This window comes from Castor canadensis, chromosome 9 (genome assembly GCF_047511655.1).
Source record: "Castor canadensis chromosome 9, mCasCan1.hap1v2, whole genome shotgun sequence".
NCBI lineage: Eukaryota > Metazoa > Chordata > Mammalia > Rodentia > Castoridae > Castor > Castor canadensis.
Window position 1 is genome coordinate 47,843,736 of NC_133394.1, and position 72,089 is coordinate 47,915,824.

Consider the following 72,089-nt stretch of genomic DNA (forward strand, 5'->3'; position numbering starts at 1 on the left):
ATTTAATTTAATTTTACTCTTCAGTGAATTCCTTTTGTTCTCTCTTGAATTTTGTGGGAGTCCAGGAGACTGTGTTTGATTTTTTCTTATTTTTTTCTCAATTTGAACTCATTTCCTAGAATATTTCACTTGTTCTTTTTGTTCTCAATTCCAATTTTCTTTTTGCCTCAAGAATGTTTTAATATTTTCCATTTCATAATCTTAAACTGTTATTTGGAATGTGTACATAATCCATCTTTTAATCTGACATTTCCATCTCTAATTTTAAAAATTAATTTATATTTTGGTCACCAATACTTTCATAATTCAATTTTCTTTTATTATGTGAATCTTTCCAGATGTCCCATATCCTCCATCTGTCTAATTGTTTTGCTCTTAACTCTATCAGCATCTATTGTCTTTTGAAGGGTCATCTACCAAATATTCCATGTAATCTTCTAGTATATTTTTTATGTTAGCAAAGCTGTTATTAATGTGTATATTTTAATTACTGCTCTTTTCATACATAAGTGTCTCTAAATGGTGCTTCTTTATATCTGCTTGCTCACATGTAGGTTTTTAAAATCTTTCTTTTCTTAGTTGGGAACACTTATTACATTCATATGAAATCTTATTTACATGTGATTTTTAACTCTTCAAGTGTTTCGCTTTAGTTTTATTTTTGTACTTCATATATTCTTCTTAAATATAACTATTTTCCATGTGAGTCCTGTTCCTACAATCTGAATTTTTCAAAACCAAGTAAACATGTCTCTCGAATCAAACACTGCTTTTGTAAAAGAATTTTCTTGGTGTTGACTGTATCTCTCTGTCGGAGTTTTCAGAAGGTAGGAAGAAAAGGCTAGGGTATGTTCTTTAAGCCAATATTCATCCCTATAACATACACCTGCTCTTACCTGCTCCCATCCTTACTCTTAGTGCCATGCAAAGGGAAACCCACTCAGAGTTATGATCCTTCTCTTTGAGAATTCACAGGATCATGGGCTCCAGGGAAAGTACTGCTTTCCCTGGGCACAGTGGTAAAGATAGGAGAACTCAAACTGAAAGTCCTACTTCAGTCTGTCTAAAACATGGGTTCCCACCATCATCTTCTGAGGGATACTGCTTCCTTCTTATGCTACATTACAGCTGCTTTCAGTCTCTTCATAGATTTCTCATAGTTTTATTTCTCATAGATTTCTCAGATCTTGAGATCTTCTTTCTTCTTTGAGGGTAATGATATCCACAAGTTTGGGTCCTGAGAAAAGTAAAAACATTATGATTTTCTATCCTATACTGTAAAAGGAAAGCCAGAATCTGATAATGTACTTTTCATTTACAGTTATTATTGTGGCCTAATAAAAATTTCTTATTTAATGGAACTGATATATCAAGTCAAGCTGGAAAGAAATTAAAAGCAAATATATAATACAGGTAAGTTCTTTGTTTATAAATTTATTAAATACATATGAACTAAACTTATTTTTTTCTTTTACTGTTTAAAAGTAGAAGCAAAATAGTTAGGTATCAAAGACATAGCATAAAATAGGTGTTTTGTTAAGTTACTAAGAGCATTCTCTATTTCATAACCTTAGCTACTCATATTGAAACTAAAACTAGGATTAGTCCACCTAATTTGCAAAAGAAATAGCCCACACGGCTATCTAATTATGTGAACTCTGAGGCTGTGGGTGGCAGTGGAAAGGTTATACAATGCCCTTTAGCTTTTGATAAGAAGAGACCATATTAAAATATGGTTATCATCTAAAAAATGTCCCTTGGTCATTTTCATAATCCTATTAATTGTTTGACTGTTTCTTCTAGTTTTGAACTTCACCTTTATGAATGAGCTCATTAAAAACACAAAATTTCAGTTGATTATAATATTTATTACTATCCTGTTTTCCAGAACATGCATAATTTCATGGTCAAGGACACATATTTGAGTTTTTGCTGGACAACACTTTGTCATTTTCCATAAAATCCCCATTATTACTAATGATCACTACACATGTATACTTGGTAGTCTTTTTAGTTACAAGGAAACAGGTTTTTAACCTCTTACCCACTGTGTATGATAGGTGCCAGTACAATCCAATTGTATCATAGGTCTATTGTAGTGTCTTACCAGTTGATAGGAAAATATGTGTTGAGAACATTTTTACCATCATTTTAGTAATATTTTTATTACTAAGTTATGTACTCTGTCTTTTATTCATAGCTAATCTATTTTGTAACTATAAGTTACTCAAACAGGTTCACCTTATTTTTGAAGTTTTTCATCATAGATATGCATAAGACAAATATTGCTACAGCTTTTTTGCCAAAGCATTATTATAGTAGAAATATTATCATTCTGTCACAGACTCTAATATGCCATTTTACTCATGTACTATCTTTAAAATGTTATATTGATTTCATCTCTAACCTGCTATTTTGCATTGTGTGGCAAGTAGTCAAATGAGGATTTTATACTATTCTCATGCTATTTGCTAATGGTGGCAGTTTCAATTTTCTACCAGATTATTAAATATTTGAGATTTATTTAAGGTCATATTTACCTTATATTTCTAATGACAAATAGTCTTTGATGGCATGCAGCTCAAAGCATCTTATTAAATGCAATCAGTCTTCCATCATATTTGTTCTTTTGGCTATCATGTCATATTTTATCTTATCTTTATTAATTCCTGTGCTCTCATGGGGTGACACACCACCCTACATGCTGCTTGTTGGAGACTTCTTCCAGGCAAGAGAGACCAAGTTTGCTCCCTTGAACATGTTTCCCATGTAAACACTCCACAGTAGTCTTGAACATTTTTAGAGGACACTGTGGCATTGCCTTTGGGCTTTCCTGTTTCCTTTACCAGGCAAATGTGGATCATGATTAGTCCAGCTCTCTCTTTTCATCTTAACAGCTCCACACTGCTTAGAGAAGTCTGGCAGAGCATTAAGACTCATATTGTCATTTAATCCTTACACATAAATGGCACAGCTCTCAATCTTCATCTATAGGTGGCTCTGGATGAAGATGTACTCCATTGACCATGGGTCCACCAGGCTCCCTGGAGCCTCATCACTCCCCACCGTGATTACACCATGTCCTCCTCCCTGTCTGCCTCTCTTTATGCCCCTCAATCCCATCCTTTTCTTCTCCTATCCTGGTTATCTTGGCTATGCATGTTTCTGTTCTCTCATGGTCTGGAAAACCCTTCAGACCAATAAAAAACTATGCTTCCCAGAGTGAGATCTGCTGTCTATAGATGCTGCTCTATTGGTTATATTGACTTGAAGTCTGGTTATAGGATCCAGTGTAGGGGAGAAGGCAGTAACCTGTGGAAGGCTGCTGCCACAACTGCTTTGCTGACCACAGCTACTCTGCTGTCCATAGTGCTGACCACAGCTGTTCTGCTGTCCATAGTTGCTCAGTTACCTAAAGCAATTGAGCATTTGCTGAGAGTAACTGCTGTGGTCATAACTAGTTAACTAGGTACAGAAAAAGATGGTAGAATGATAGGATGGCGGTGTGGTCACTGGCTGCATGTTACACCTCAGAGTAACCTGAGGATAGCTATAGCTACTGTCCATATTCTATGTTTAGCTAGTTATAACCTCTGTGCCCAATTTAGGATGACTTGCCTTAGCAGGCTTGTAACTGTTCTCTGGTGTTACAGATGCAGTGGCTGCTAGCTGCTACCCATAGGCTGAGTAAGCATGCTGAGTGCCATATAGAGACTGAGCTGCACATGAGGCCTGGGTGGTGTTGACCACACCAATGCTGTACCCTTCGGCTGTTTAGTATTCCTTTGGGGTGGAGCAGTTGGGGTAGTATAATCAGCATGCAGGTGTGCATAAGAAGCTACACATGCAGTCTGCCCCTATGTTCAGTGGTCTGAGCCAGGGTGTCATGACATCACCAGTCTGCCCATAAGTTTCATAACTTGCTGCCTATATACCTGCATATTTTGTGCCTATCCTTTACTTGGCTGATGTAGCCCTGCTGTAGCCCTGTTGGATTAAAGCTTAACTGTAGACATCATAATATGTTGCTGCTGTTTTCTCTCTTTCCTCCTCCTTTCAATGTTCATCATTTTTAAGTGACTGGAGAAAACTGAGTGAAGTAGTCCAAGTGTCAGAGAAGGCAGATAGCAAGTTCTTATTCCTCACCAAAAGAGAATTTGGAGATGTACACACAGAAAATTATTTAACAAGGCAGATGCATTCAATCAAAAGCTCTATATTTTTAAAGTCAGAATTGATCATAAAATGATACTAACCACCCCAATGGAAACTATGGGTTGGCAGCTTGACTAAGAGTCAGATTTCTTAACCTACCAGTTTAGGTATTATTATGGGAAACTTTAAAGATTATGGTAATGATTGTGCTAAGGATTTGTACATGATTATAGAGCTTTCTAAAAAAGGAGGACATTTCAAAGAACTGGAAAATGAAGACTGGTTTATCTAATACTGTGTTTTCAGAGTCGAAGTAGTAATTTGAGGGTAGGTAAGCAGATGAAATCACAACTGTAATAAGAGGTGTATTAGGTCACTAACTTCTAAAGTTGGAAAAGTCACTGTTGAGGTCATTGCTGTGGACTGCTAGTTTCTGTACTAAAAAGTAGCCTCAACTGTGGTCAGTTATTACTCTAGGACACAGTAAAGCAGGATGTTGGCAAAATATCCTTTGATACACTGCTGCATCTGCTCCCTAACTGCTTTGTCAAAAGGTCTGATTATGTTGTTAAATGTGTGGATTTGTACATTAAACATATTCAGTATAATTCTCTAGATTATCAAAGTTGATTTGAATAAACTTTATGTCACCCAAAAATTAAACAATAGAAATTATAGGAGAAATGTATCAATCAAAATTTTATATTAGTGTATATTCTTCTCGCATGGGTAGAGGACACGTATGCAGAATCATACAAGAGAAATTTTAAGGCTATTGGTAATGTTCTTATCTTAAAGTGAGTAATGGCTTAGTTGGTGTTCATTATTCTTTTGGAAATAATATAAATCATATATATATATACCCTTTAATACATATCTGATATTGTTTAATTATAATTTTCTGAACAACTAAAATCATATAAGGATAAAACGGAAATGTAAAACATTTATTCAACTCTTTCATAAAGGGAAGATTCTGAAAACTGTTTAGAAAAGTAAAAGGGAATTTGAGAAGCTGTGTGCTTCTAAGCTGTTTTGTAAAGGTATGTCATTGTAAGATTGCTGGACACTGTCCACCAGTTAATGTCTTGTCTGAAAATGTGGCCAAGTCAAAGATGCTTATCTTGTTTTCAAGTTTTGGGGTAACTTAAAAAGAAATCAGTTTAGGAACTTAAAAAGAATCAGATTAAATTTAATAAAATAAATAATAAAACTTTTTATACATGTAGAAAAATATTTTGCTTAAATTAAAATTAGCATTTAAGTAACCTAAGTAGATATTTTCTTATAACATCCCTCCTTAAGTTGTCACCTTTGTTTACATTTAAATTTAAAATGAAAATAGAAATGCTAGATGAAAATTTCTGTGAAACTATCCTGAGACTGCTTCTTTTCTTTTACTTGAATTTCATCTATTTAGCAGCTGTTTATTGTACTCTAAAGTGTGTCTTTTACATGCACTACACTGCTCTGAGATCTGGGAATACAAAAGGAAAAAGAGATGCTAGCTCTTTCCTCTCATCATGCTTACATTTCAGTGAAATCAGTAAATGACACCTTATTGAAACAATTTCACAATTTCAGATTGTGCTATGTAAAAAATCAAATGAAATTAAAAAGAAAACTAGGATAATGAGAGAGAAATACTAAGGGGTGGTTAGGATAGACTGTTCATTATCTCCAGAAGTCTTGAATAAAGCCAGTTGTTCTAAGATCACTTGAAAATTGTCACCTTCCGGAAGACACTTTTGATTGGCATAAGTGATAAAAATACCATGTTGCAGCTTCAAAAAATCATGTTACAAATATATATCATGTTTGACAGATAAGTTGGACTTATCTCATACAATTTTCAATCACATTTCTAAATAGAAAAAGATGATTCTAACCTGGGTTTCTGTTTCAAGATACTTGTCAAAATTTAAAATAAAATATGAATCAAATTTGAAGTTGTGGGAATCTCATTGATTGAAATACTGTATTCAGTTTAACAAGATTGCCAAATTTAATTGCAAAGCAAACCATTTCACAGATTGAACAAATGTTGCTCAAGTTTTAAGATGTGGAGGAAATGTTAATATTATCTCTAACTCTTAAATTAATTAAAGATTCCAAAAATCTTTAATTGCTTAAAATTAATTTTCCATTTTTTAGTTTTAAAGGGATATGTGTATATGGGTATGAAATTTCAAAACATATTAATAGTCATATTATTAATAGTAAAACCTTTCTTTTCATTCCCACATTGTCAGCTCATGTTTGTCTTTTTCTGCTTGTACTGCATATGACAGTTTAATATATAAATACTGTATTATCTGGTTCTTTCATAATAAACTTTCAAATATTGAATTGTGTCTCTCTCTAATTCATATATTGAAGCACTAATTCCCAGTACCTCAGAATGTGCTATTATTTGTAACAGTGGCTGTACACGTCCCTAGGTAAGATAAGGTCGTACTGGAGTAACATGAGTGCCTAATCCACTTTCACTGATATCTTCATGATGGGGGGAAATATGTACACAGACAATCAGGGGGAAGACCATGTGAAGATCTGAGCTATGCTCCATAAGCCAGGAGCTACCAGATGTTAGCAGAGCATTGTGGACAGAACTTTCCCTGGTACCTGCAGAGAAAGGAGGACCTTGCTACTACATTGGTCTTGTCCTTGTTTTGAGAATTGTTAGACAACACTTTTCTGTTGTTTAAACTACTCTGGTGCTTTGCTACAGAAGCCCTATCAACTAATAGTGACTTATTATATCAATTGGTTTCTTATATGTGTTGATTTCTCTTAAGTTTTTATATATAGTATTTCATTTAATCTTCACCTCAGCCCTAATGGCACTTTCAATTATTATCCCCATTATATAGGTGAAGAACAGGCACAAGGGCTATTCTTCCCAAAGTCACAATCAGGCTGACTCCAGAGTTGTTTAGCCATGAGAACATTCTCTTGATCTCTTGCTTTATAAGCATTTAACTAATTCTAATTTCCACTAAAAAGGCTGTGGGATTTATTTCAGTTAAAATAATCTCTCTTACCTTAATATGCAATATTCATTACTTATTTTTTAAATTATATTTTCTATTGGTTAGTTTTGTTTCTAAATTACTATACTTAGACCTCAATTTCCCTGATCATTCCAAGTTAGATAGTTTTCTGACACACCAATTACATAAAATAAAGCAAAAAGGTAAACTTATATTGCCCTTCACATCTTTTTTTAACTTCCCAATTCCTGTCTGTTTCTCTGTGATGTTTACTTATCAATACATTTAATATACATGCTATGTTCAGTAACCTTAAGTCTTGCCAGTTTCAGATATCACTTGTTATTTTATTATTGTTTCTAAATCAAATAATATGATTTAATCATAAAGAAATATATATCACATAGCATGACATTCATTTCAAATATCAAAATCAGATGATTTTATTTTAATACACTTTTTAACTGACTAGAATGTTTTTGTTTCCATCATTTCAAATTTTCACTTTCTTATACATCTTCATCTCCCAAAACCTCTTTTACTCTTTTATTGAACTTTCTAGATATCTTATTACTGTTTTATTAAGACAATAATTTGTTTATTAAATCATTAATATCCTCATTTAATAACTGTGCTATGCTGCCTGCCTTTTCCTTGAGTCATGTGGCTATTTTCCTTGATTTTCATTTCTTTGAACATCTGGGCCACTCCTTAATTCCATTATTTTTCATTTCCTTTGTCTCTTCTTGGTCATATTTTGTCACTTCAAAAACATACTGGTTCAATATGTGTCTTTTTTTTTATATTATCCTTATACAGGTTGATGGGCAAAGCATTTTAGGTGGAAATTTATTTTCCTGAGAGATTCTCAGATATGTCGTTTTTTGTAAAATCAATGATATATGCCTAATGAAAATCAAGTAGGCTGTACTTGCTTCTTATTGTGGATTTCCTGAATAGAACCTTAGTGACAAACATATGATTTTAAGTAGTTAATTTGGGAGCTCAGCCTAAACAATATTTGTAGGGCAGGAGGAGTTACCACAGAAATAGGGAGCCAGCTGTTTGAAACCTTGTTGCCACAGAAGTTAGAACAGTGAGTATCTGAGACCTAATGTCTCAGAGAATCACCAAGAGTCAGTCAGCATGAATGATGTACCTCAAAGTAATTACAGTAGATGAGAGAATAGAGGTGTTCACACTCCAGCATTTGGCTGGCAATGGACCTGACTACGAGTTCCCTTTCACGAGCTCTGATCATCTCAGGCAGAAGCGTACAAGGGAAGGTGTGGCAATTTGCAATTCATTGTAGCAGTTAAGGGGAAGAGCAAGGCAGATGGACATAGTTTTCCAACATGTAGCTGTTCTCCCATTCTAGAAGATTTTATGATATTACATTTACTCTTTGAATTCTCAAGTTTCAGCTCAATGTGAGAATATGCTTGGGAGCAATTTATATAACATCTGAAAGTTCAAAGTCTTCTTTAGCTGTGTGAAAATATATTCTATTATTATTTCTATTATTTCTTTTATTCTACCATCATTTTCTCTTTCAGAAACTCTCATATGATAAACATTTCTATATTTTTTACACCTTTTCCTTTCATACATGTATCGATTTTTCTCTACACAATTGTGTATTACTTTCCATGACTTCTTTTCTGCTTTCGGCTTCTTTGTCACCATAAACTGTTAGTTTTTATGTGTTCTTTTTTATCTTTTTATAAAAGAAGTATTGCATATTAGAAGCATTTTCTGATTTTCTCAATCCATCAATGACCTTATTTTTGCATTATACAAAGTATCAATGAGTAGACTGTTTTCTGTTCTGAAACCTACTTCTGGAGAAATCCCTTTCTGAATGATACTCTGCTTCTCAGAAAGATTTTGCACCTCTCAGCAGCCATTCTCTCTCTCTCTCTTTTTTGATGTAGATTTCAAATACTTATGTATGAGATAGGTTTTACTGTAGACCTTTTTATTTTGATGGAAAATATTTGTCCTCTCTTTGTATTATTTGTATTATTCATGGAATAGTTCACCAATTTAAGCTGCAAGTAAGCCAGTTTAATGTTAATCCATATAGAAATGTAGATAATTTTTGTTAGTAGATGTCTAGCAATTATATTTTATGAGTTATTCATATTTAAAGAATCAAAACAATATTTTTCTGGTGATAAGTGATATGTATTCATCTCAGAAATATTTTAAAATAAATAAAGAGGGCTATAAGAATATCTGTCCTGATACTTCAGACATAGTTCTTAAGTCTATGTGTTTTTTCTAGAATTTTATCAGTAAATTCCTGTTTCACAACATTTTCCTGTATATTCTACCCTTTATTATAATCTATGATGAATGATAAAGAGATTAACAAATAAACACACCTTAATAAAATCTGTTTTTAGTAGTTGTATTAGTCAAGGTTCTGCAGAGATGCAAAATTGATAGTGTGTGTGTCTGTGAGTGTAGCCCACGTTTCTTACAAGTTAGTAGACACTTTTTATCATTTTTACATTTACTTACATGTGGATACATTGTACCACCTCTCCCCATACACACATAGTGTTTTTGCTACTTTGAGATAAAGATAGTTGTACAGAGAGATTCCTAGCAGTTGCTTCCATGCACTTGTGAATTGCAACCCACATTGGCTCCTCTTTACCAGACCTCTTTGCTACTTCTTATTCCCCTTCCCATAGTGGGAAGGCTACTTTATTTGCTCCTCTACAGGGAGCACATGAACCACATTCAAGTTTTAGGTGTCCATGCGTTTCCCTATTTCTCCCATGCTTATTTTCCCTTTAGTGTGACCCATGTCCAATAATACTACTGCATTTGTTTTGGGTCTATAATCTGCATATGAAGGAGAACATGCAATTTTTGGTTTTCTGAGCCTGGCTAACTTTGCTTAAGATGATGTTCTCTAGTTCCATTCATTTAGTTGGTAGCTATTCTAACAGGGATGATGTAAGGAACTGCTAAACAGACCACCACATGAAGAAAAGAATAGTTTACTGGGGCACAGACTGCTGGGCTGACTCTCTCAGGTTCAGAGTGCAGCAGCCTGGGTAGATTAGGTTGTAGGCTTTATAGGAGGGACCATCCATCAAAGGAAGAAGGGTATCTGTTTCAGCGAACAGCTGGATTATTAGGCCCTGTTTGTCAGTGATCACCAGGTGGAACGGCTCCATATGGACAGCTAGTTGAAAAACAGAAAGTTTTCTGTGGTTTTGCAAGCAGGGGGATTTTGCAAGCAGTTATGGGCCAGAGAACCTGGTTTCAATGATAGCCTTGGGATTTTCTGCCCACCCCAAGAGGCCAGAGACCTAACATTCCAGCCTTTTGTTGGTAATATGTGTGCCAATTGATCTGGCTGCTTCCTGCTGAGTGAGGGCTTCAAGGAGGGCCGGGCTGGAATGTATGAGATCCCCTGGGACTGGAGGTGAGCAGTTTCCCTTAGGCCTCATTTGAAGATAAGGCCAGTTGTTGGTAGGCCAGAGAGGGCTGTAGTAGCATCTGGTGAAAAGTCTGTTTGCTGAGCTCTCAAGAGATCCTGGAGGCATTTGAAAAGGCAAGGGATACTAAGAAGCAGAGAGAAAATGGCTGCTAGTGGCCCCAGTAGGGGTATTATCCATGTTAGCACTGGGGACCAAAACCCAAAGGGCTGAGCCTGTGTTATGTTAGGGTATTGTTGTCTAATGTTGAAAGCAATTTTTTGGAGAGTTTTGATATATTCTTCTACCTGCCCAGTCTGATTTACATAGTAGCAGCATTCCTCTCTGAGGAACATACATGTACCTCCCTTTTTTGCAGTGAGCAGGTCTAGTGCTCATCTGTTTTGGACAGTGACATCTGCAAGGGAGAAAAGTTGGATTTAGAGAAGATGTGAGGGTGCTGAAGATGTTTTGATTGAGGCTGCAAGTTGATAACCCAGATGTTGAGAGAGAGAGAAGCAGTGGCCCAGAGCAGCCCCAGAAAATCCCAAGGCTGCAATCAAGGATGTGAGGCTGATCCCAATTAAAACAGGGATAAAAGCTGCTCTCTGGAAATGGTGGGGAGATTGTGAGAGAGAGGGTTGGAGCAGAATGGCAAATTCAGCATGGGTGTAGAGAGTTAGTTGTGGCACCACAAAGACTAGGACGCAAGGACCTGGGATACTAGCATTGACGCAACTATATAACATGGACTGACACCAAAACACGATGCCAGATGGGCTAGCAAGGGACTCCTTAGAGGCAATAGTCACATTACAGGAGCAGAGCAGTAGAGGGAGGTATCCTCCTTTGAGGTGCGCCAGCAGGGTCCTGTTAATCCCAGGGAATGAAAAGGGATTGATTGGAGTCCGAGAGAGGAGGTCTGGAGTACGCAATTGGTTTTATTGAGGGTTATGTTTGATATGAGAAGTGATGTCAGAAGAGGATTTGTAAGGGGGCACATATGAAGCAGTCTTCTTTGTAAGAGGTTTGATTAGTAAGATTGTGATAAGAGACAAGGAATCTTTTAGAATCTGGAACCAAGTGCTTGGGTGGCGAGTTGGATCTTTTAGTGTTTTAATCTCCTTTTCTAATTTTATTCAGGTTTCCTGTATGATGTCAATGACAACATCTAGGGAAGTACCGGGAGCCTGATCATAAGTTCTAATTATGGTTATTCTTCCCCAAAAAGCCAAGGCAGTGCGAGCATAAATAGTACCCTCCACTCCTTGTTGCCATTTATCATCCCGGGGATCCTTGATCTCAAATATTACCTGGCTGGACTTTGGCACCCTTTTAAGAAGTCAGCCTGAGATACCATACCCTTTCTCTGACCAGTGATAATTGCAGTGCCAATAAGAACAGCCTCCCCAGTCAGGACCCCTGAAGTACTGGGCATTCTGGTCAGACATAAGGCAAAGGTATTTAAGTGACCCATGTAATTTATCCCAATTGATATCACAATTGACAGAGCTGCTTGTTTGATATCAAAGATGAGAATGATGGAAGATTGGCATTCCACAATTGGACAGAAGATGGAGTTGAGCAATATATGTGGGTTTTTATCAGTAACAAACACCTTAAACTGCCAAGCATAGTGCAACCCCAGAGCAGAGGGGACAGTCTGGGTGCTGGGAGTTAGGAATGTAGAGAGAATGAGTAAGTTACTCAGGAGTTGAAGGAAGTGAGGGCTTACAAGAGAAGCATATTCATGTGGGACCCAGAGGTATGCAAAAGTACAAATACTTAGGTGTAGTGGGAGATTCTGAGGTTGGTGGGCAATGTTTTATCCTTGAGAGATGTTGCCACTGGGAGATCCTGTTAAGCTTGACAGTGGTAGGCGTTGTAAGGATGACCAAGTCTGGCCCAGTCCACTGAGGTCGCAGAGGAGCAGGTCAAAGGTCTTTCAGGAGGATGAGATCTCCTGGTTGAACAGAACTGTTAATGAGGCCCTCTGAAGGTTAAGGCAGGATCTGATCTGCATGCTCCCTGATAAGTTGTCTTAGAAGGTTAAGGTAGGGTAGATAGTCAGCTAGAGGGTCTGGGTCTGTCAGGGGCAGATTACTGAAGAGAAATGGTTGGCCATACATGATTTCAAAAGGGCTTAAGAAAGAGGGGCTTTGGGGGGTAGCCCTGATCTGAGTCAGATCTGAGTCAGTGCCAGTGGCAAGAGCTGGGTCCAGGGTAAATGGAGCTTGATGGACAGTTTTTTTTAGATGTACTTTAATTATTCCATTCATTCTTTCCACTTTTCCCAAGGACTGGGGGTGATAGGGAATGTGTAAATTCCATGTTACTCCTAGAGTGGAGGAGAAAATTTGGATTACCTTAGAGATAATTGCCAAGCCATTATCTGACTGTTGGGTCTGGAGTAGTCCAAATTGGAGGATAATGTTCTTGATTACATGGGTAGATACCACTTCAGCAGATTCCCCCATAGTAGGAAAGGCTTCTACCCACCCTGAGAAGGTGTCCACCAGAGTTAATAGATACTTAAGTTTTTGGGGTCTGGCATGTAGAGAAAATCGACCTGCCAGTCTTTTCCAGGTATAGAGCCCTAGAGATGGTGGGCTGAGAAGGTTGGGGGTGGTTTGAGACTGCCCTGAGGAGAAACTTGGGCACAGGTAGGGCATTCCTGAGTAATTTTAGTTACTGGAGAAGTGAGAGAAGGGTGAAAGAATAGGGGTTTGAGAAAGCAAAGAAAGGGCTTAGCACCAATGTGAAGGGTTTTATGGATGGCTTTTAAGATTTGTTCGGCCTGTGAGCCAGGAAGGATATACTTTTCATTCAGGAGGAGCCATCCCTGTGATCCTGGTCTGGTTCCCAAGTTGGTGAGTTTGGTTCTCTCTTCTGGAGTACATGTAGGACTGACTTTTGGGGAGTTTATGAAGATAACTGAGGGAAAAGTCTGGGTGCTGGCCCTCTTTGCTAATTTCTAGTTTATTCTCATCTCAAGTAAAAGCTGAGTTTGCTATTTGATACTAATATCAGTATCCCACTTTCTTAATTACTTTTTCTCAAATTATTCTATTTTTACTATGGTGACAATAAAAGGAAAAAGATGATGAAATAATCAAAGAGATTTGATTTCTGAATACTTATGTTGCACAGAGATAAAAGACATTGAAATGCCTTCAAAATAAGAAGTACAAAGAAGGGAAATGATACCTTTAAAAGAAATAGCTCTATTGAGGAAGAAGTGCTATTTGTTTTCAAAGGCTATTCAAGTGTAGAAAGAAAAAGAGAGATTATAAATGTGTTCAAGTTGAGATTTTTTTGCATGCTTTCTGGAAATAAAATGGAATTGTGTTTTAAGTGAGAAGTTTGGATTCAATTTGTAGAAATTGTGTCTTTTCTACCTTATGCTGTATTATCTTGGGAATAATGAGAGAAGAATCTAAAGCTGAAGCAATAACAAAAATATTTCACACAAAGAGATTGGTGGGATACAAAAGAGCATAGGTCATAATTTTAGAACAAGTTTGAGAAATAAAAGTAATGTTTCTCAAAGAACTATGTAAAGGGGGCTGATAAGGACTCTTCAAAGATGTAAAAGGGAACCAAGTGATTTCCTTAGCATGGAAACCATACGGGAAAATTTCTTAAAATATATGCTAACATATCAAATATAACCAGCAAGAACAAAAGGAAAATTCAATCATAATAAATAATTATTTGAATGAAAGACTCACTGTAGTTGCCTTAGTTAAGTTTTAATTAGGTAATGTAAAAACATTGAATAGTGTTGAGATAATTGATATTTAAAATGCAAGAAGAAAGAGACTCAACTATCATTGTAAAATATGGGAACGCTATAGTGATAAACACATGCAAATTAATGAATAAAAAGGACTTGTAATACCCAACTTAATTCAAGCCCAGAAGAAGTATTGAGTAAGTCAGGAAAAGTAAGTGAAAAAATAATAATTTCTGACATTCAGCTTGTATGCAAAATATTTCACAGGACATTTTCACAGAAATTATGTCATTTACATCAAATTGCATAGCATTCCTGATCATAAAGGAAATGAGCTTTGGATAACCTGTCACCTGGGTTTATATATTTGCACCTGGTATCATTCCAAAAGGATTTGGAAGTAGGTGATGATGAACAAACTTACATCACAGAAAAAGAATACTTTGAGAGCTCTTAAAAAGCTTTAATAGTAGAGTCACAGAATCCACCTGGATAACCAGCAAAGTTTTTTATGTTAGGAATTGATTCTCTGTAAACTTGTCTGAAATCTAAGGTAAAGGTATTGGTGTTGATTATAACTTAATGCTTCTTTGACTTTAGTTCCATCTTAGCTTCCTTACAATGCAAAGATCAGAGTTCATGAAACAAGACAAAATAATATGCATGAAATAGTAAACTAGATTTCCTCAAGCACACCATTTAAAGAATCAATTACTAATTATTTATGTGCCATATAAACTTACATTATTTATAACTAAGTAATTTAAATCAAAGAAAATGTGCTTAGCTAACAATTAGCTTGACCATGTTCACGAATTAGCCAGTGATTTCTTTCATCAAGCAACAATTCTGTGGCTGTTATTAAATGGATAAAGACAGCAGAAGTTCCCAATTGATCTATAAAACTCAATACCAATCTTGCTTATCATAAGATGATATATAGGAAAATCACAAAGCTGCACTCTTTATGACAGAGTATGATAAGCTTCCAAATTTCCACTACAAAGGAATAGTTATGGTCTGTAACAATTTGGATTCCCTTAAATAACTGTGAATTGGGCCAGTCATTATCTCCCTCATCTCTGTATTATTAGGGCTGCTGTGGGGTTACTTAAGAAGGCTGCCAGAGGAAATGCAGAATTAGAATTGGTAGTTACATTTGAACAACTTCCATTTAGTGGAGCTACTACCAGAAAATTTATTTGAAGAATATGCATTTTATTTAGTAAAATTAGTTTTGATAAATCCATAACCCTCTGACATATTAGGACTGAATTTTTCTAATTATTTTAATTTGCTCTTTCCTACCATGTCTGCAAAAAAATTTTTAAAAGGAATTTTTGATAGTTATAGAAAGTGTGTGAAAAATTCAAATGTTGTTAACTGTGAAAGGATAAAATAGCTTCAGCAGTTTGTTCCAATATTTCTCTGCATTTATTATTAAAAAATTATTTAATAATGGAATGCTTCAGATTTTAAAGAATTTTTTTAAATGGAAAACTTCTAAGAAGTCATTACATAGTTCACATTTTTAACATCCATACAGGCAACCTGCTATAATGCTATTAACAGTGTGTGAAATTTTGTGATTCATGGGACATGTATAGTCATTTTTTACTTGTGTGCTCTTGTGCTTAATGTCTCGGAAGAATACTTTTTGTGAATATAAAATAATGTAAGTAATTCTATTATAAAATGTTGCTAAAGGTAAAAAAGACAATTTTATCTCTATATCTCTATAATATTTTGTTATATAATAAAAGTAGATTAAGATTACTATATTCTGCCTTGTGTGGTAGTGCATGGATGTAATTCCAGCCCTCATGAGGCACAGGTAGGATTGTGAGTTACATAGCAAGAATCCGATTAAAAAAAAAACCCAAAAGAAAAGAAAAAGTAAATCCCCAAAATATGTTTACCATATATCAAAAATGAGGAGCCAAAATCATTTTAATTAAATGGAATGGAATAAATTAGAGCATGTTTTTCTTTTTCTGAGCAGTATTTTCCACAGCATGAACCAAACATCTATGTGGATAATTTTTGGATGATAGATTTAGAGAAGGAAATGCATAATTTAATTTCATATATATGTACATGTGCATTCAATGTATAATATGTATACACTTATATATATATTACTCACATAACCCACACAAGCACTGATAAATGCTCAGAATATGAACAAAGATAGATACAATGTAGAGATATTTCAATTTTAAGAGTGGAAGAATAGAAGGGATTTCTGCAAAAAGGCTAATACTAGAAGAAATAATGTCTAGTTGTACATCCTAACAGTAAGACTGATGGCTAATTATTCTATTGATTGGAGCTGAATAAGAAAAAGTCATCATTCTTTTTAACTTTTGGTATTTTAAAATGTTAGTGCACACACAAGAGGAGGGTGGGGCAGAGTTCTTTGGTTCTAAACATTGTTTAGGTATTTATTATTATTTACTTCATCTGTTTTTTTCCAAGAGCTTTAATATCTACAGTAAAATTCACAGTAAGAATCACTCTTTGTGCTACACTTTTAGAGTAGAATTGAAAATCTCAATTCTAACCTGCTTTTTTCTTTGATTCTTTAAGGTAAAAACTATTTATAATGAATGTCAGTCTCACATGGAAGCACATCTACTTAAAAATGTGGTACATACAAAACTGAAAATGTCTTCTTTCTTCTTTCCTGAGAGTCAGAGGCATTTTGTTGTACCTTTTGATAATATTAAACTTTATAGTCTTCTTACATTCATCATCAAATGAGCCCACATTCAAATTCTAAGATCTCTTTGAAACAGACCTTTTCCCCCTGCTGTTCTTTTAATTTTTCACATTATAAACCTAATTCTCTAATCCACAGGTTTGCTTAGGGGTGAGAAAAATGCAATTCTCACCCCTGTAGGAGTATTGCCTTTCTCTGTAAACCTGTTCTAGTCTCAAGACCCAGGGGATATTGAGGAAGCAGTGTGCATCCCCTGGCAGGGTGACTACTCAAAGTCTGTGCTGATGTGTTGGTGTGTCATACAAAGATGGATAGATAGAAGGATGGAGAGATAGGTGAAATCAATAGATGATGATAGATGATAGATAGATTTGATAGAAGATAGATGATGATAGATAGATAGTAATTAAATAGATTGCATTTGTGTGTGTATATGTATGTTTGTGTAATAGTATGATTTTAATCCAGCAGACAAAGGCTCAGTAACACCTTCAGGCATGTGGAAATTTATTTCTTATACAATGACCTAGAAATGGTTATGATAGGAAGATAGGGTTTTTCATACTCTGTAGTTCAAGTGGCACCCTGTGGAGAGGACAGGAGGAACAGCACTGCAAATGAGATACAAATTCTTTTGTGCCAACTTGTGATATCGCATAATCTTCTAAGGAAATTACAACACCAGGAAAATTTTAACTAGATATTGAGCATTTTATTAGGTTGAGAATTTACAGTGCATCAAAACAGGACTTAAGTAAGAAACATTAGTGAAACCAAGTACCTCAAAAACACATGTAAATTAGGATACACTTTAGTATATGCCATTTCTACAATGAAGACTTTTCCTAAAATTAATTCTAGTGCCAGAGAATGCCCAGATATACTTCCAAAGGGAAGGCAATGATACAGTTTGAATAGCTCTTATCTGGAGTGTTTGGGACCAGAGTTGTTTCAATTTTGTGGGTTTTTTTTAAATTTGGACTTTAGAATATTTGTGTATTCACATTGAGATACACTGGGGATGGGACCCAAGTCTAAAAGTCTTACATTTCATATGTACTTTATAAAAATATTCTGAAGAAAATTTTATACAGTATTTTTTAATATACCTGACTGTTTTTGATTCCCACCCCTCACATGAAGCAGATGTGGAATTTTCCACTTATGAGGTCCCACTGAAGCTCAATATATTCAGAATTTGGAGAACTTTAGATTATGTATTTTCAGATTAGAGGTTCCCAAACTGTAGTTAATAAAGAATCTCAGGCATGAGGATCTGGAGATTTTGAGAAAGATAAAACAGGTGCTTCAATGATTTAAAATAAAGCAACAACAAACATGTAAAACTACTGCCAACTGTCTTTATATTCTTTCCACACGTAATGGCGACATGGAGAAGAGATAGGATTTTTTTCCTAAAATATTTTTCTTAATTAAACTTAAGCCCCAAAATAAAACAAAAACCAGAAAAGAAAACGATTAATTTCATTAATGAGGAGAATTAAAACAATTACTGATTTAAAAAAATTCCTCACAAAGTAAACTCATTTGTGTTAGTGTGGTACACACATCTGTGAATTATGCTGACATCTGTGGAGTGCTGTAATTGTTTTTGGTAATAGCTTCTTTAGCACTAACATCTGGTGCTATGCAATCTCAGAATATCTCATGTTTCTATCTGCATGAAAGATTAAGATTCTGGACCCAAGCTGATTTCTCTCCCCAACCCCCATCACTAACAGCTTGAAACTTTTGTTAGATCAAATAGATTTCCTTCTGTAGATTCCATAAATATCTTTCCTACTTCCAGGATCTGTGCTGGTTCTCTAATTTTCCAAATACCTATCCAATTCTTAGTCAAAGAATGGTGAGAATTGCAGCTCCATGGTGATGAATTGATACTAATGCTTATGAAAAGTATTAAATCATGTTCATGCACAATGGCAATATACATGGAGGTCTAATTTCTGTGAAGTATCAGGGGAGGTGGATGCCAAGTGAGTAAGTACATAGCATTACTGTTCTACGCATTTTTCAGATCTATTCTAATCTGTACTACTGTTGAACGAGCACTGGAATGGAGATGGGAAACACTTATTTTGGAATGCTGATCATATTTTCAAATCTGATTTGGGCTCAGTTATATTACATATTCTTAAATGTCTCTTTTTTATTATTTACTCATTTATTCAGAGGTGCATACATTGTTTTGGCCATCTCTCCCCACTGGCCCCCAACTTCCCCTCTCTCCCCCACCCCCTCACTTCTAGATAGAACCTGTTCTGTCCTCTTCTCCAATTATGTTGAAGAGAAGACATAGCAATAATAATAAAGACATACCATTTTTGCTAGCTTGAGATTAAAAAAAAGCTATACAGAGAGATTCCTAGCATTGCTTCTATGAACATGTGTATTGCAACCCAAATTGGCTAATCTCTATCAGATCTCCTCACTACTTCCAGGTCACCTTCCATTAGTGGCCTCTGTCAGTTTTAAGATTACTATATTAGCTCCTTTACAGTGGGCACATCAAACACTTTCAAGTTTTGGGTTTCCTACCTTTCCCTATTACTCCTGCATGCATTCTCCCTTTAGTGTGTGACCCATGTCCAATAATATTACTGTATTTATTTTAGAACTAAAGTCTGTACACGAGGGAGAGCATGATTTTTGGCCTTTTGAACCTGGCTAACTTCACTTAAGATGATGTTCTCCAGTTCCGTCCATTTACTTGTGAATGACAAAATTTCATTCTTCTTTGTGGCTCAGTAAAATTCCATGTGTACAAATACCACATTTTCTTAATCCATTCATCAGTAGTGAGGCATCTTGGCTGGCTTGGCTCTTGTGAATAGTGCTGCAATAAACATGGGTATGAAGGTGTCTTTGGAATAACCTCAGTCGCATTTCTTTGGGTATATCCCTAGGAGTGGTATTGCTGGATCATGAGGCAGATTCAGCAATAGTTTTTTAAGACGCCTCCATATTGTTTTACAAAGAAGTACTAGCTTCCATTCCCACCAGCAACATGTGAAGGTTCCTTTTTCCCACATCCTCACCAGCATTTGTTGGTGGTGGTGTTTTTGATGATAACTATTCTAACAGCAGTGAGAATCTTAGTGTAGTTTTGATTTGCATTTCCTTTATGGCCAAAGGTGGTGAGCATTTTTTCATGTGTTTTTTAGCCATTTGGATTTTGTCCTTTGAAAAAGTTCGGTTTAGTTCAGTTGCCCACTTCTTTATTGGTTCATTGATTTTTTGGGGAGGACTTTAGTTTTTGGAGTTCACTGATATTCTGGTTATCAGTCCTTTGTCTAAAGGTACAGCCAGTGAATATTTTCTCCCACTCTGTGGGTGGTCACTTTAGTTTAGAGACTATTTCTTTTGCTGTGCAGAAACTTTTCAATTTCATGTGGTCCCATTTGCCATCTTTTCTCTTAGTTTCTGGCCTGCTGGAGTTCTGTTGAGGAAGTCCTTCCAATACCCATCACTTCCAGAGTATTCGCTTGTCTTTCTTATTCTAACTTCATGTTTTCAAGTCTGATATTATGGTCCTTAATCCACTTTGAGTTGATACTAGTACAGCATGATAGACATGGATCTAGTTTCAGTTTTCTGGAGTCAGCTAACCACTTTTCACAGCAACATTTGTTGAAGAGTCTGTCTTTTTTCCATAGTATGTTTTTGGAGCTTTTGTCAAAAATAAGGTGGGCATAGCTGTGTAGATTCATATCTGTGTCCTCTATTCTGTCCCACTAATCTTTGTATCTGTTTTTGTGCCAGTACCATGCTGGTTTTTTTTTTTTTTTTTTGCTATGGATTTGTAACATTGTTTGAGTTGGGTATTTTGATGACACCAGCAGTGCTCCTTTTGCTGAGTATTGCCTTGGCTATTTGTGGTCTCTTTGTTTCCAAATGAACTTTAGGGTAGATTTTTCAGTCTCTGTGATGAATGTCATTGGGATTTTGATGGGAATTTCCATTGAACATGTAGATTGCTTTTGATAGTATAGCCATTTTTACTATGTTGACTCTACCCATCCATGAGCATGGGAGATCTCTCCACCTTCTGTAGTCTTCCTTGATCTCTTTCTTCAGGGGTTTGTAGTTCATCTTGTAGAGTCATTCACATCATTTGTTAAGTTTACTCCTAGGTATTTGATGTTTTTTCAGACTATTGTAAATGGAATTGTTTTCATATATTCTTTCTTAATTCATTCATTGTTGTGTATAGAAAAGCTAATGATTTTTGTAAGTTAATTTTATGTGGTGCCACATTGCTAAAGTTGTTTATGGTATCTAGGAGTTTTTGGGTAAAATTTTTTGGGTCTTTGAGGTATAGAATCATGTCGTCTATAAATAGGGATATTTTGACAGTTTCTTTACCTATTTGTTTTCCTTTTAATTTTTTTTCTTGCCTTATTGCACTGGCTAAGAATTCCAGGACTACGTTGAATAGGAGTGGGGAGCATGGGCAACCTTGTGTCATTGCTGACTTTAGGGAAAATGGTTTCAGTTTTTCCCCATTAAGCATGATGTTGACTATAGGTTTATTATATATAACCTTTATAATGTTCAGGTACCTTCCTTTTATTCCTAGTTTTCTTAGAACTTTTATCATGAAGTAGTGCTGAATCTTATCAAAGGCTTTTTCTGCATCTGTTGAGATCAAATGGTTTTTTTCTTTGCTTCTATTAATGTGCTATATTACATTTATAGATTTGCATATGTTGAACTTGCATCCCTGGGATGAAACCGACTTGGTCACAGTGAACGACCTTTCTGATATGTTGTTGGATTTGGTTTGCCATTATTTTATTGAGGATTTTTGCATCGATGTTCATTAAGGAGATTGACCTGTAGTTTCCCTTTTTGGATATGTCTTTGTCTGGTTATGGGATGAGTGTAATACTGGCTTCATAGAATGAGTTAGGCAGTGTTCCTTCCCTTTCTGTTTTGTAGAAAAGTTTAAGGAGTGTTGGTATTAGTTCTTCTTAAAGTTCTGATGGAATTCAGCAGAGAATTGATCAAGTCCCAGATTTTTTTTTTTTTTTTGGAGACTCTTTATTGCTGCTTCAATTTCATTTTGTGTTATACATGTGTTTCGGTGGTTAATATCTTCTTGGTTCAGGTATGGGTGGCCATAAATATCTAGAAATTTGGCCATTCAAGATATTCAAATTTATTGGAATACATGTTCTCAAAGTAGTCTCTGATGATTCCCTGGATTTCATGGTGCTTGTTGTTATCTCTCCATTTGCTCTTCTGATTTTACTGATTTGGGTTTCTTCCCTCCTCATTATAGTCATATTTGCCAGGGGTCTGTCAATCTTGTTTATTTTTTTCAAAGAACCAGCTTTTTGTTTCATTGATTACGTGTATGTTTCTTTTGTTTCTATTTCATTAACTTTGGCCCTTATTTTTATTTCTCTCCTTGTGCTTGATTTGGGTTTTGCTTGCTCTTGTTTTTCTAGGAGTTTGTGATGTAGTATTAATTCATTTATTTGAGATCTTTCTTTCCTTTTAATATTTGCCTTGTGTCCCATAGGTTCTCATAGGTCGTGTTTTCATTTTCATTAATTTCCAGGAACCTTTTAATTTCCTCTTCTATTTCACTAATGACCCACTGATTATTGATTAGTGTATTGTTCAGCTTCCATTTGTTTGTATACATTCTGCTGTTGTTTTTATTGTTGAGTTCTAGTTTTAATGAATTTTGATCAGATAGAATGCAGGGGATTATTTCTATTTTTTTGTATTTTCTAAGTGTTGATTTGTGTCCTAAGATATGATCAATTTTGGAAAAAGTTTGATGGGTTGCTGAGAATAATGTATATTGTGCAGATGTTGGATGAAATAGTCTGTAGACATCATGTAGGTCCATTTGATCTATGGTGTGATTTAGTTCTATAATTTCTTTATTGATTTTTTTGTTTGGATGACCTATCTATTGGTGATGAGGGTATTAAAGTCTCCAACTACCACTGTGTTGGACTCTATATGTGCTTTTAAGTACTCTAGAGTATGTTTGATGAAATTGGGTTCACTGAGATTGGGTGCATGTAGGTTAATAATTGTTATTTCTATTTGGTGTATTTCCCCCTTTATTAGTATGGAGTGTCCTTCTTTATCTCGTTTGATCAATATAAGTTTAAAGTCTACTTTGTCCAAGATAAGTATTGCTACTCTTGCTTGTTTTGGGGGGCCATTGGCTTGGTAAAAATTCTTCCAGCCTTTCACCCTAAGGCAGTGTTTGTTGCTGTCAATGAGATGTGTCTTCTGCAAACAATAGATTGTTGGATCTTCCTTTTAATCCAGTTTGCCAAACAGTGTCTTTTGATAGGGAAGTTCAGTCTGTTGACATTCATTGTTAATATTGATAGGTATGTGGTAATTACTTTTAGTTGCTTTTGTTGTTTAAGGATTTGATTGTGTGCAGCTGAATCAATTTTACTTTCTGATTCCTTGTATCTTCTTTTCCTGTGTTTTGATACTACCTGTCCTCTCATGGTTTTGTTTGCTTTCATTTTCTGCCTGCAGAATTCCTTGGAGAATCTTTTGTAGTGGTGGCTTGGTGGTCATATTTGTTTTAGTTTCTGCTTATCATGGAAGATTTTTATTGTTCCATCTATTTTGAATGATAGTTTGGCTGGGTAGAGTATTCTAGTGTTCAAGTTATTTTCATTCAGTGTCTGGAATACCTCACTCCATGCCCTTCTTTTTTTTTTTTATGGTTTCCATTGAGAAATCTGCTGTGATTTTGATGGGATTACTTTTATATGTTACTTATTTTTCTCTCTTACAGGCTTCAATATTCTTTTTCTGTTCTCTGTGCTTGTTGAGTTAATGATAATATGCTGTGTGGAGGTTCTAGTTTGGTCTAGTCTGTTTGGTGTCCTGGAGTCTTCCTGTAACTGAATGGGCAAAACTTTCTCAAGATTTGGGAATTTTTCTGTTACACTTTTCTTGAATATATTACAAATCCCTTTTGCTTGTACTTCTTCTCCTTCTTCAATGCCCATGATTCTCAGGTTTGGTCTTTTGGTGGAGTCGAGTTATTGCATATTCCTTTCACAGTTCTGGAGTTTCTTGACTAACAGTTCTTCAGTTTTTTCTTTAATTTTTATTTTATCTTCAAGTTCTGAGAAGTGGCCTTCCAATGTGTTTTGTGTTTCTGTTTGATTCTTTTTTCTGAAGTTTTCCATATCATGGGTTGCTTCCTGTTTAATATTTTTTATTTTCATCTTTAATTCATTTATCTCTTTATTTATAATGTCCTGTGTTTCACTTTGGTGTTTATTTAGGGCTCCTTTGAGTTCCATTATTTGTTTCTATGACTTTTCTTATTTTTTATTTTTGATGTCTTGAAATTTCTTGAGTGCATCTTGTACATTTTGATTAACCATGTCTAGTATCTTCTGTATGAAATTCTCAGTGATTACTTGCCAGACTTCTTCTTTGAGGTTGTTTTTGTGGGCATCACTGGGTTCCTTGGTGTCATTTATCTTTGTTTTGTTGGGTTCAAGAACTAGGTAACTGTTTTCTTCATTTCCCTCTGAATCCTGTTTTAGTTTTTTTTTTTAGGAGAGTGTTTTCCAACCCTTCATCTTCTTCTCATCACTCCACTTGGTATTGTGCAACTATGTTCTTGATAGGGTAGTTGGTGTGGTTTTAGTCACCTGTTTTCTTTCCCTTGATTTAATTTTTGTGTTGTGATTGTCTTGGATGTTAGCCAGGTTTGTGTGCTATTTTTTTCCTGGTCTGCAGGTGTAATTTAGCAATAACTAATTCACAATTTCAATATCTGACCAGTAGTTTTTATATTAAATAGAAGACCCCTTGGTGGCAATATCTGTAAGCAGTGAGACTTGGGAGTTTAATGTTTTTTAGGCTAGCTATAGAAATTCGAGGAGTTGGATATGGTGCCACTAAAAGGGGAGACAGGAAGTGGGGTGGGTGCCTGGGGGAAGTAGTGGGGGGATGCTGGGTTTTGTTGCCTCTTGTGTGTGTTTGTGTGTACTTCTATTGTTGTAGTGTAGGGTGCTTGTGTCAGGGATTGCAGGGGGGTAGGTTTGTGTAAAGTTGGTATAGTAGGTTGGTCAGCAGGTGGTGAGTGTCTAGGTGGGTGGAGTAGTCTGGTGACAGGTTGGGAAAGAATGGGGAAGGTAAAGGCAGGGGAGACAGTGGATTAGAAGGGGCAGAAAGAATAGTTGAGAAGGGGCAGAAAGAATAGTTTGGAAGGACAACAATGGATTTTAGCACAGGAGAAGGAGGGAGAGAGAAGGGGTGTGAGTAGGGATGAGAAAATGATGATGGTAAAGTTGATATTATAGAAAGAAAAAAATCAAAATAAGAATAAAAAAACACACAATAATAAAATAAACAAACAAAAAACAGGAAAATAAAATAATTAACAAACAAAATAAAAAAGACCAGGTTCAGCAACAATAGAATTTTATTCTTAGTTTAAGTTCTGGAGTTACTCCCCTGGCATTCAGTCTTGACAGTGGCATATAAGCAGAAGCTGTGATGTGGTCTCACCAGGGGATTGGCTTGGGAGTAGTGTTTTGTCCTTCTGTCTACCAGTGTAATTTAAATTGTGAGGTGCAGCAGGTTTGCCAGATCATGCAAGGTGGTCAGATTTATTGATTTCCCCAGCTGATATCTGTGTTAACTTTCAGCTGCAGATGTTTGAACTCCTCTCCCAGCAAGGTGTGGCAGTTCAGTTCTGAATGCTGCCCTCTGGTAAAGGAGATCAGCTCTGCAATCCACTACCTGTCCTCCTTTGGAAGTAGCTTGTTGTTGTGTTTGTTTACTGGGATTTCCATGCTTGGACTTTATTTCTTTGCTTTTCTCTGGGGCAGATTGTATTCCACCTGTCCTCTCTGACATCAATGTTTTATGGGGCAGTTCAGTTTTGGATGCTGCTTTCTGTCTCAGGAGATCAATTCTGTGATCAACTACCTTCCCTGCTTCAGGGAGTGGCTTATCATCTGCCCACTCTCAGTCTTCACTGCCTGTGTTTGTTTACTGATATTTCAGCACTGAGATTAGCTGCTTGGCCCTCTCCTATTCTCCAGTTTCAGCATTCCACCCACTTTCTCATCTATCCATGCTAGATTACTGTTTGCTGTTTGTTATTCAGTTTTGTTGGGGGGCATCAGTCTGCTCAGAGGCTGTGATGGTTTCTGGGGGTAGATAGGGGAGTTCTGCATGGTACATGGTGCTCACCTGCTCATTTTATCAATTAATGCATAGGCAGGTTTGGAGCCAGCAGTGGCAGTGGTGGCATTGGTGGTAGCAACAGTGGTGAGACATGGTGTCAAATTTTCTCAGTGTAATGTGGCATGTGGAGGCTTTCCACAAGCTAGGGGTTCAGAACGTTGAAAGTTTGATTCTGGTCAGTACTTTATTTCTACTTTATGGAAGAAGAAGAAGAGAATGAAAGAAAAAAGAACAGAAGAAAAAAATTGGCATGGGGAAGGAGGGTTTCCCTAGGGCTTGACCCACCTTGCTGGCTGTGCAGCAGCTCACAGCTGTTAGGTGCAATTAAAGGCTGATTTGTTGGTCAGTCTTTGAATTTTTTCTTTCATGTAGTATGATGGAAGTTACTGTTTTGGCTAGAAGCAGTCAGAATTACCCAAGTGTGGCTCCAACACATCAGGGAGGTTTTGGAGTCACAGAGTTTAAACTTTCTTCTTCCCTACCCTAGTTGCCATTTTGGATCCTTCCCCTCTCTTTCTTTGTAATGGAATTAATCTATTTTTGTGAATATAAAACTTGTGCCAGTGTTAGATATTCAGTACCTGTCATATCTCTTTGTCTTCTTTCCTTCTAATTTCAGCTGAAAGTACTAAACAATAGGTACAGAAGAATATATTTACACAATTTTGAAAACACAAATATATATCTTTAAAAAGCATTTTAGAATATGGGTCTGTTGTCAAGAAAATTTTGATATATAATGAATAACACAAACATTATTTATTTTCTAATTTTTCACTAATAACTAATGTCAAAGGCATTTACATAAAGATGGAAAATGAAAGAACACTATGTATATAATTAACAGTGCATTTTCTCATTTGGGTAAAAACAGCTATATTTCTGATTCTTTCATTCTAGATGTAAAATATTTAAACCATTGCAATTATTAATATCCAGATTTATTAAATGTAAAATATAACTAAGAAAGCACCTTAAATTCTTTAGAAATACTTTTTTTTTTTTAGTGGAACTCAAAGTTACATGCTTGCAAATCAGGGGCTCTATTGCTTGAGACTCACCTCCAGTCCACTTTTCTCTGGTTATTTTGGATATGGGAGTCTCTCAAACTATTTGTCTGGGTTGGCCTCAAACTGCAATCCCTAGGATCTCAGCCTTCTAAGTAGTTAAGATAACAAGTACAAACCATGGGTGCTTGGCTTAGAAACAAATTATTATAGAAGCATAAATTTCTGCAATTATTAAATTGTTCTAGTTTATAGACATAAGAATACAAAAGAATTAGGTTCTTATCATTTGCTTTTCATTGGCAATTTTCTCTGTATTTTTGCTCTTTTTTAATAGGCTATTATTTGAAGAGGCAAAATATATAACATATTAAGCATAGCATGGCTTAATCACAACTGATTTTCAAAAAACATGCTTTCATCAATCTGATTTTAAACTATTTATTCATTACAATGTATTTAGTTCCAGTATCAATTCATTTTCATGGACTGTATTTCATGTATAACTATTTCCTAAGACTTAACTTATTTTAATTTATGATTCAGTTTCACAGTTTTACATTTGTATGTTACAACTCAACTCTGTCAATTGTGTATTTGGAAATGCTCATTTGAAGAAGCATTGTATAGATTTTGCTAAACTATACTAAGGATACTATTAAAAATTGCTAAATGTGACTTATGTAAATAAGGCACAGCAGAAATTATTCTTAGTGCTCATTATTGAACATTTTATTTGTCTTTTCATTATTGAAGATTTTATCTTCTTAAAGAATGGACTCTTGCTTCTTATACTAGTAGGATCAATTACTTCCTGTATTTCCACTTTGAATTTATTGCTAGTAAGTGAAGAACTAGGATTTTATCAAGCTTTAATAGTTATTTGTAGCTTAATTTGCAACACAAATAAACTCTTCCCCACTCCATTTATTATATGGGTCCTTCTGCTTTATTTCATGTTACAATTCTTTTGTGAATTTGTGTGTGTGTGTGTGTGTGTGTGTGTGTGCGCGCGCGTGCACACATGTGTATTTGTATATCACCTAAAACACTTTTGAGGTACCAAAACTATAGGACAAAAAGAAAATAAAAAATATTTGTAAATAAGATTCTCTGAATAGCATTTTATTTTTCTGTCTGAATGAGAAAATGACACATATTAAGTGCTGCAGTATTTTCTAATTTCTGTATGGATGATTAAGGGAGCAACAGATAACACCTTAGAATTGTAAAGGTTTCAAAGTATAGTAGTAAGAAAATTTGAGGAATATTTCTAAAAATTATAGATGAAGTAGCAATTCCTGCCTGTTTACCTCCTATAATGATTTTGGAATAAATAGTATAACAGATATGGATCATTTCATTGCAATTTACTACATTGTGTTTTCCAGAAACTAAGTTTCTTACAAATTGAAGATTGTGGCAATTTGGTGTCCAGCAAGTCTAACAGTGTCATTTATAAACAGCTTGTGCTCCCTCTGTGCCTTGGTGGCACCTTTTATTAATTCTCACATTATTATTGAATATTAATATATTTTATGGTGATATGTGATTAGTGATCATTGAGACTTTGATTGTAATTATTTGTGGGGCCCACAATCCACACCCATGTAAGATGGCTGCCTTTTTTGACAGATGTGTGTGCTTGTTCTGACTGCTCCACATCTGATATTTCCCCCATCTCTCCCATTCTCATTAGGCTTCATTTCTGGAGGCATAATAGTTTTGAGATTAGGCCAATTAATATACTTATAATGGACTGTGTTTAAAAGAATCACATATCTCTCACTTTAAAACAAAAGCTAGAAAATATGAAACAATGAACACACTGAAAGTTTAGATGAGCTAAAAGGTAGGTCTCATTTGTTGCCAAATTGTGATAACAAAGAAAAATTCTTGAAGGAAACCAAAAATACCACTCCAGTGACCATACAAACAAAAGGAAAGAAATAGTCAATACTAATATGAAGAAACTTTTAGTGGTCTAGATAGAAGATCAAAAATAAGCCATAACATTCCCTTAAACCAAAATCTAATCCAGAACAAGGCCATAATTCCTCAATTCTATGAGCACTGAAAGAAGTGGGAAGATCCACAAAGCGGTAAAGGTTGGTTCATTGAATTCAAGGATAGAGGTCAGGTCCATAATATGAAATTTAAGAGGAAGCAACAAGTGCTAAAGTAGAAGCTGCAGCAAGGTATGGGGAAGATCTAAGATAACAGATTTTTGATGTAGATGAGGGAGTCTTGTATTAGAAGGAGATACCATCTAAGATGTTCATAGCAACAGAGGAGAAGTCAATGTCTGGTTTTGAAGCTTCAACAAACAGGCTAAGCTTCTTGTAAGGAGTTAATGCAGCTGGTGGCTTTAAGTTGAAGCCAATGTGTGTTTCCTATTCTAAAACTCCTAGGGCTTTAAGAGTTATACTAAATCTATATAGATTAAATCTGAAGAACAAAGCCTGAAGACAGCACATCTATTTCATACAACTTACTGAATATTTTAAACACTTTTTTAAAACATAATTCTCAGGGGAAAAATCCTGTCCAAATACTGATGCTCAGTGATAATGTACCTGGTCACCCAAGAGCTCTAATGGAGATAGTGATTCCTCTGCTGGATGTGGGCAATGTGAATTGAAACCTTCTGAAAGAGGGCCATTATCCAAAATGCCATTGAGAACATTTGTGATTCATGGTAAAGGGTCAAATATCATTAAAAGGAGTTTCAGGAAGTTGTGAAATAATCACAAGGATTATTTCGATGGGTACCAAGACAGTGGTAGAGGAAGTAGTAGCAGAAATAGCAAGAGAACTAGAATTAAAAGTGAAGCCTGAAGATGTTCTGACATCCTGTGATCTTGTGGTAAAAATTTGACACAGGAGGGGATACTTTTATGGAGGGTTCTTCAGCTGGAATCTAGTCCTAGTGCAGAAGCTGTGAACATTATGGAAATGACAACGAAGTACTCACAGTGTTTCCTAATTTTATTCAATAATGCAGTAGTGGAGTCTTAAGAACTACTCTGACTTTGAAAGAAGTTCTGCTGTGGATAAATGGCTGTCAGTAGTATTGCATGCAATAGAAAAATCTTTTTGTGAATTTAAGAGAAAATATATGTGACAGGATTTATTTTTTTAAACAAATTGCCACAAACTTCCTAGCCTCAACACCCACTTCCCTGAGTATTCAGTAGTCACTAGCATTGAGACAATGGATAATGACCTTCTTTAATAGAGGATGGCTTAGAAGAATACCCTTGCAACACAGATGATCTAAAACCAGTAGTTGTACCAAAATTGTGTCTACAAAAATTTTTATGAATAGAACAAAACTGTTACTATACCTTTATAATTAAATAAATAATGGTGAAGAGATTATTTATACAAAATACATAATTGTACCATACTCTTAATCAGCAAATAGAATAAAGGCCTTTGTTTTTGAAAGCTAATAGAATGTGTTTTCTAATTTGGAAATATCACTTCTGTGTTATTTATATATAAATATTGTTGTATATTTATATATAAATATTGTTGTATAACTCTGAATCTCTGCTGATCCTTTAGGTAATACCATTTCATATCTTCCTTTAAAGGTAAACATTAGTGTGCCTTTTGCTAAAGAAACAGCTATAGTCATTTCTCAGAAAAAAATACTGTCCTATTCTTTCGTTCTTTTTCAGGCAATTAAGAAACACTATTTTAAACATTAATTTGTAGGTCTGATTCTTTCTCTAGTAGAAGACTTCACAGGACAAGATCGACCTGGCATAAAGAAAACACTCAAATTCTAAAAGGAATTGTTCATGTTCTTTCTTAGTTTTAATTCGCTTTCTCTTTTGGTTCACCAAGGGGGCACAATTAAGTGAGGTGTCAGGTGGGAGAGTCCAAGGAGCCAAAAGGGAAAGACGGTCTCATTAACTGAAATTGTGTGTCCTGCTTGTTAATTGTCTGGATTCTCTGCTGCCTGATTTGAGAGAAGTAACTTCTGAAAATGTTGGGATTTCTTTGTAATGGATTATTAACACAAAGTTTAAATTTTAATTGGATTTTTGGTAAGTGACCTTTATTACTCTTGGCAGGGACATGACATATAATAATTAAATAATCCCATTGGAGTCAAAGGATTCAAGTGTCAAGATAGCATTGAAAGTGGCAGAAACCATGCTATTTTTTGAATAAAAATAGCAAAACAAACCAAAAACAGTAAATTCAGTGAAACAATAGAAATAAGCCTCCAGCCCTTAAACTCACCATCCATACATATCGAATGTGGTATGTAAGAATAAAATATAGTCTTTTCATGCTTAATTCAATAATGTCATGAGGGATTAAGTATGTTGCTATGCCTCTAAATTTAACTACGATTAGATGTTATCAGGAGTGAAGAAAAGTACTGAATCAAATATTGGCTATATAAAAATATGTCATGTCTTGATTCTGTAATCCCTGACATTGGAATTTACTGTGCAAACGTAATTTAAATAATGCAGTCTTAAAGTTACAATGAGAAGACACTGATTGAGAGCATTTGATCACATTTGGAAAGTAAGATGATTCATAATTTCCCAGGAAGAATGAAATATGACTGTGGCAGGGTAAACATGGTTTAGGGATTTTAACGTTACAATTTTTCTTGCTAAAAACATCAGTTCTCTCTTATGTAATAAATTAGTCCTCTCTATATTTCATTTCCTCAATGAAATATAGGGCAAAGAAAGAAGTAAAAGAAGCAAGTCTTTCTAGGCTTGCTTTCTAAATGTTTGAGCTCTAAGAGAGAACTTACTAAATTTGAAAAACAGATAAAACACATGCAAACTTGTGTGCCAACTTCAAAATTGGCTCTAGTCTTGCTTTTGACCATGATCAGAGTTCTTCATCAAAGAGTAACAAGGTAAGAAAGGAAGATAAATTGTTCCAACTCTCACCACCATTTAAATGGAGAACTATATGAGGACACAGAATTCCTCCTTATTATTTGGCCTGAGAAGAAAAGCTCTTGGTTATTTATTGGTATGTTTAGAATATATTTTAGCAAGAATGCTGTAGAAGAACAAGGTAAGACTTTCTTTCTGTTGACAAATATACTTGGCAGAGTCTTCAATTTATCTCTGCCCCAGAGGGGTACTGGCACTACAGACTCTCTGACTGAACTTATGTAATCTATGATTTTTTTCCTTTTGTAAATGTAAGTCCAACTCTGTATTCATAGGCTATTTCTCCTGGCAGTGATCAAATTCTAGGAAATCATAACTATTACTTTAGCTTGCAACCAAGTCAAATGTGTGTACAGACTTACTTCCATCCTCACATAGCTTTACTTCAATATTTCCTCAAATCAGTAGCTAAAATTGAATGCTATATTAAATATGTGGCATGTGGAATCTTGTGTTTAGGTTCATGTTTGTATTTCAGATGGACATTGAGTGATTAGGCAAACAAGTCACTAAAAATTTAGAATACACTCTATTTCTATTTCAAAATAAGAGTTTGGTTGATCAGTTGTAAATATATGAGGGACATAATTATTACTCTACATTAATCAAGGTTTTAGTTGACATTTATAAGTTGAAAAAAGCACCTTATTACTTGTAAATTTCTTATTTTAGAAAATGTATTAATAATGAATTTATTCTAAAATACCTAGCTCATACTCATTTTGTTGATATTATTTTGGTAGTCACTATGGTGCATACACTATACCTAAAAAATACCTAATATACCTAATTATCAGGCTTTTTGTTACTTTAAATTTCATGACATTTTTTCTTCTCCTTAGTTTTAGTTCAAATGTCACTTATAAATCATTTGTTTTCCTTGACAAATCATGAGATTTTTTTCTAATATTTTATGGTGCTACAAGTCTGTCTTCACCAATTTCTTTGCAATATTTGTATTTTTTAGTAATAAAATATATAAATAATTTCCACCCACTGTAGTCATAAAATACAAATCAAAATAAAGAATATACCAAATGAGAAAATCATACTCATAAAATTTATTCTGTTCATACGTATGTAGCTGGTTTTGGACAATATAGTAATAGATAAAGCTGTGGTCATCAGAGGAGTGAAAATGAAGTTATGCATCCCTCACACTAACTCCTTATGTTAACTCTTGTAAATCACAACAAGCCATGAGGCATACTTTTGCCAAAATAACCCTTATTCCATTTTTTTGACACTTATTGTAACATTAAATCAATATTTAAATTATTTGTATGTAATTTGTGTTCCCAAACTTCACTGAGAGTTGAGAATATTGCATCTGCTCAAATTGTTAATATCACTAATGGCAAAATTTAGATCTATGTGGTATAAGGGAGGACAGGAAGTACTTCAGGTCTAGCAGCCATAATGTATACTATAAATTGGCTAGCAAATTCAAAGTTGCAGAAGCCTATAAAAATAATTTTACAGATGTAGAATTTGTAAATTCAATGAAGTAGAGATGAAGAAATGCTCTTAGGAAGAAATACGACTGAGATTTATGAGGATAAGATCACAAGTAGTTTCTAGAAGCAGGTGGTGATAACTTTTAAAAACTTTGTTGCCTATAGTAATCTCTGTGTATGTTGAGTTTATTGAAACAGAGATTGAGTAGGTATGCATAAAGTAGCTTAATATTTGTAAGATAAATTTATTTTGAAATTGATATTTCTACAGTGTGCTTTCATTTTCTTAAACTAAATTTTAAGCATTAAAAATTGTAGCATGTGCATTCCACCATAGCAAGATTGCATATCTTTGGAATAAATAAAAGTGTTTGCCAAAGTTATTAAAATACAAACTTCTGTGTGTATGTGTACATGCATGAATTTATTTAGTATCTATATAAGCAGTAAAAGGCTATACTTTTGAAGTATCACATCTTGGGAGGTGGTAGTGGGTTTTTTTTCCTCCAGTCCTAGAGGAAGTTTTCAGCCCTTCAATATGAAGTATGTTGTTTGCTATTTCTTTTTGTGTGCATCATTTATAAGGTTGAAGGTCTTTTATCAAGAATCATTATTAATAAGAATTAGTTATATCATAATGGCAGATCATATGCAATGAGAAGCAATACAAATAAGGACAGTTTTAAATAAAGTTGTGAATATATACAATAGTGAGAGAAATATATTTTCAAAATATAGTTCAGGGTCACCATGAAAAATTGTTCCATGATATTAGTAATCATAGACATGTATATTATATTTCCAAAGAGATTCAGATACAGATAGATACTCGTGAATGACAAGAGCAAAACAAAACAAAATTCAGTAAGTAGTCTCATAGTAACCAGTGTTGTCTAAGACGTGAAAGTACTAACTTTCTTACACAGATAAAGGAAATATAAATTTGAATTCATTTCACTATTTTGAAAAGCATTTTGACTCTATCTAATTCAGCCTAACACATGCAACATTGCTTCCAACATTGACTTACAACACGTGCATGCATGTAGGCAACTGGTGATATTTAAAAGAATACCCACAGCAGCATTATACAGAAGACTTGATAAAAATCAAATTATCTATCATAGACAAAATGGAGAAATGACTTAAATCTCAAAATGAAAAATATTCTCCACATTAAACAACATAGAAGAAATTCATAAGCATAATGTCAACTGAAAACCGTATGTACACCTGTATATTATATACTGTATGGCTGCTGTACAACGTACTATTCTAAATACTACATATATATGCATGGTGAATATTATATAATCTATAAAGTAAAATACATAAGATAATGCATAATATATGAAAATGTTAATTTTTTAATATATAAAATGATGTTGAAATCAAGATAGTGATTGCCTTTGGAAGAAAATAAGGAATATCTAATGAGTGGTCAAGATAATAAATTCTCAGTGTCCCGTGGTAATTTATAAAATTTCACTATGCTGGGCATCTATATCTTGTATCTCACATAAGTGAGAATAAAAAAAGAAACTAAAGAGAATTAAGTTCATATGAGTAAGATGTGGGCAGGAGTATAGGCTAAAGTGAGAGGATAAGAGAAAAGTGAGAAGAAGGCTTCAATAATGTGAGAGTAGACCAGAACTCAGCTTACCAGAAAAGACTGAACACCTACCTTAGTGTGGAGTTGCTGAAAGTATCTTCCTGACTCCTTGTCAAGGAAGAAGAAAAGGCCATTAGTTCAAGCAATCAGCATCTGCTGCTCCTTAATGTGATTTAAGAAAACAACAAGTGATGAAAGTCAATCAGAATAGTCCTCCTACCCAGGGACCTTTATTTAATCATCCTACAGGAGAAAAAAGATGGTAAACCGATGATTTTTAGCTAGAAGATTGACAGTTTTCTGTAGTCCTGGACATGAGCTATGGTACAAAAAAATAGCTTTTGTTTATCATTCAATTGCTGCAGCCTCAGAGTAATTTTTCACCTGTGAGTGACATTCCAGAGTTTAAGGAATAATTACTATTGTAGTTTCATAAATTTGACATTGAACTGTCACTGTTACAGGTAATTATTTACAAATGTCTACCATTTAAAATGTAATTTATAATCAATTCTTGCTACTACCATTGCTACTGTACATGTAGCAGATATTTATTGAGAATTCATTCTTTCCTTCCATAATCATGATTTAAATAGAAAAAATTTCAAAGTACTTACTCTATGTCTAATACTATTTCATTCTATTTCATTACTTTGTATATGCAAACTTTTAAATTTTATTTTATTTTTTAATATTGACAATATATTGATGAATTTAGTTTTCTAATTAGAAGGCAAGGGAGCTAAAGAACAGATGCATATAAAACTATTATATTACACAAATACATCATTATAAATAATTTGCATCGAGTAGATTTTTTTAAAAATATAGTTCTTTGTAGCTAAAAATACTGAATAACAAATCATTTGAATACAATGAAAAGCACCTCTTACTATATACATGTTAGGTGAGAGTTCACTTATACTGTAATAGACTGTAATAGCTAAGTATTTTAAACTTATAAAGAAAAGTGACTTCTTAGGTACTAAATTTCCTATGGAGACAACTTTTACTAACAGAAGGAATAAATTAGATGTCCAGTTACTCAGATATGATATGAATATATGTTTGAGTGTGTTTTTTTATTTTAAATTTCATATAATTTTATGACTGTATTTTGCATAAAATTAACCTCTCATTTTAAAAATGCAACTTTTGGTAGGAAAGGACCTGTATTGAAAATGATTCTCTGATCAGGTAATCTGCCTCCAATTACTTTTACCTGTAGAACAAGATTATTTTCTAGTCTGCCTACTTTTGTTATTTTGACTGTAAAAGTAACTTGCCAGTTATAGAAGAAATTTATTGCTTATGTCACTGAAATGTTTGGAATAAAAGCTGTAGCCATCATATCATATTTTAACCTTACAGATTTAGAGGACATTCATTATCTTATTTGGCTTGCCCTCCCATAGTATGGTTCCTAAATGGTTCATCTTTGTGAAAAAATATTTTTTAGGACTGGAAAAAACATGATGACTTAATCTTCTCTAGAACCTGTAGGCCATACAGAATAGGGAATTGTTTTTAAATAATGCTAGTTTATGTTGAAGTTAAACAGCATACGGCAGATCACAGTATCTAGAAAGCAAAGCCAAATGCCACAAGAGTCAAGCTAATGAGTCACCATGTAGCTCAAGTTACCAATATGGATATCAGCCATTTTCTAAATGAAAATGCCCATGCAAAGGAAATATTTCAAAACATCTAATAAATAAACACAAACACTGATGGAAAATGTTTATAATCTTGTAGTTTGTGATTTTTGGAATAAAATGAAGTCATCCAATCTAACTTTTTACCAACAAGGAAGGATCTTTGGCTATGCACTTACAAGAGAAATGAAAACCTTAAGAAAAACCAATGCTTGTAACCCACATCATAGCTGCAAAGTTGTATGAAGACTGTTTGCAACACAGTGGTACAGATCTTGACTTGGGAACATTTTTCATTATCTAGGCTGATGACATTGCAACAAGTCAATTTAACACATTGGCCATGAAAAATCTCACTACTTGATCACAGTGTGATAAAAATAAGAAGTTTATGCTTGACATTGTTCTGAAAAAAGAAACTGCTATCATTCAGCAATTGATATCTTACATTTAAACATTTCCTATTTTCTTCACTTGAACTGTCACGCCTTCTAAACAAGAAGCCAGATAGCTAATACTGAGAATAATATTTAAAAGCAAGAAGTCCTTGAATATTTAATAAAAAGTACATAAAATAGATACTTGGCCCACAGTGTGGTTATTTATGAATCTCCCATACCAGTATTTATTTTAAATTTTGTCACAATCAGATGAATTACTGAATGCTATTGATCTTAGATGTTGTAGCATTATGATACCTAAAGAATTTGCTTATTTTCCACCTGCTATTTAATGAGCTTATTCAAAAGTCATAATATTTCCCATAAATTCAAGTAGTCTCTAAAGTATTATGAAATTTTTATTTTCTGCTTTATACATCAACAGAAATTAGTATTTGTCAATAGAGTAATTTAGTGTCTAAAAACAAAAAAATTAAGGATAATAATAAAAGTTTACAATAGCATAATTTATATACTTAAATATATTATACATATTTTATCATTATTCTTAACATTTTAATTACACCTTAAATATTAGGAATTGGTTTCATTTCCATTATCTATTAGATTATTTTTTTCCTCAGGACAGCAAGGAAAATAGAATTGAGATTTTGAAGTTTCCAATAAATGAAGAACTGATGCTCACTGAGAGGAAAAATGACTTGCCAATATTGGGTCTCCTGCATTTCTGGCTATTACTGAGTAAAAATATTGGCAGATTTCATTTAAGACTGTCTCTTCAAGGATATCATAAGCAGTCTGAGGTGTGATTTAACTTCATTATTGCTTTTCTTACTGAAAAGACAGTTATCAAGTGTTGGCATGACATGGACCAACTGCAACTTGCTGTTAACACTGAAAACAAGGTAAGGCTGTGTGTTTACTCCTTTGTGTGTGTGTGTGTGTGTGTGTGTGTTTCTTTGATTTGTGAAATCAAAACATGGGTTTGATTTTCAGAGCAATCTGACCAATGGAAGTGGCTTTCCACTCCCAGAGCCATCCCTGGTTATTCCAGAGTTGTAGCCTCACTGTCATGACTCTTGGAAAACAGCTATTTGCTTGCTTCTGTGCTCTCATTGAAATGGAACACCTAACCTAGAGACAGACTTTGATTCTCTGTCGTGCTATTTCTTTATTGTTGTACTCACCCTACTCATTGTACTCAATGATGAAGAGTAGGAATGACCCTTAAAATCTTGTTATATATACTGTCTATCAACTTATTGTCTGTCAGCTGTAAACCTATTCTTTAATATATTCTGTGCTATAAAAACCTAATTTCCATAAGTACCTCTCATTTACAGAGTGCACAGTATTGTGTTTCCTGGGTAAAGGTTTGAATGTGAAGACATGTGGTGGAACTCTCCACAGCCCTGTGTACAGAATGCATACTTTCAGCAGATTAGAATATTTTTTTTGATCCCTTGTTCATTTATCTTCCATGGGTTCTTTTTTTTTCTTTATTCATTTATTCATACGTGCATATATTGGTTGTTTGGGCCATTTCTTTTCCCTGCCCCCAGCCCACTCTTTCACCCCCACATCCCTTTGTCTCCAGATTTGAAATTTTGACTAGACTCAGCAACAACCTTCCTGTGACTAAGTTGGAGTCCAGTATGCTGAGAGCTCTGTATATACCAGTATGATTCATGCCCTCTACAGATTGAGTTTTAGAAGGCCACAGCCGAGCCCCCACTTTACCACTGTACTGTTTCCCTTACCTCCAAAGCTTAAGACTTACAAGTGGTTTCGTTGCATTCAAGAGAGTTCCCACTGAGCTCTCAACATCCTTGTAGACTTGTGCCTCCACTGTTCTTTACTCTACATATCAGCAGAAATGCACACGCACCCTAGAACTTTACTCCCTCTGAATATGCACACCAATAGTTCCTGATCACCTAAACACTTTGAGTGAATTCCTTCTTGCAACTACAGACCAATTCTCATCTGAGAGAAATGGTGCATTTTTCTGTTATCCAGTGGTTCAAAGTAGACCTTGGTCAAAATTCTAGCCTTGGGGAGGGAGTCTCCTTCCTAATTTGTTCTCCTTTGGTCTTATAACATCAAGTAAAGTTTTCTCATACCTTATCATCACTCTTTTATACACGTTTACTTTTTTTTGTACTAAACTTCTGATGTTTAGCACATTGTTTAGTTTGGGTTTCTTAATGCAACTTTGACTTATATGGTATATTTAAGAATCTAGAGGGTCTGGACCTAGCAATACATGAAAAAGTGGTAATTAACCCTTTAGAAAAAGTCTTATTCCTTATTCCTCTGCCTAAAGCAAAGCTTCACAGCTCATCTCCTAGATTCCTGGGTCTGGTTCAATAAATGGCTGCACTAAGCTAAAATCCAGGGACTTGAGTTATTGCCAATGGCCTAGGCTTTGGTCTCCCACTTGGAAAACTACAGGATAGTAAGTTAAACAACACGCTCGGGGCTCAAACTGTGCCCAAAATTAAGAATAGTAATTGAGCAGTAAAGGCTTGTCCGTGACGAGATTGGAAAAAGTTTGCTCGTCAATCCTGTTTCTCATGCATAGCCTTCCCACTGCATGCCGGACCATAAATCCTGCCCAAGATGACTTGTTTATCTCCAATGGTAGAAAGCGGGAGATGCACACACAGAGGCATTGGCCAGTGTCTCTCTTAGATAATTGTCCAACTCATTTGTAGCCTCCATTCAGGCTATCGTTGTGCAGCACCACTGATGATCTCTTGATTATTGAAAAATTAACCCAGATCACATTACTGTGGCACTTGAATCTGATCCATGTCAGCTGTTTCACTTTCTATGCTACTTGGAATTTGATAGCAGTAGCTCCGTTGTCCTAAAAGTCATCAAACAGATTTGATATGCACTCTACTTCCCTCATCTTCTACTGATCTGCATGTCTTAGTAAGGCACGTAGTCATTGAATGTGGCTGTGACTGTGGCTGTTTCTGGAAAGGGACTCAAACCTCTTGGTCACATCTCAAATAATTTTGACAAGAGTGTGGAGGATTATAGAGAAAAATACAGAAATATTTTAAAAGTTCAGGATTCCATTCTACCATTTCTGGGCATAACATGTCTTTCCTTCCACTACTACAAACTTAGTCATGAAATAGACACTTGTCCCCAATGGCAGTCTCATCAAATGGAGAATGGATAATGCATAGCAGAAGGCATAATATAAAGCAGAAGGAAAGATATTGAACATTTTTACCATAAAGAAATGATAAATGTTTGAGAAGATATGTTATACTTGATTTAAACATTATACCATGTTTACATGTATCAAAACATCTTGTGAAAAGCCATACACATGTATAATTTTTATGTTTTTGTGTATCACTTAAATTCAATAAGCAAACAGAGAACTGAAAGAGAATTCTAGGTATCTTTATTTAAATATCTATGTCCCTCTTAAACATGACCTTTTTAGACAAAAGACATATTTGAATAACATACACTCTAAAAGATGGTGAATTTATAGCTGTTAGAATGGGACACCAGATTTTGGACAGGTGGAGAAAGAGCAAGAATCCTTAATCTATGCAGAAAACTTCTTGGACCATGGGAGATATGGGACCAAGAAGGATACTAGTATTATTATTTTGGAACTGCTTTATATCACATGCTGTTTGACAGGATAGCACAGGGCCTTCAGTTCACTTGGTTTCCATCAGCCATCCTTACTATAAAAATCTGACTTTAATTTGAAACTCTTACATTTCTCCCCTTTAGATAAAGGGAGAAAAGCAACAGAGACTACAGGGATGGTTGCAGCTCAAAACAGCTATAGACATCTTCCCCAAGTCCACTTTCTACCATTCCTTTGGGTGAATGAATGCTACTTGACTGTGACATAGTTAAACAGGACAGGAGGTCTTGACTCATCTCAGATAGTCCTTCCAAATGGAAGATGGGACTCAAGTATGCTAGATGACCTGCAGTTCCTAATTTCTGTCAGTCAGCTGCATGGCACAGCTGACTGTCTCAATCTCTACCTCTTATTGATAAGGTGCCATTTGGAGATCCCCAACAAGTGTGAGTTGCACTTTATTTTAGGAGATCTATGCATACTCTTCAGATTCTACTTTGTATGTGAAAATCAGGTATTGCCTTTCTACTGAGTACACAATGAATTTAATCCTAGGCAGGTCATGAGAGGCCTTGAAATGTTTAAGAAAATACCACCTCAGCCTTGAGAAGCATCTGGGTCAGCCGTAACTCCCTGGCCTGATTAACAATAATGGACATAGGAAGTGCCCTCAACTTCCTGTAGGTGAAGGTTGAGTATATTGTTCTTGTTGTACCTGGATCAGTGCCTTAAGGCAAGTAGAAATGTCAATAAAGTAACTTGGCTTTCTATGTTAGCTATTGATGGCTTAGCAATTTTCCTCAGCTAGGACCTGGAGGGCATAGAAGAAATAAATTCTGAAAATTGACCTCTTCTTTTTTCTTGCAGTCCTGTTACCTTATTACAACAACCTCATACAGTGCTGTAGAAGAAAAATGATCAGATTTTGCTTCAGCTCCTTTTGGATAGATGAGTCAGAATAGCTTAGAGACTGATATGCTTATGGCAAAATTTATCTGAAGCAAAAAGTTGTTGAAACATGGATTGCTTATGTTGGAAGAAAATCCTCCAAGAGTCTATCATGTTCCTGCTGTTCTAAAGAAAAGCTTGTTTTGGAACTATCTTTTCAAGGATGTCTATATAGAAAACATTTTATAATATAGTCACAGGGTCTCTATCCAGACAAAGGGAAGATTTGCTTACTGAGCAAGCCAATAAAAATAATGTCTGGGATGTCTATAAGGATTGGGATTGGGATTCCAAAATTGGGATTACACAGCTCTGGTGCAAAGTAAAATACACATCACCCTAAGGGAATTACAGTTAAGGGGGAAAATGTAACATTCATTTCATGCTACCAGCCATTCTTTGAATAATTGCCTTTGTTAGACAAAGAAATGTCCTATTTTCTTCCAGCATCAAAATTGGTACTTCAATGTAAGGGGATAAGTCCTCAGACTCTTTACAAGTATTGATACCCACATATACTCTTTTTCTCATGTCAGAGAAATAGAACTAGAAGACCAATTTTATCTTTTTCAGTAATGTATTGTTACATAAAACCATTATATGTATTATTACCCCTAAAGTACCTGATGGGATTATATGCTCTAAATGTATTTTGACCTAAAAATATCACATGTATTTTCATTTTGAATATTTATTTAAGAATAAATTCTTGCAATGAAGAGTGTCATCTGAACTTTCCTGAAATCACATTTTTTTTAGGAGAAGAGCTCACAACACTGGTGTTGATTTTAAATTCTAGCAGTTTGTTTTTCTATTTTGAATTTAAACTGAGAGCGTAATCAGCACCAACAGGGCTGTAGGGGAAAATGCCATGCAGAAGTAAAAGCAGTTTTGGTTCTTTGAGTTATAGAGATTTACTTTGTTACAAGATTTATGTACAACCTAAAGCAATGCACATCAAAAAAACCTTCCCAAGTGATTAATCTACAGCCTTTTGGAAATGCAATGCACACTTGAAAGTTTTTGATAAAAAGTTTGAAACGTTGTGTTTTGGGAGAGCTATATGTTAGGATTTTATGGAAATTCTCATAGAAGCTACAAAAGAAATGTCAGTTTTTATAGCGTGAAATATCATATATAATGAATTAATAGACCATTGTTGATTTTATGAGAAGATTCTGTTATTATTGCATGTTGATGATCATGAAAAATAAGTCTACAAACCCAAAAAGATTTTTTGTGATTTTGGGGTTTGCACTCAGGGTTTTATGTTTGTTAGTCAGGCACTGCTCTACCACCTGAGCTGTGCCCCAACCACTTCTTTCTTTTAATTATTTTTTAGACAGGGTCTCATGCTTTTGCTGAGGACTGGCTCATACTGGGATCCTCCTACCTATCTCTCCCATATAGCTGTTATTATAGACATGTATCATCATACCTGACTTGGTTGTTGAGATGGAGGTTTTGGTAACTTTTTGCCCAGGGTTGGCCTTGAATTTGGATCCTCTTAATCCATACCTCTAGAATAGTTTGTTTATAGGCATTAGCCACCATGCCTGATCAAACTGTTCGTAAGGTATATTTGTCACAATTCATCCAAAATTCATTTTTCAAAAAAATTATAATTTATTACTCAGTAAAATTAATTGAGCACATCTAATATCAATATATTATTGTCTTACATTAAAAAAACAAGAAGAATTATCATAAATACTAGCCAACCTAACTTAGTTCACTACTATTACATTAACTAAAACCAGAATTCAAATTTGAAAAAAGAAAAAAAGGTGGAAACTAAAAATAGAACTGTCTTATGATCCTGCCATAACACTCCTGGGGATATAGCCAAAGGATATTTTATTCTTCAAAAGGAAGAATAAAATTAGGTGTTTTGCAAAAAATAGTTGGAATTGGAGATCATCATGTTAAGTGAAATAAGCCAAATTGAAAAAGATAAATAGTACATGTTCTCTGGCAAACATGAAATCTAGACATAAGATAAAGGAAGAAAGAAGAAGAAAGAAGGAGAAGAAGGAGGAGGAACTATTTGGGAGTGACAGTTATGGGCAGAGGGAGGGTGAAAGGAGAGTGAATGTGATCTAAGTATTTCATACACATGTATGAAAATAAAATAAGGAAATCCATTAAAATTGTTTTAAAAAGGGAAGAGAATGGATGAGAATCATTAATAAAGGGGGTGAATTTGACCAAAGTACCTTATGTGCATGTATGGAAAATCACAATGACACTCCTGTGCACAATTAATGTATGCTAATTACTAAGATAGATATCTAAGTACTAAAATGAAAAGATACCTCAGATATTAAAAAACTCATAGACAACAGGATTTTAGTGATTTTCATTACATGAAAAACAAGAAATAGATGTGTATATGGCAGTTAAGAAAAAGAATGGAGACAACTGAGTAAAATCTAGAATTAAAAGTTTAAAAACATATCTTTACATTTGTGAAAAAATGATTTTAATGCATACATTATTGTAATTTTTTCTTGAAATTTTCTTTTTTTCATTCATTCACATGTGCATACAATTTTTGGGTCATTTCTCCACCCTGCCCTCCTCCCCCACCATTCTACCTTTCCCCCCTCAGTTCCAGGGAGGTCCTATTCTGCCCTTATCACTAATTTTGTTGAAGAAATGGCATAGGCATAATAAGGAAGACAAAGCATTTTTGCTAAAGATAGCTATACAGAGAGATTCCTACTATTGCTTTCATGTACCCATGTGTTACGACCCATGTTGATTCAACTCTAAGTGATCTATACATTGGTTCCTGATACCCTGCTCATGATAACCTTTGTCATTTTAAGGTTTCTGTATTAATTCCTCTGGAGTGGGGACATCAAACCCTTTCATGTTTTGGGTTTTCTGCCTATTCCTACATCTCCCATATGTGTTCAACCCTTGTCCTGTGATCCAAGTCCAACCACATTGCTGCATTTGCCCTAGCTGACCTCGCTCAGAATGATGTTCTCTAGTTCTATCCATTTACCTGCAAATGATAAGATTTCATTCTTCTTCATGGCTGAACAAAATTCCATTGTGTATAGACACTACATTTTCTTGATCCATTCGTTGGTATTGGGACATCTTGGCTGTTTCCATAACTTGGGTATTGTGAATAGTGCTGCAATAAACATGGGTGTGCAGGTGCCTCTGGAGTAATCTGTGTCACAGTCTTTTGGGTATATCCCCAAGAGTGGTATTGCTGGATCAAATGGTAGATCAATGTTTAGCTTTTTAAGTAGCTTCCAAATTTTTGTCCAGAGTGGTTGTACTAGTTTACATTCCCACCAACAGTGTAAGAGGGTTCCTTTTTCCCCGCATCCTCACCAACACCTGTTGTTGGTGGTGTTGCTAATAATGGCTATTCTAACAGAGGTGAGGTGGAATCTTAGTGTGGTTTTAATTTGCATTTCCTTTATTGCTAGAGATGGTGAGCATTTTTTCATGTGTTTTTTGGCCATTTGAATTTCTTCTTTTGAGAAAGTTCTATTTAGTTCACTTGCCCATTTCTTTATTGGTTCATTAGTTTTGGGAGAATTTAGTTTTTTAAGTTCCCTATATATTCTGGTTATCAGTCCTTTGTCTGATGTGTAGCTGGCAAATATTTTCTCCCACTCTGTGGGTGTTCTCATCAGTTTAGAGACCATTTCTTTTGTTGTGCAAAAGTTTTTAATTTTATGAAGGCCCATTTATTCATCCCTTCTCTTAGTTTCTGGGCTGCTGGGATTCTGTTGAGGAAGTCTTTGCCTGTACCTATTTGTTCCAGAGTGTTTTCTGCTCCTTCTGATAGTAACTTCAGAGTTTCTGATCTGATATGTAGGTCCTTGATCCATTTTGATTTGAAACTAGTACAGGGTGATAAACATGGATCTAGTTTCAGTTTCTTGCAGACAGGTAACCACTTTTCCCAGCAACATTTGTTGAAGAGGTTGTCTTTTTTTCCATCATATATTTTTGGCACCTTTGTCTAAAATGATGTGGGTATATTTGTGTGAATTCATATCTGGGTCCCCTATTCCATTCCACCGGTCTTCATGTCTGCTTTTGTGCCAGTACCATGCTGTATTTATTGCTACTGCTTTGTTATATAGTTTGAAGTCAGGTATTGTGATACCTCCAAATTGCTCTTTTTTCTGAGTATTGCCTTGGCTATTCACGGTCTCTTGTATTTCCAAAAGAACTTTAAGGTAGATGTTTCAATCTCTGTGAAGAAAGTCATTGAGTTTTGGATGGGAATTGCATTAAACATGTAGATTGCTTTCAGTAGTATAGCCATTTTTACTATGTTGATTCTACCGATCCATGAGCATGGGAGATCTTTCCATCTTCTGTAGACTTCCTCAATCTCTTTCTTTAGATGTTTGTAATTCTCTTTGAGAGGTCATTCACATCCTTTGTTAAATTTACTCCTGAGTATTTTATTTTTTTGAGGCTATTGTGAATGGAATTGTTTCCATGAATTCCTTCTCAGTTTGCTTATTGTTGGTGTATAGAAAAGTTAATGATTTTTGTAAGTTGATTTTGTATCCTGCCACCTTACTGTATCCGTTTATGTTGTCTAAGAGTTTTTGGGTAGAGTTTTCTGGGTCTTTGAGGTATAGGGTCACATTGTCTGCAAATAAGGATATTTTGACAGTTTGTTTACCTATTTGTATTCCTTACATTTCTCCTTCTTGCCTAATTTCTCTGGTTAGAAATTCCAGTACTATGTTGAAAAGGAGTGGGGATAGTGGGCACCCTTGTCTCATTCCTGATTTTAGGGGGAATAGTTTCAGTTTTTCACTGTTAAGTATGATGTTGGTTGTAGGTTTGTTATATATAGCCTTTACAACATTGAGGTACACTCCTTCTATTCCTCGTTTTCTTAGAGCTTTTATCACGAAGTGGTGATGGATCTTATCAATGTTTTTTCTGCATCTATTGAGATGATCAAGTGGTTTTTGTCTTTGCCTCTATTGATATACTGCATTACATTTATAGATTTGTGTATGTTGAACCACCCCTGCATCCCTGGGATGAAGCCAACTTGGTCATAGTGAATGATCTTTCTGATAATGTTGTTGGATTTATTTGCCATTATTTTATTGAAGATTTTTGCATTGATATTTATTAAGGTAATTGGCCTGTAGTTCTCCTTTTTGGAGGTGTCTTTGTCTGGTTTTGGGGTATGAGTAATATTGGCTTCATAGAATGAGTTAGTCAGTGTTCCTTCCCTTTCTATTTCATGGAAGAGTTTAAGGAGAGTTGGTATTAGTTCTTCTTTAAACATCTGATAGAATTTGGCAGTGAATCCATCAGGTCCTGGACTTTTTTTTTTTTGGAGGTCTTGATGGCAACTTCAATTACTTTTTGTGTTATAGATCTAGTCAGATGATTAAAATCCTCTTGGTTCATATTTGGGTTGTTGTAAGTTTCTAGAAATCTGTCCTTTTCTTTGAGATTTTAAAATTTATTGGTGTATAGGATCTCAAAGTAGTCTCTGATGATTTTCTGTATTTCTTCGTGTTTGCTGTTATCTCTCCTTTTGCATTTCTGATTTTACTGATTTGGATTTTTTCTCTCCTCACTTTGGTCAAGTTTGCCAGGGGTCTGTCAATCTTATTTATTTTTTCAAAGAGCCAGCTTTTTATTTCATTGATTCTTTATATGGGTTTTTTTTTTTTTTGGTTTCTATTTCATTGATTTCAACCCTTATCCTAATTATTTCTTTCCTTCTGCTTGTTTTGGGATTTGCTAGCTCTCATTTTCCTAGGTGTATGAACTATAGTATTAGGTCATTGATTTGAGATCTTTCTGTCCTTTTAGTATAAGCAGTCATGGCTATAAATCTTCATCTTAGGACTGCCTTTTCTTTGTCCTACAGGTTCTGGTAGATCGTGTTTTCATTTTCATTAACTTCCAGGAATCTTTTAATTTCCTCTTTTACTTCATCAATGATTCATTCATCATTAAGCAATGTGTTGTTCAGCTTCCAACTGCTTACATTTTTTACTGATATTTTTGTAGTTGATTTCTAGTTTTAATGCATTGTGGTCAGACAGAATGCATGAAATTATTTTTATTTTCTTATATTTGCTGTCTTGCTTTGTGCCCTAAGATATGATCAATTTGGGAGAAGGTTCCATGGGCTGCTGAGAAATGTATATTGTGCAGAAGTTGCATGAAATATTCTCTAGATGTCAGCTAGGTCTATTTGATCTATGGTGTGATTTAGTTCTGGGATTGCTTTATTGATTTTTTTGTTTGGATGACCTATTTATTGGTGATAGGGAAGTATTAAGGTCTCCCACTACCACTGTGTTGGAGTTTATATATGTTTTTAGATCCTTCAGAGTATGACTGATTAAATTGGGTGCATTGACGTTGGGTGCATATTGGTTGATAATTGTTATTTCCTTTTGGTGTATTTCCCCTTTTATTAGTATGGAGTGTCCTTCTTGATCTCATTTGATCAATGTAGGTTTGAAATCTACTTTGTCTTTCAGGGACTGTTGGCTTGGTAAGGCTTCTTCCAGCCTTTCACTCTCAGCCACTGCTTATTTCTGTCGATGAGGTGGGTATCCTGTAGGCAGCAGATTGTTGGATCTTCTCTTTTCATCCAGTTTTTTTTTTTTGGTTCCCATCTCCTATTGGCCTCTGTTGCTTTAAAGTATCTGCATTAGTTTCTCTGCATTGAGGGCAACAAATGCTATCTAGTTTTTTGGGTGTCTTACCTATCCTCATACCAGTTTGCCAATTGGTGTCTTTTGTTTGTGGAAATTAGTTCATTAACATTCAGTTTTAGTATTGATATGTACATGGTGATCCCTGTCATGTAGTTGTCTTTGTTGATTAAGGGTTTGATTACATGCAGCGGAATCAGTGTTACTCTTTGCTTTCTTGCCTTTTCTTCTCCTGCGGTTTGGTATTGTCTGCCCTTTCATAGTTTTGTTTGCTTTCATTTTATGTGTGCAGAATTCCTTGGAGAATCTTTTGTAGTGGTGGCTTTGTGGTCAAGTATTGTTTTCATTCCTGCTTATCATGGAAGACTTTTATTGTTCCATCTATTGTGAATGATTGTTTTGCTGGGTAAAGTATCCTAGGATTCAAGTTATTTTCATTCAGTACTTGGAAGACCTTACTCCATGCTTTTCTTGCTTTTAACATTTCTGTGGAGAAGTCTGCTGTGATTTTGATGGGTTTACCTTTGTATGTTGTTTGTTTTTTTCTCTTCTAGCCTTCAATATTCTTTCTATAGTCTCTTTTCTTGTTGTTTTAATGATAATATGTACTGGGTAGTTCTATTTTGGTCAGGTCTGTTTGGTGTTTTGATGGAGTCAGTGAGTTCTTGCATTTTCTTTTCACAGGTCTTGAGTTGTTTAACTAATAGTTCTTCTGTTTTTCCTTTAATTTCCATTTCATCTTCAAGTTCTGAGACTCTAACTTCTGTTTCTTCTATTCTTCTTGAATGGCCTTCCATTTTGTTTTGTATTTCTGTTTCATTCTTTTTCCTGAGGTTTTCCATATCGTAGGTTACTTCCTTTTAATATTGTCAATTTTTGCTCTTAATTCCTTTATCTATTTGTTTATGGTCATCTCAGTTTCAGTTTGGTGTTTACTTAGGGCTTCTATGATTTCATTTACTTGTTTCTGGGTTTTTTCATATTCTTTGTTTTTGTTGTCTTGGAACTTCTTGAGTGCCTCCTGTATGTTTTGGTTGATCATGCCTAGTAACATCTCTGTGAAATTCTCATTGATTACTTGTAGGATTTCTTCTTTCAGATTGTTCTTGTGGGCTTCATTGGGTTCCTTGGTGTAATTTATCTTTGTTTTGTTGGAGTCTGGATCTGGGTATCTGTTTTCTTCATTTCACTCTGAATCCTGCATTACTTTATTTTTGGGGGGAGAATGGTTTCCCTCCCTTTTTCTTCTTCCCATATTTCCACTAAGTATCATTTCTATCCCTGGACTATGTGCAATTTAGTATTAGCTGGGTAACAATATTAAAACTAACAAAACCAAGAGAGAAGGATAAAAAAAAGAAAGAGATTGCAAGATAAAAGGAAGAGAAAAGAGAGGAAGAGAGAAAAAAATTTTTTAAAAAGTGGGAGAGTTGCTGGGTGATCAAACAGCAAATCAGGCAACAAATACCTTAAAGAAGGAAAAGAAAATTCACTAGTTCTGGAACAGTGCAATTGCAGTCTTAGTTGTTGTGATACTACTCCTTTAGCATCCAGTCCTGTCTGTGTGTGTCTCTTAGGCAGGTTGGGAGCCCTCCTGTGGTAGGTGGCAGGTGGGTGGTGCCCCATGGACCTACAGGTGGAGGCTTTTCGAGGCGAACTTGCAGGCCTTTGGGGCATGGGCCTGGCATGCCTGAAGGGCATGGGCCAGCAGAGTGGAGATCCTGCATGTCTGTGGATTGCCAGCTTGGCAGGCTTTAGGGGCATGGTCCCAGAGATCATGCAGCCTTGTGCAGGCTTGGGGGGTGCATCCCAGTGGAATGGAGATTGTGTGTGTGTGGATTGCTGGGATGGCAAGCCTTGGTGGTGTGGCCCAGTACAGAAGGGATCATGCAGGCCTGTGCAGGCCTGAGGGGTGTGGCCCAATCGAGTGGATTTTAGTGCAGGCCTGTGCCAAGTTGCAGGGCATGGCCCAGCATAATAGAGATTATGCATGTGTGGATTGCTGGCATGGCAGGCCTTGGGTGCATGGCCTGGCAGAGCGGAGATCATGCAGGCCTGTGCAAGCCTGAGGGCATGGCCCAGCAGAGATCGTGAATGTCTGTGGATCCCTGGCTTGGCAGGTCTTAAGGGTTCATTCCACAGAGATCATGTGGGGGGCCTTTGGGGTGGAAGTTTGGGGCAGCACAGCCCTGGTGTGGCTAAGAAGCAGGGCTGGAGGATCAGAGATCCTGTGGCATGCAGAGCAGTAGCTCTGCAAGCCTATGCGGTGGGGGTTGGTGTGCAGCGCCAGCTATTTTTTTAGTATATAATGGTGTGGAGAAGACTTCCATGACCTAGGGATTCAGAGTGCTAATGTTTCAGCTCTCCCTGGTGTTTTACCTCAGTCAAAAGTGTCCCCAGCCTCGCAGCAATGTCTCTGGATCACAGAGGTCAGGAGATCTGTGGTTGTGTCCTGGTCACCATCTTGGATCTCTTCCATTCTGAAATTTTCACCCATTACTTTCACTCAGATTGTTTTTAATGGTTTAGTAAAAAAAAAAAAAAATAGCCCCAGTATTATGATTGATAAATATTTATTCATTTTCATTAAAATTTAATTGTGTTGCACAGTGAAATTAAATTATGTTGTTCTCTATATTTCCAAAGGTAGTATTTCTTTGTATTTTAAATCCAAAGGATGAATTTTGTAAATTTTCACCACAAAAAATTTTCTAAATTTGTGAGGAGATAGTGTTTAAATGATACACAATGTATACAAGTATTGAAACATTAGATACTGCTTCATCAGTATATGTGAGCATAATTATGTATCAGTTAAAAATAAATTTAAAATTATGTTTTGGAGAATGACTTTGAAAAATCTTCATTGCTAAACATTGTTTCTTTTGGTGAACATGAAAATGTTTAGGGAATGGAGAGTACCATATCTTTGGTCCAAAGTAGAATCAGTGTCCTATTGGGGTTGCTTAAGAATGCACAGTCTTGGGGTTGATTTCAGACCTTTGAATAAGAATATGCAGTTCAAACAAGACCCCAGATTTTTGTTTTGTTTTGTTTACAGGACACCTACCTCCTACAGGTTGCATCATCTCCTCATAGTGACACAGACTGGGTACAGTCCTTTAACCTATATGCTTTTATGAGACCTTTTAAGATCCCAACTAAAACATCAGTCCATATTACTATTTCTCCAAATTCATGTTGAAGTTAGTTTAATTCAGTGTACACAAATATGTAAAAGGAAAAATTATATCTGTTGAAACTATTCCAAGAATGAGGGGAGGGGTGGTTGAAGGAGTATGGTAAAAGGAGTGAATTTAAATATGACATATTTGATATAAGGACTTTTGTAAGTGCCATAAATTACCCCCTACCTAGAACAACAATAAAAAAAAAGAAATTGGTTTAAGTAAGGACCCAAATATGGTCAATCTATTGCACTTGGATGTCTTTTTTTTTTTTCCTCAATAATTTTCTGTACTATAACTTTTTGAGTTAATAAACTAGTTTCAAGTGTTAAAACTAAATTGAAAGTACTTTAGCAAAACTTTTGCACTATAGCAAATTTCTTTTTACATAATATGGTGATCAACAATATTTAATTTACAAGTTAAACTTGATAGAATATAATAAGAGCAAAATTATGATATGTATGATAAAAATCAACAGTTTAATGATTATATTACTTACGTAGCATAAAAATCTCTCCTTTTCTCACGATGTATTTTCATACTGAAACTTATACTATAATTTTTTATTATGCCAAAATAACATTTCCTTATTCTTTTATGCAAACATATGTTAAAATATTTGAAATTAAAATCAGAATTAATTTCTGCAAATTATTTGGGGAGTAACTATATTTGATTTATGCCATAAATTTTTAACATTAAAAATGGAAAGAAAATGGAGAAACATGAGTACATTTTCCTACATCTTTCATCAAATTCTCCTTTGGGTCATTGCCTAACTTTTATTAACATTGTCATGATTGGTTTTTGTCCCTGATACCCTAGTAATTGCTTCTTAAATAGTTTTATCATGATTTTATTAACCAGTTGAGTGAAAACCCTGGTTTAAAAATTAAAGTTTATTTAGAGGTTTCATGTAATTATTCAGACTAGTTTTCTATTGAGAATAAGTTGCATGCAGGCAGAAATGTCAAAGTTAAAAACAAGGGAGAAAAAATAAAACATTTTTAAAAGTCAAGAAGTACCTCCATCTCTAAATATAGATTGTTTTGAACATTTAAAAGTTCAAGTCATTGGTTGAATATTTTAGTATCCAAGACATTCTCAGGACATTTCTCTGTGCACTAATAATACACTTATTTGGAGAAAATAATTTCTTCTCTTATAACATTTCTTATCTATAACATGTGCCTAGTAATATCCAGCAATCTCATGTGGATGGAGTGATAAATATGGCATCTGAAAATAAGCAGTAAAAATTTTTAGAGCATTGATCCTTAAATTTTCATCAAAAAGACAAATTATCTTCAACTAAGACACCACAGTTGTTATTTTTTTTTATTGCTGGCAAACAACAGATGTACATATTTGATGATACAATGCGGTATTTTGATCTTTGTATACATTATGAAAAGAACCAATCAAGACAATTAACAGAGCTATTAACTCATCAGTTTATCATTTCTTAGAGTGAGAACATTAATGTCTGTTTAACAATTTTGACATATGCAATACGTTTTAATTAAGTATGGTCACTCTAGAGCATTAAAATATATTTCTCAATTCTCATTGGGACTAAAGACACTTTGCTATCTTTACTTTCCCCTCAATCTTCCTACCCCCAGCCTTTACTAACCACCTATCTATGCTCTCTTTATGAGAACATTTTTTTTTAAATTTCACATGCAAGTGAGATTATAGAGTATGATGATCTTTCTGTGCTGGGTTATTTATGTGGTATAATTTCTTCTAGTTCTACCCATGTTAGCTTTCTAAAGTCTGTTATAGTATTTTTTGTGCCTTAATAGCACATATTTGTTATCTGTTCACCCACTGCTGGACACTTAGTTCATTTTCAAATCTTAGCTATTTTGAATAGTGTTGAAATAAACATGACAGTATGACTAACTCTTCAATATAATGATTTTAATTTCTTTGACTATATGAGTAGCCAAATTTTTGGATCATATAATAATCCATCTTTAGCTTTTCTGAGAAACCTTACACTGTATTCCAAAGTGAGTGCACTAATTTACACTTCTAACAGCATTATTAAAGGGTCCTCTTTTTTCCACATTCTCTCCAGTACATGTTATTTTGTATCTTTTGACAGTAATTCTAACAGATATGAGGTACTATCTTATTTTACTTTAAATTTACATTTTTTTGATAATTGCAGACATTGAGGATTTTTTCATATATCAATGATCATTTGTATCTCTTCTTTTAAAGAAATATCTGTTTAGAACTTTTGTACTGGATTACTACTCAGAGCAACTGGCAAGAAAAGCAAGTAAAAAGTATCCATGGAAAAAAGGAAATGAGACTGTTTGTGTTAGCTAATTACATGACATTGCATATTGAAATTCCTAAAACCTCCAGAAAAACCTGTTAGAACTGATAAATAAATTTGATAAATTTGCAAGCTATAAAATCAGCATTCAAAAATCAGTAATGCATACACAAAATGAAATATCCAAAAAATTTTAGCAACAATTCTATTTAGAGTCAAAGAAAAAGTTTTAGGATTAAGTTTAACCAAGAAAGTGAAAGATCTATACACTAAAAATGGTAAAACATTGATGAAAAATATTGAAGAAGATCTAAATAAATGATCGTGGATTGAAACTATCACTACTGTTAATATGTCCATAGCACAAGCAATCATATCAAAATTCCAATGTTAGTTTTCACAGAAATAGAAAACATTCACAAATTCATGTAAGATCAGAGAAGATTCCAAATAGCCAAAGAAATTTTTAACAGAAAGAAGAAAGCTGGGAGATCATACTTCTGGTTTTAAAATAATTATAAGGTATGGTAGTCAAAATAGCATCAAAGCATAAATGCATTTTGGAAAGAGTAAAGTTCAGAAACATTTTAGCCATGGTGAAATGATTGCCACAATTTTAAAGCAAAGTTATTTTGGTAAAGTGATACAATGCATAAATATCAATATAGGTTGACAGATGATTTTGCTAATTTGAATTTTTAAAGTTTTTTCCACATTGGAAAGTGTTACAGAGTTGGTGACTGCCAGTCTTGAAAGATTTTTTTTTAATATTAACTTTTAAAACAATCTACCTTTGCTCTTTTCTTTACTATGGAGTCAGGAGGAAAGTAATTGTCCTCTGAATTAGGAGCCTAGATATAAGGCTCCAAAAAAAAAAAAAAAAAAGTAACTGTCAGATTTATTCCACATTACTTAGCCATATAAAATAGATTTGTTGAAAATAAGATGTATTAGTCCACGGGTTTCTGATGCTTTATAATTTATATAACACCAAGGCACTTGGAGTAATGGTATGCATCATGTGTTATTATAACTTTAATTCTAATAAAAGCAAACAATTGTTTATGGTTGTGAAATGGTGCATATGAAATTAGTTAAAATATTCATCTGTTAGTCAAGCAAGTTGTCTGCTGTCAAAAATGACATTCTGTAGTGACAGAGTTTAATAACCAAAATATCTATTTATCAATGATATCAGTGTCTACATAACATATCTGCATGTGTAAGACTGGGAAATGTACTTGTGAAGAGATGCCGAGTTGAAAGTTCACCCTGCTGGTTTCTGTGAAGTCAGCAGACTAACACTTTCTGTCTGTTATCAAGTATCTTCCTAGTGTGACTTAATGCTCGATGATATCCTCATAGTACTTCAGTTGCTCTCCAGATGAACAACTGACTCTACAATAGTTTCTTACGAGTTAGTCCACTCAGAATCCAAGATGGCTACTAGGACACAGAAGCAGACAGTGTGAGGTCCTTGAATCCAAAATATTGCTGAGACACTGGAGTCACACTTTGCAGAAATAAAACACCAAGGAGAATAAAAACTTTGACACCCTGAACCCCTATCCCATAGAAAGCTTCTCCATGTGATATTACATTGAGAAAACAGGAGGGCTTCTGCCACAACCAGACAGTGGCTCCAAACCTGCTTCGGAAACATTCAGCAGACCAAACAGGTGAACACCAAGCATAACACAGTATTCCCCCAGCCACCCCTGGGATAAAGTAGCTTAGCCCATGGGCAGACTGACCCCCCCACAAAATAAAAAAAACTGAATAAACAATGAACTGAAAACTAGCACACAGCAGAGGGGGTGGGAACTCTAAAAGTGCACTGCAGAAGTGGGGAGAGGCAAGGAGTTAATTTCCATGCCAACTTCAGTAAACAAATGGCTGGAAAGGCAGAAGGGCTGACAGCAGGCAGGTGATAAGCTGCTCTCTGAAATAAGGCAGGTAGTGGTCTGCAAAGCTCATCTCCTGAGACAGTGAGCAGCATCCAAAGTCAAACAAAACTGCAAAATTGACAAACAATTAGCAAACCATCACAACACACTGACAGCAGGGGACTGGCTGACAGATCACTGACCTTGCCCCAGGAACAGGGAGCAAGGCAAAGAAACAGGCCCCCAGTAATCAAGCATAGTGAAAACCCACTCCAAAGCAGGACAGCTGGTGGGCTACAGAGCTGATTCTGGAACCTGAGGACAACATATAGACTTAAACTGCCATGCCTCACTGAGGGAGGAGCTGACCAAGCAGCTAGCTCTGAAAGACAGTAGAAAAAAAGAAGCAAACACTATCCAACCATCTGGCAAGACTATCACAGAGCTTTACTTAAACACCAACACCAGGACTGGATGATGGAAGAGTAACACCACTACATAAATTAAGACTAAAATTCCATTGTTCCTGAACCTGGAATTTTTGTTTATCTATCTGTTTGTTTGATTTGTTTCTTGTTTGTCTGCATTTGTTTGTTCATCTCTCCCCATTGATTTCTTTGGGTTTTTGTTGTTGTTGTTTTTTGGGTTAGTTTTACTATTGTGAATTAGCTAATGCTAAATTATACCCAGACCAGGGACAGAAATAGCACACACACACTTAGCTACAAACCCAATACAGCCACAAAAAATATATTAAACTAAGGGAAAGAAAACAGGTGACTGAAACCAATAACTATCCTATGAAGAACATAGTTACACAGTACCAAATACAATGATGGAAAGACTAAAAAGGGATGGAAACCATTGTCTTCCCCAAAATAATTTAATACAGGATTCACAGGGAAATGAAAAAAAACAGATACTCAGTTCCAGATTCCAACAAAACAAAGATAAATGATGCCAAGAACACAATGATTTCCACAAAAACAATCTCAAAGAAGAAATCCTGCAAGTAACCACTGAGAATTTCATGGAGAGGTTACTGGACATGGTTAACTCAAATGTACAAGAGGCACTCAAGAAACTTCAAGACAAGAAAAATAAAGAATAGCAGAAGACACCCAAACAAATCTACTCATAGGAACCCTAAATAAACAGCAAAGTGAAACAGAGAACACTATAAATAGAGAGACAAATGATTTAAAGATGAAAATAGACAATATTAAAGACAAAGTCACCCAACACAGAAAACCTCAGAAAAAAGAATGACACAGAAATACAAAACACAATGGAAGGCCACTCCAGCAGACTAGAAGAAGAATCTCATAACTTGAAAATAAGATGGAAATTAAAGGAAAAGCTGAAAAGTTATTAGTCAAACAATTCAAGACATGTGAAAGGACTATGCAAGAACTCACTGACTTCATCAAAAGACCAAATCTGAGAATCATGGACATTTAAGAAGAGGAAGAGGTGCAAGCAAAAGGGTTTTGTAATATATCCAACAAAATAATAACAAAAAATTTCCCAAATCTGAAGAAAGCTATACCCATTCAGGTACAGTAAGCCTCCAGGACACCAAACAGACTACACCAAAAGAGAACTACTGCACAACATATTATCATTAAAACAAACAAAGAGAATAGAGAAAGAATACTGAAGGTTGTAAGAGAGAAAAAAAACCAAATAACATGCAAAGGTAAAGCCATCAAAATCACAGCAGATTTCTCAATGGAAACCTTAAAAGAAAAAAGAGCATGGAGTGAGGTATTTCAGGCACTGAATGAAAACAATTTCAGCCCTAGGATACTCTATTCAGCAAAACTATCATTCAAGATAGATGGAGCAATAAAAGTCTACAACAATAAGCACAAACTAAAACAATATATAGATGACCACCAAGCCACCACTACAAAAGATTCTTCAAGGAATTCTCCACACAGAAAATGAAAGCAAACCAAACCATGAAAAGACAGGCAGCACCAAACCACAGGAGAAGAAAAGATAAGAAAACAGAGAGTACCATTGATTCAGCTGTAAACATTCCAACCCTTAAACAACAAAAACAAATAAATGACAGGAAACACCACATACCTATCAATATTAATCCTGATTATTAATAAACTTAATTCCTCCATCAAAAGACACTGTTTGAGAAACTGGATTAAAGAGGCAGATCCAACAATCTGTTGTTTACAGGAGATCCATCTCATTGAGAGAAACAAGCACTGGCTTAGGGTCAAAGGCTACAAGAAGATTTACCAAGCCAATGGCATGCAAAAAAAGGCAGGAGTAGCAATACTTATCTTGGACAAAGTAGCCTTCAAACTTACATTGATCAAATGAGATAAGGAAGGACACTCCATACTAATGAAAGGTGAAATACACCAAAAAGAAATAATAGTTATCAACCTGTATGCACCCAATGTCAGTGCACCCAGTTTCATCAAACATACTCTGAAGAACCTAAGAGTGTATTAGACCCAAACACAATGATAGTAGGAAACATTAATACTCCCCTATCACCAATAGATAGGTCATCCAAACAAAAAGATCAATAAAAAAATTCTAGAATTAAATTGCACCATAGATTGAATGGACCCAGATGATCTCTACAGAATATTTTATCCGACTTCCACACTATATACATTATTCTCAGTGCCCCATGAACTTTCTACAAAATTGATCATATCTTAGGGCACAAAGCAACCCTCAAAAAATATAAGAAAACAGAAATAATCCCATGCATTCTTTTTTTTTCTGAATATATCTTGTTTTATAGATTGGATTTTAGAGCCAGACAAATGTTTTACATAATTATAAAATAAAAACTCAAAATGAAAAGTCCCCTTTCTCCCCTGCCAAAACCTCCCCCCAAACCAAAAAACTTACTATTTTTTGCTTCTTACAGGGTCACTAGTAAGGAAATACAGCCACTTGTGGTCCTCCTGCCTGCCTGGAGGCAGAATGCCCCATGCCATTCTCTTAGGTCTGAGGCCCTGACATGTTTTAATCTGATACTCAAATTGTTAATTTTAGGGCTGGGGGCATTGCTCTGATCACAATGCATTAAAACTAGAACTCAACAACAACAAAAAAACCCAGTAGAAACCATGCAAACAATTGGAAGCTGAACAACACGTTGCTCAATGATCAGTGGGTCATTGATGAAATAAAAGAGGAAATTAAAAGTTTCCTGCAAGTTAATGACAATGAAAGCAAGACCTACCAGAACCTATGGGAAACAGCAAAGGCAGTCCTAAGAGGAAAGTTTATAGCCATGAGTGCTTATATTAAAAGAACAGAAAGATCTCAAATCAATGACCTAATGCTACATCTCAAACTGCTAGAAAAACAAGAACAAGCAAACCCCAAAACAAGCAGAGGAGATAAGTAATAAAAATAAGGGCAGAAATTAATGAACTAGAATTAAAAAAAAAATACAAAGAATAAATGAAACACAAAAAGCAGGTTCTTTGAAAAAATAAACAAGATTGGCAGACCCCTGGCAAAACTGACTAAAATGAGGAGAGAGAAACAGCAAAATCAGAAATGCAATACGGGAGATAACAAACACCAAGGAAATCCAGGGAATCATTGTAGACTACTTTGAGATCCTATATTCCAATAAGTTTGAAAATCTTGAAAAATGGATGAATGTCTAGATACTTATGACCATCCAAAATTGAAGTAAGAGGATATTAATCACCTGAATAGATCTATAACACAAAATGAAATTGAAGCAGCAATAGTCTCACAAAAAAGAAAAGTCCAGGACCTGATGAATTCTCAGCTGAATTCTATCAGTCCTTTCAAGAAGAACTAATACCAACTCTCCTTAAATTTTCCACAAAATAGAAAAGGAAAGAACACTGCCTAATTCATTTTATGAAGCCAATATTACACACAACCCCAAACCAGAAAAAGGCACCACCAAAAATGAGAACTATAGGCCAATCTCCTTAATGAACATTGATGCAAAAATCCTCAATAAAGTAATGGCAAACCAAATCCAACAGCATATCAGAAAGATCATTCACCACAACTAAGTTGGCTTCATCCCAGTGATGCAGGGGTGGTTTAGCATATGCAAATCTATAAATGTAATGCAGCACTAATACAAGCAAGGACATAAACCCCTTGATCATCTCAATAGATGCAGAAAAAACCTTTGATAAGATCCATCACCACTTCGTGATAAAAGCTCTAAGAAAACTAGGAATAGAAGGAATGTACCTCAACATTCTAAAGGCTATATATGATAAACCTATAACAAACATCACACTTAATGGTGAAAAACTGAAACTCTTTCCCCTAATATCAGGAATGAGGCAAGGGTGCCCACTATCCTCACCTCCTATTCAACATAGTCGTGGTATCTCTAGACAGCACAATTAGGCAAGATGAAGAAATAAAAGGAATACAAATAGGTAAAGAGACTATCAAAATATCCCTATTTGCAGCCAACATGATTCTATATCTTAAAGTCCCAAAAAACTCTTCCCCAAAACTCCTAGACTCCATAACCATCTACAGCAAAGTAGCAGGATATAAAATCAGCTTAAAAAAAGCATTAGCTTTTCTATACACCAACAGCAAACAAATTGATAAAGAATATTTGGAAACAATTTCACTTGCAATAGCCTCAAAAAAAATCAAATAGCAAGGAATAAATTTAAGAAAGGATATGAATGACCTCTACAAGGACAACTGCAAACCCTGAAGAAAGAGATCAAGGAAGATTACAGAAGGTGGAAAGATCTCCCATGCTCACGGACTGGTAGAATCAACATGGTAAAAATGATTATACTATCAAAAGCAATCTACTTGTCTAATGCAATTCCCATCAAAATCCCAATGACTTTCATCACAGAGATTGAAAAATCTACTCTAAAGTTAATTTGGAAGCACAAGAGACTGCAAATAGCCAAGGCAATACTCAGCAAAAAATGCAATGCTGGAGGTATCACCATACCCAACTCCAAACTATATTACAAAGCAATAGCAATCAAAACAGCATGGTACTGACATAAAAACAGACACAAAGACCAGTGGAACAGAATAGAGGACCCAGATATGAATCCACACAATTATACCCACCACATTTTTGACAAAGGAGCCAAAAACATACGATGGAGAAAAAACAGCCTCTTCAACAAATGTTGCTGGGAAAAGTGGTTATCCATCTGCAAGAAACTGAAACTAGATCTATGTCTATCACCATGTACTAGTATCAACTCAAAATGGATCAAGGACCTTAATATCAGACCGGAAACTCTGAAGTTAGTAAAGAGCAGGGAACACTCTGGAAGTAATAGGTATAGGCAAGGACTTCCTCAGTAGAACCTCAGCAGCTAAGGAACAAAGAGAAAGGATGGACAAATGGAACTGCATAAAATTACAAAGCTTCTGCACAACAAAAGAAATGGTCTCTAAAATGAAGAGACCACCCACAGTGTGGGAGAAAATATTTGCCAGTTACACATCAGACAAAAGACTGATTACCAGAAAAATAGGAAGTTCAAAAAACTAAACTTTCCTAAAATCAATGAACCAATAAAGAAATAGGCGACTGAAGTGAACAGAACTTTTTCAAAAGAAGAAATTCAAATCGCCAAAAAAGTATGAAAAACTGCTCACCATCTCAAGCCATAAAGGAAATGCAAATCAGGACCACACTAAGATTCCACCTCACTCCTGTTAGAGTAGCTATCATCAAAAACACCACCAAAACAGGTGTTGACAAGGATGTGAGGAAAAAGGAACCCTCATGCACTGCTGTTGGGAATGCAAGCTAGTGCAACCACCCTGGAAAACAAAATGGAGTCTTAAAAAATGAAACATAGATCTGCCTTATGATTCAGCAATCCCACTCCTAGGGATATACCCAAAGGTATATCACTCAGGTTACTCCAGAGGCACCTGCACACCCATGTTACTGTAGCTCTACTCACAATAACCAAGTTATGGAAATAGTCAAAATGCCCCACTACTGATGAATGGATGAAGAAAATTTGTTACTGGTTACTCCAGAGGCACTTGCACACCCATGTTTATTGCAGCACTACTGACAATAGCCAAGTTATGGAAACAGCCAAGATGTCCCATTGTTGATGAATGGATTAAGAAAATATAGTATTTATACATAATGAAATTTTACTCAGCCATGATGAAGAATGAAATCTTACCATTCTCAAGTCAGTGGATGGAATTGGAGAACATCATACTGAGTGAAGTTGGCCTGACTGAGAAGACCAAAAATTGGATGTTCTCTCTCATATGTCCACTTTAGATCTATGGCAGATGCCGTAAAGTTGTTGAACTTGGGTCACATGTTAAGGGGAGAGCACGTTCAGGATGAATGGGGATAAGTAGGAAACCCTAAACTTGAAAGTGTATGATGTTCCCACTGCAGAGGAGCTAATACAGTAACCTTAAAGTAACAGAGGTCAATATGGGAAGGTGACCTGGCAGTAGTGAAGAGGTCAGGTAGAGAAGAATCAATTCAGGTTATAATACACTTTTGCATGGAAGCAATGCTAGGAATCTCTTTGTATAGCTATCCTTATCTCAACTAGCACAAATGCTTTGTCTTTCTTATTATGGATTATGTCTTCTCTTTAACAAAATTCTAGAAAAGTGCAGAACAGGTTCTGCCTGGAAATGAGGGGAGTGGGGAAAGTGGAGGGGGTGGGGAGTGTGGGGGAGAAATGACCCAAACAATTTATGCACATATGATAAAGAAAAAAAGAGTTGGTCCAGGTAACAAGTTGACCCTCTTACAATCATATTACAACACAGTAGGTTTTAAAAAAATTTTTGATCACTTTCATTTCTTCAACTGAAAATCTTTCCATGTGTTCCTATTGCCTTCTGAAAAAAAGAAGCTTTATGTGAAAAATATCAGTTTCTACCTAGTTTTCCAGCCTTGTCTTTTATACTTATCCACACTCAAAGACACTGGTGTATTTCACAAACTTAAACTACTTGAAATAAACTTCAAATTTCGTTTGGAAGCAAACACAGCTATTTCCTATTTTCTTTCTTTTGGTCTTTACCAACCAGTCCCTTTCTATGTTTTCATGGGATGCTGAATTCATTTGTTATACCATAGAGTCTGTTTCATTCTTTGTCTCTTACAAATGAGCTCCTCAAGCTGCCATATAGTAGATGTTCAAGAAATTGACATATGAAGAGCAATAAAATTATAGATAATAATTCTTATCAGATCAATCCAGTTATACAGTAATTGATCTATGCAAATATATAGAAACATTAATTGAGTGTGGAAAAACTTCTGGTCTCCATAACAACATATGTTTACTTTCCATTCTACTCACTGCTTTTTATTCATCAAATAAGGCCTGGTATATGATTTTTCTAATGTGATGGTGATGTATTTGTATTTCTACATTCATAACTTCTTACTTAATCTTGTCAGTAATTTTGCTAGGTCTTTAGCTTGCACTGTGGTAGCATTTCTTGTTAAAGTGAGAGTCAATTAACTGGCCATTTTTTAAACCAGGTTAAAACATGCATCTTTATTAAAAAGATCCAGAAATTACACATTTTGAGTGATATTTGGCTTGAACTCAGTGCCTCTCACTTGCTAGGTAGGCACTCTACTGCTTAAGTCATGCCAGCAGACCTTTTTGTATTCATTATTTTTGAGATAGGGTCTTGCTTAATGCCCAGACCAGCCTGCACTGCCATCCTCTGATTTCTGCTTTCCTGTGCAGCTGAGAAGATAGGGAACACCACTGCACACGGTCATTCATTGAAATAGGGTCTTATGAAATGTTTGTTCAGGCTGACCTCTTGCTATGATTCTCTTGATGTCTGCCTCACAAGTAGATAGGATTACAGGCTTGAGTCATTACAATGGGCATAGAAATGACACAAATTCTTGACAGCATTTCCCTAATATAGCAAATAAAAATACTGTCCTTCAAATGATAACTTCAGTGTTGATGAAAAAAAATTGAAAATAAAGTCATTTATTTGGTTCTTATATTTTTAATGAAAATATAGTTATTTTAGGGTATTGTTCATAACCAGTGTTAAAACACAAATAGGCTGATGACTAAGCACATTGTTTTTCCTGATCTCTTTCAGAGATTGACAAGTAGAACCATGCTAAACTTTCAGTTTCCAAATTTTTTTCAAAAGTTTACAATTCAAATACCTTCCTTCTGCAAGGAAATTAAAGACACTGAAATGTTATTAGAGTGCTATGTAGGAATGCTAATAGCATCAAATATTTAATTCTTAGGGGAGAATTTCAAAGATAACAAGTGATTACAATGGCTTTAATGGCTAGCAAATGAAAATTTAATATAAGCTGAACAGCAGGATATAAGGACATTGTATTGAATTACAAAAATAATTGGCATATTTTTGTTGCAATGTTTTGTTTGTTTAATGCAAAGACTTTATTTCAAACACAGTGAATCAAACAATGGATTCACTGAATTAGTGTATCTCACTCTAACATACTAAATTATTTTCTATAATCTTCACTATTTTTTTTTATGGATGAGCACATCAACCAACTTTAAAATAATGGTTTTAATTTTCTAACTGCTAATTTCTGAGGAGTGGATGAAATTTACTGTGACTTTCAAGACAGAACCATGTTTTGTTGAATAAATACTTATAATCTAAGTATTCACTTCACTATTTACTTTCATACATAAGACAAAACACATAGCACAATAAACTGTAAATAATTTATGCTAAATGATTGTTTTACCACTATGGGATTGCTTCTTTCCTTCAGCTTACCTTTCCTCTCTTATCTTTTAGGGTGCTGATTCAACTTCACCTACTGATTCAAGCTGCTTTGTCAGGGAACAGTATTGCAAACACAGAGATATGTTTAATGTGAGACTGTCATTTGGAATGTGTGGACTTGTCTTCCAGAGTTAGAACCTGAATGTAAGCCATGCCACTTTTTATGGGTCTTTTATATGATGTTTAACTTGTGTATATTTCAGATTCTACTTCTCTAAAATAAGGTAATAATTATATACACATCATTTGGTTACTGTGAGACCAGTGTGCTTATGAATGCAAAACATTTAGGGAAAAAACTGTATTGGTTAATACAACACCTGTCCTCACCCTCTACATATTTGATATTATGTAGTGCTTTTCTACCCTCTAATTCTTAACTCCCAGCCTCCTACTGTCAAATATGAGTGCCAATTCTATTTCTTTCTTCATTAGGTAGTCAGAAGTAATGCATGGGAGTGATATGAATCAAGTGAGAAGCTAGGGGGATTTACATTGGAAAATATGGAGGAAGAAAAAAGCAGATAGAGACAACAAGGAACTGTATGAGATGGAGAGATTAGTTCACATAGTTTGGAATGTAGGTCAACAATATTTATTTTGGAGGCATCCTTATTATGTGTAAGAGATGTTATTAACATAGTATAGATGGGTAAAGTGGTAATTAAATAAATTTTAGTGAATTCTATAAATCCTTCATGTCAAACTATTTCTTTTTAATTTAAAAAATAAAAAAAAACCTTATATTTTTGTTCAGCACATATTTTAGAATAAAATACCCACTCAAGATAAGAAGAAGGCCAGTGCCAGTAGTTCATGCCTGTAATCCTAGCTACTCTGCATTAGAAAGAGATCAGGAGGATATAATTTTTAAGTCATCCCAGTCAAATAGTTCAGTTCCTGAGACTCTATTGGAACAAACCCATCACAAAAAGGGCTGACATAGTGTCTCAAGCAGGTAAAAGTGTCTATCTAGCAAGCATGAGGTCCTGAGTTCAAACCCCAGTTCCACCAAAAACAAACAAACAGAAAAAGATAAGAGGATGATATATTAGCTCTATGAAAATAACATACTGGAAGAGTGCATAATATTTACATTAGTATTTCTGCTTAGGAAAAATATTTGAAATAGAAAACTATTTAAAATATAACCTACAAAACATTTCTAGAAATACAATAATACATGAATGCACTTCAAGTAGCCACAATTTTTACTTAGTCGTCTAAATCTCAACAATGCTGTAACACTGAGACATGTTGTAACAACTACTGCTTTCTACCATCAATAACTAATAAAGCTGTTCTGTTCTGCTGGACACAAGGTATATTTACTTGCCATTGTTCTCCCTAGTGAATACAGCAGTTCAGGGACCACTCTCCATTTATCAAGGATGAGAACAAACTAATTCAATATTCATTTGTTTCCCATTGACCCAGATGTCTTGACTGATAATTTTGTGGCATATAGAAATCTCTCCATTGGCTCCAGCATAAATTTGCTAATCCTAAAATTTATGCTGGATCATACCTAAAATAATAGCTTTATTTGGAGCCTAGATTACTTACTACTTATTCCTTTCCTAGTCATAGTTACTGTTCTCATCCAGAACTCTCTATCTTCAACAGTAAAAACAGTACAAGCAGAAACAAGAAATATTTCTGGATGTTATTGTTCCTACTCCAAAATTGAGGGGTTACAGGAACATATTGCTTCAGGCAAGGAATTTTCTTAACTTTCTTCTCAATGTATAGTATTAAAGGCATCATTGACAGCAAATGCATGTACTGTGAAATGAAAAGGAACAAATCACATTTTTAAACATATAGAATTCATAATTGAGACTTTTAAAAATATGTTGAATTTTCCTGTATATTTTGACAGCTTTTTCACATGTGAGTATAAACACACATAAATAAACACCATTCTATCATAGAAAAGTCAGATTATTAAGCCTAAAGATATCTGAATTATATTTGAGTGCTTATGACTAGAGAAAAAAGTTGCATATAATAAAATGGTTATTTAAAACTTATGGTAATTTCATAAAGATTGAATAAACTCTAAATTTGAAAGTAGAGTTACAACACTATCATTGAATTAGTACATTTTGACACTATGAGTTAACACATATATTTGCTTTGTTTTTGGAGATTAGATAGGATTTATTTCTATAAATCTGTGCAGGTCTAACTGCCAATTGTTCTTGAAGTTCAGCTTAGAAACACTGACAAAGGATAGAAGAAACTTGTACAGAATCCCCCCAGCAGTTATATATTTTGTTGATATACATGATCTAAATATTTTAAGCACACACATACGTGCACACACACACACACACACACATATACACACACACACTAACTTATTGCTTAATTTGTGGTTTCTATTACGTTCTATTACTGGCATGATGGTCCACAGCACTTAAATTAAGTACAGACATTTTATCACTGCAACTGAGAAGAAAATGGAGGCAATAACAATGAAATGTAGTTCAATTATAAAAATTCAATAGATTCTAAAATATATGTGGACCCAAACATTCACTGAGGAGAACAATTTGAGAGTTATAACTGAATGTTATATACATTTGGCAAGTCATAATAAATACTACAATAGCATAAATTCTAAATTTGACAAAAAGTTAGCCAAATTTTATATTACATAATACATGTTACTGTACATAATAATATTTACATTAACAATTATTATAAACAAAATTATTAAAAATACTGATTTGAGAAGCCAGGCCACACCTATAATAGGTCCACATCTATAATCCCAGCAACTGTGGAGGTGGATGCAGGAGTAATGTAAATTCAAGATCAGCCTGCACAAAGTTAGTAAGAACTTACCTCAGAAACAACAAAATAAAGAACTGGAGGAATGGTTGAAGCCAGAGATCACATACTCCCTGATTTCAAACCCCAATACTGCCATATGATCCAATGAAACTGCTCCTGAGCATTTACCCAATAGAACACAAGTCAGGATACAATAAAGGCACCTGTACACAGATGTTCATTGCAGTACTATTCACAATAGCCAAGCTTTGGAAACAAACCAAGTTTCCCACAACTGATGAATTGACCAAGAAAATATACTCAGCCATAAGGAATTTGACACCATGTGGTTTGAAGATAAATGGATGCAATTGGAAGACATCATGTTAAGTGAAGTAAGTCAGGTGCAGAAAGACAAAGGGCTATACATTTTCTTTCATATGTGGAAGATAGATCCAAAGATAAACATATACACAAAAACAAGCATGATCATATATAACTTTTTTGAAAGTATAGAATATAAAGATTGTATTGAAAGCTGTTGAAAAATAGAGGTAGGAGGTAAAGGGATAAGGGAGAGTAATGGAAGGGGTTGAGACCAAAGTAAAGTGTTCCCACAGCAGGAATGTATTGAGAAATCCCTTTGAACATCAACTTAAGTATGAATAAGGAAGAAAATGAAGAACAGGACTATAAAATATGTACAGTGTGTGAAGGGGGAAGGTGAATGAAGGAGATTAAGGTGACAGTATATGGTAGATGGACTTCATATATCTATATGAAATAGAACAAGGAAACCTTTTGGAATTGCTTTAAGTGGGGCAGGGAGGGGGTTGAGGGGGAGAGATAATGGGAGTGATGTAACTATTGTACAATATAAGTCTAATTGGAATTGTCTCTATAATTAATACCATCCTAATAAAAAAATTGTAAAAAATAACAAATAAATAAAAGGGGAGCTTGGGGTATGGCTCAGTTGAACAGCTCTTGCTTCCAAGTGTGAAGCCCTGGATTTAACTCCCACTACTGCAATGTATACACATTATATATACATATATATATGATGTAATATATATATGCACACATATATATATTTGAATAAATAGAGGCAGAAATTTATGCCTCAGATTAAGTACATGTGACTTCTTCTAGGCAATATGAGATTGGTAGTCATTATTCATCTTAGAAGAAAGAAAACTAAAGTTTTAGTGGATTCTAAACATGCTAGCTTTACCATTTGTTTTGTGAACTTCCCTTGGACTCTGGCCACATCCTGTGACTTTATTTGGACTATGTCATGTTATCATATAGGATGGAAACAAAGGCTTGAGAAATGCCTGCATACAGTTTGTTCTCTCTTGCAGCTCCTCTTGCTATAAGAAGCCCATCTGTCTTCAAAGTGATAAAAGACACATGATCTAGGCACCACATCAACATATCTGGAAATCTAAAAGCCACACATATGAAGGATGCCTTGATGGAACAACCAATCATCAGCTAACCTACAAATTCACTATGGATGCAAGAGTGAACTTAGCAGAGATGAACTGAATTATCCCAGTTCAGAATGATCAAGATAAACCATGAAATCATTAGCTAACTAAGATGGCTATGCAACTGGAGCTGGGTGGGAGAAGACAGAACATCAATCAGAATCAAACTCTGTGACATCCTGGACTCTTAACCTATGGAAAGCCTTCATATACCACACCATTTTTCCCTGATGGCCAGTTCCAAAACTGTTTGCATGAATCTGCAGAATGAACAACTGTAGGGCAATGTAGCTGCTGCCTGTGAAAACAATAGCTCTGACCACCCTACATGAACTGGCAGAGTTAACTCAGCTCCCAATTGCAACTTGTCCTGTGGACAAAAGGGACCAAATACTACTCACAAGCCAGTCACCTGGTGAGACTACAACAGAGCTCCCACTTGTATGCCAATACCAGGATTGGACACCTAAGGAATAACTCCAGAATTTTTACCAAAAGACTGAACTTTTTCTTGTTCCTGTACCTGGTGTTTTTTTTTTTTCCTCCTGTATTATCAATGTCACCATCACTATTTTTTATCCCTATTATTACCCCCTTTACTTTCCCTCCATTTCCTGTGCTACAATTCATTGCTCTCTCTCCCAACTACTCTTTCTGGCTTTCTCATCCACTCTCTCCCTCTGTCTTCACCTCCCACTCTTATCTTTCCCCAACTTGTCACCACACTACCCCTACATCCTACACACTCTCACCCACTACTACCCTACTGTACCAACTGTACACAACCCCAACCCCCTGAAATCCCTGAAACAAGCACCATCCACCACAACAGAAATACACTCAAACATGCCTAAGAGACAAAAACCCCAGCAGCCTCCATACCTCTTCCCCCATCCAAACAACACTTTCCATCCCATGTTTTAGTGCCACCTTTAACAATTACCCAAGTTTCTATTTCTAGCCTAATAACAATTATCCCCCTCAAATCCCACTGTTTATAGATATTATCACCAAGGAGTTTTCTAAATAATATGTAATCAACTAGTCTGGTATTGAAGCTGGAATTTGTTATTGCTAAATTACATCTCCAGGCATGAAAAGAAAGAGAACACCAACCTAGGTAATAACCAAGTTAGTAAAAACATAAAAATTAAATCAAGGGAAATAAAACAGGTAATTAAAACCACCAACTAGCCTATCACAAATATAGTTGCACAGCAGCAAGTGAGGAGATGGGAAGAAGAAGAAGGAATGGAAACCACACTTCTCAAAAAAATAATTTAGAAGACAATTTAGTGGGAAATGAAGAAAATGCATACCCAGTTCCTGACCACAACAAAACAATGATAAATGTCACTAAGGAGCCCAGTCATGCCCATAAAAAAATCTTCAAAGAGGAAATCTTGGAAGAAATCACTGAGAAACTCATGGAGAAGATACTACATGTGGTTAACCAGGATGTACAAGGGACACTTAAGAAATTTCAAGACACCAAAAATAAAGAATATGAGAAGACACAGAAAAAAATAAATGACCTAAGAGAAGACTTCAACAAACACAGAAGTGCAACAACAAAAAAAAAAACCACTACAAAAATAGATATATGAATTAAAGATGACAACACAAAATACAAGAGAGGAGTTGAACAAAGATATGAAAAAACTCAGAAAAAAAGAATTAAATAGAAATCCTGGAAATAAAAAGTCCCTTTAGTCAAACAAAAAACACAATGGAAGGCCACTCCAGCAAACTCAAAAAAGTAGAAGAATATTAGATCTCAAAGAAAGAAAAAAAAAGAAGAAATCTTTGTCAAACAACTGAAGAACTATGAAAGGAATATGAAAGAAATCAGCAACTCCATCAAAAGACCAAACCTGAGAATCATAGGCATTGAAGAAGGAGAAAAGTTGCAAGACAAAGGGATACAAAATATATTCAACAAAATAATAATAGAAATTTTCCCAGATCTCAAGAAAGTTTTTCAGGTACAGGAAGACTCCAGGACACCAAACAGATTTGACCAAAATAGAACCTCCCCACAGCATATTATCACTAAAACAACAAGTATAGAGAACAGAGAAAGAATATTGAAGGCTGTAAGAGAAAAAACAAAGTATAAAGGTAAACCCATCAAAATAATAGCAGATTTCTCAATGAAAACCTCAAAAGCAAGAAGGGCACAGAGTGAGGTATTTCAGGCACTGAATGAAAATGACTTCAACCCTAGGATACTCTACCCATTCAAAATTTTATCATTCAAAATTGATGGAGCAATAAAAATCTTCCACAATAAACAGAAACTAAAATAATCAATGACCACCATGCCACCACTACAGAAGATTCTACAAGGAATTCTGCACACAGTGGATGAAAGCCAACTGAACCACAAGAGGATGGGAAGTATTAAACTACAGGACAAGAAAAGACAAGTAATCAGAGAGTAGCATTGATTCGGCTGCACACAATCAAATCCTTAAACAACAAAAATAACTAAATGGCAGAAATCACCACATACCTATAAATATTAACAGTGAATGTCAATGGACTCAACTTCCCCATCAAAAGACACCATGTGGCAAACTGGATTGAAAAGGAGGCTCTGACAATCTGTTATTTACAAAAGACCCATCTTATTGACAGAAATATACACTGGCTTAAGGTGAAAGACTGGAAGATTTACTAAGACAATGTCCCCCCAAAACAGGCAGGAGTAGCAATACTCATATTAGACAAGGTGGACTTCAAACTTAAATTGGTCAAATGTGACAAAGAAGAACACTTCATACCAATAAAAGGAGAATACATCAAAAGGTAATAACAATTATCACTGTATATGCACCCAATGTCAGTGCACCCAATTTCATCAAACATACCCTAAAGGACTTTAAAGCACATGTAGACTATGACACAATGGTAGTGGGAGAGTTTAATACTCCCCTATCCACAACAGATAGGTCATCCAAACAAGAAGTCAACAAAGAAATCCTAGAACTAAATGACACCATAGATCAAATGGACTTCACTGACATCTACAGAATATTTCATCC